This window comes from Panthera leo, chromosome A3 (assembly GCF_018350215.1).
Source record: "Panthera leo isolate Ple1 chromosome A3, P.leo_Ple1_pat1.1, whole genome shotgun sequence".
NCBI lineage: Eukaryota > Metazoa > Chordata > Mammalia > Carnivora > Felidae > Panthera > Panthera leo.
In genome coordinates, this window is record NC_056681.1 from 53366508 (window position 1) to 53438596 (window position 72089).

At 40.0% G+C, this 72089-nt stretch overlaps 1 protein-coding gene, 1 long non-coding RNA gene and 1 pseudogene across 2 annotated transcripts; 2 read left to right on the forward strand and 1 right to left on the reverse strand.

Annotated features, from left to right (window-relative positions):
• Positions 1-23744: 23744 nt before the first annotated feature.
• On the forward strand, positions 23745-43889 carry LOC122215221. The gene is given in 5 exon segments (XM_042930318.1): positions 23745-23832; positions 27624-28288; positions 28291-31344; positions 40173-40251; positions 43783-43889. Coding segments are annotated over 5 exon segments (3993 nt in total).
• Positions 43890-44035: 146 nt separating this feature from the next.
• Positions 44036-51285, forward strand: LOC122215222 (annotated as a pseudogene).
• Positions 51286-62354: 11069 nt separating this feature from the next.
• Positions 62355-63495, reverse strand: LOC122214997. The gene is made up of 2 exons (XR_006200183.1): positions 63408-63495; positions 62355-62583 (listed from the first exon to the last, which is right to left on the reverse strand). It is a non-coding gene; the product is annotated as an uncharacterized LOC122214997 (long non-coding RNA).
• Between the last annotated feature and the right edge of the window lie 8594 nt (positions 63496-72089).

Here is a 72089-nt window from a genome sequence, read left to right on the forward strand (position 1 = left end):
CATCTTTACCAGCATACTGTGGTCTCAGAAGGAAGGATCAGATTAGGGGGAAGAAAAGAACTATTTGAACAAATGAAATTCTAGAGCTTCTGGCATGATAGGCGGGTCATCAAAAACAAAGCCTGTCCTACATATTTGCTCCGACTGGCCCACAAGGCTGAACTAATTGCCTGTGAATTGCTCATTACACCTAACACCATGCTGATACACAGAACATCTTAGTTCAAAGTAAAATATTTATCATTGCAGTAGTGTTGGCAAAACAGTGATAGCTTATAGAACTGAAATATTAGGATCATTTAATTTGGAATCCCATTAGAAGGCAGGTACAATGGGAATTGAAACAAGGAGGGTAGCTGAAAGATAGAGAAAAGAACATAATGGAATTTTATTTTAATGGTCAACAGTAATACAAGTAAAGGCAAGTGCCATCCTTCAAAAGAAGGAGAGATGGAGGTACACAGACCACTTTACCAGGCATGGCAATGATGATTTGTATGAGGAGGTCACCATACTACATGCCCTAAAAGAATCCATTGGAGTCATACCTCAATCCTAGTCACTACTGACAATGGCTGTAGACCCTACTTTAGAACTTCAGATAGAAGGTTCCTCCCCATCCTGTCCCCATGCTTCCCCTTGGGGTTTCCTCCCCACCTCCTTTCCTAACTGTGCTTGCCTCACTGTCACCACAGGTGCATGCCCGACAATCCCTGGTGTGACAGACTATGAGTGCACACTGGCCAAATAGATACATCACCTTGCTAAATTGACAACGCTTCAAGATGTTGCTTGAACAATGCATTCATCCTAACTTGTTTCCATGTTCCCTGCTCAGAAAGTAAAGACTGACAGAAGAGAAGGGATAGCCTTGTGGACCTGGGAGCAGGCACACATAAATATGCTCACGTTAGAAACAGTGATTCTCAAAATGTGGTCCCTGGACCAATGGCATTGACACTGCACAGAATCTTGTTAGAAGGGCAGATTCTCAGGCCTCACTCTGGATCTGTGGAATCAGCTGCACAGAGGAGGAGACCAGCAACCTATGTTTTAGCAAGCCCTCCAGCTTAAGTTCCAGAATCACTAGTCTGAAAGATGTCTCATAGCCAGTATAACATCTCTGACCCGTTCATCTGTTTGGAATGTACTCCCCTATTACCTTCCCAGAAGATTCTCCATCTTTGGTGGACCTTCTAGCATTGTTTTTAAGGACAGTTTGAGATCTTTTGTTTTCCTTCCTGGGTGGTCCTCAGTATCTCCAAAACCTACAATGTAGATTGCTTATTTTAAAACCTGAATAGATTTGAAATAAAACAGAACTTAAAAATATGGAGGAGTTGTGTTATATTTTTATTTCTGCCATGATTGGAGTTGACACTTTTGAGATAAAGGACAAATAGAGGTAAAACAAATAAAGGAAATAAGGACAAGGTAGATAAAGGGATAAGAGACAGAAATTTGAGAATAGCACTTGATAGGTTAAATTATTGAAGAGTATTTAGAAAGAACTGTTCTCACAACCAGAGTTAATAAGCTCTCTGAGAGGTAATAAGCTCATCCTCCCTAAGGTGTTCCAAGTGTGGATAGTGGATGATAAATATGAGTTGACAGTGAAGATAAAAACCAATCGATTGGAGGAAATTGCTTGGGACACTGTGTTAAGAAGCATTATAATTGGATCAAGGACTAGCTGGACAATTCCAGTATGGATTAGTAATGTCTGCTTTGAGCATAAGAGTGGGGACTAGGGTGTCATCAAATCAAATCATCTTACCTACGGCTGGTGATGCTAAGTACATACTTTATGTAGCATGTGGTAGGAGTATATTAAATGACCTCTTAGGAGTGTTGCATTTCCAGTGTCAATGACAAAAACAAGAATTTATATCTGGAAGGCACCATAGAAATACAAGGTATTATTTGTAGTATATTGTTAATGATGAGCCACCGTAGAGGAAAGACTGTGTTGGAGATGAGTGGCTTCAGCCAAAGATGGAGTAGGGCAAGTCTGGTTCACAACTGCCAGACTTGTAAATATTTTATACCCTGACATACTTCACAAGGCTATGAACTAACAGTCAAACATACAATACTTGGTGAATATAAATAATTAACAGGAAAGTAATTAGAGGTTTTTTTTTTTAATCTATCTTGATTAATGTAAAAGAGCTTACATGAATGGTTCTCTATAAGACCAAATAGTCATTGTTTCCTTCATTGCCAATGCTAATGATGTGTTTATTCTAATTATTTACAAGACACAGGGGGACTGGTGAGTTCAGGGTGGCTACTTTGAGCTACTGATACCTTGAGTAGGTATTTTAATAAACAGTTTCCTTTCAACTTACTTTCCTTTTTTTTGAAGGGGAAATAAAGTTGTAAAATGTCCACATCAGGGAGGAAAGTCATCATTTTGTTTTAGAGGTAGTTGTAAAATGGACACTTTCTAAAACATGATCTGAAGACCTCAAAGACCATGTTGATATATTTGGAAGATTATTTTCTGAGCTGAATTTAAAACCACTCACATGGTAGTTCCCAGGATTTAAGTTACAAAATCCACCATCAATTCAATATTTACAGACACCAGGATCCCCCTGTTTCAGACACATCCCCGATCCATTCCAAACACACAAGACTTCTTTTCTGACAAATCACTTGACCAGGTTATTTTTGATTATCATTATCACCTTAATGCAACACAGATAAAAAATTCTTTGCCATAAGTCACCTATGATCAGTAGTGGAAAACATTTTAAACAATCTTTTACATACATGTACTTTTACTCTGCCGTTGTTTACTATATTCTGGAAAGAATGTTTTGATAACTGGCCTGATGTCATAATAAAAAGAAGAGCTTCATTTCAGCAGAAATGGATACAAGTGCCAAGAAATATTCATCTTTAGAAACCTGGGTACTTCTTTCTTCAGAAAGAAATATGAAGAGAGCCATTCTATTGATTTTGTGCATGCCTTTGAACTTGGGTCTATCAATGGGTTTCTTCATTGGTAAAAGGGAAAATAGCAAGTAGCTTACGAAATAGTTTTAAGGATTTAATGAGGAAAGATACCAATAATTCAGGACTGTATATATAACAATGCAAGTATTCAATAAATGTTTGTTATCGCCCTTAATTTCTTACTTTTACATTTGTAAGACGATGGCCACCCCACCAGGGAGGGGTGGGGCTCAGCCCTTTTCTAATCCTTAGGGAGAGAGTATGATGTGATAAGAGGCCAAAACTGAGGTTCAACAGTCTCCCTCATTGCAAGGCCACTCCTGATTTCAAATTTCAAGACTAACAACCTGATTTCCACCTTGTTATTCAGATTCTGTCTCCCCTTTCTAACTGAAATCTGATAACCAGATTCCTGACTGGGATGCTGTCCCACAAGTGATAGCATCCATCTCTTTGGACATCAGCCCTCCATCCCTACATCATCTTACCCATTTCACCTTCATACATCCATCCTAGAGCCCTGGCTCTGAGAATTACTCAGGAGCAGGGTGGTGCTAGGTGCTATCACACCTCCTCCATACAGAGCACCTGCCTGGCTTTCTTTTTTTTTTTTTAATTTTATTTTTGAGACAGGGAGAGACAGAGCATGAACAGGGGAGGGTCAGAGAGAGGGAGACACAGAATCTGAAACAGGCTTCAGGCTCTGAGCTGTCAGCACAGAGCCTGACACGGGGCTTGAACTCACAGACCGTGAGATCATGATCTGAGCCAAAGTCGGCTGCTTAACCGACTGAGCCACCCAGGCGCCCCTACCTGGCTTTCTAACCACGAATGTTCCCGTGTGTTTGTCGGCAGCATTGGGCCCTTCTATGAAGACAACTCCATTACATCTGTTATATGACCTGGTGTCAACTATCTGTCTAGTCTGTAGCTGCTATCTGTGCTCTCACTTTTAAAAAAAAATTATTTATTATTTATTTTGAGAGAGAGAATGAGAGAGAGAGAGAGAGAGAGAGAATGAATCCCAAGCAGGTTCTTCACAGTCAGCACAGACCCTGATGTGGGGCTCAAACTCACAAACCTGTGCTCTCACGTTTTGTTATGCAGGTTCTAAGGAATAGATTGTTGTATTCCTAGAAACTAACACCACTTTTGTCTCTTAAGTGATTGCCTCCCTAGACTGCCTTGCTTCACTAGTTTTACCATGCCAGTCAAACAAGTTTAATTATTTTTATTTTTTTATTTTTTTAATGTTTATTTATTTTTGAGAGACAGAAAGAATGTGAAAGGGGGAGTAGCAGAGAGTGAGGCACAGAATCCAAAGCAGGCTCTAGGCTCTGAACTGTCAGCACAGAGCCTGATGCAGGGCTCGAACCCATGAACTATGAGATCATAACCTAAACCGAAGTTGGACACTCAGCTGACTGAGCCACTCAGGTGCCCCTAAACACATTTAATTCTTCATCAAATGTTTCTGAAACATTTACTATATGACAGGTATTATTCAGCGGCCACAGATAAAACAGTGAGCAAAATAAAACTGCTGCCATTAAGGTGCTTCCATTCTAGTGAAGCTGACGATGGCCAAGTATGTTGTGTATGTTCCATTAGCTCTATCAAATCTTCTCTCTCCCCCCACCCAGTCCATGACCCCAGATACTGAGCTCTGGGGACTACTCTAGTGGTGGTTCTTCACTTGCTGCCTTAGGTGCTTGGTCATGCAATGGCCACCTTTAATGCTGCCCACATACTTTAAATAGTTCCCTATTGAACTCTTCTATATTTACCCACTTGAATGTGCCATCTGTTTACTGCTGTAACCCTGACTACTACACCAGATGAAGAAATATATACTATGAGAGTGCCTGGGTAGCTCAGTTGGTTGAGCGTCTGACTCTTGATTTTGGTTCAGGTCATGATCTCACAGTCCTAAGAAGAAGCCCTGTGTCAGGGGCTTGGGATTCTCTCTCTCCCTCTCTCTCTCTGACTCTCCCCCACTCACTGTCTCTCGCGCTCTCAAAATAAATAAATAAACATTAAAAAAGAAATATATACTATTGTGTCAAGCTGTGGCATGTATTGTGAATTCAAAAATGAAGCAGAACATGGTAGACATGGTGCTAGGAAGTGCTCTTTTACATTAAGAATGGTCAGCAAAGACATCATAGCAGGTTACAATTGTCAAAAACATGAATGACTTAAGGTAGGGTTGTCAGAAAAATTATGGGGTGCCAGGTACTTTGAATTTCAGATAAACAACAAATAAGTTTTCAGTCTGAGTATGTCCCGAACATGGCATGGGACATATTTATATCAAAATATTATTGTTTAACTGAAATGCAAGTCTAACTGGATGTCCTGTATTTGTTATTTGCAAAATATGGCATCCCTAATTGGAAGGCATGAACAATATGAATGAATATCTGGAGGAAGAACATTCCAGGCAGAGCAAATACCAATTACAGAGACCTGAGGAGATGGGTCCATTGTTGGTGAATTCATGGAATATTAAGAAACAGTAGCCTGTTGTCTTAGCTATTGTGTGTTGTTAATGGGCCATAGGGTATTATCAGAGGGGTAGGGGAGCTAGGTTTACAATCCTGGGCCATCCCCTGTGGCCTATGCTTTCTCTCCTCTCTCAATAGCTCAATTCAGTTTTTTATGTTAATTACAGTCATGGGGGAAAAGAAAGAGAAGGAAATCAAAGTGCCATAGCTCTCAGTGCAACAATAACAAATGAACCTGAAAATTACTTGCAAGTAGCCAATATCATTTTATGAATAAATACCAACTCTTATGCAAATTACATGCAAATTACCTCCTCTAACTTGTGCAGCTGAGTATAATTCCTGGAAAACCCTGGGACAGCTGTCCTGTTTTCTGTGCTCCTGCTGGTAGGTGAACCACCAGTCAGAGGAAGTTACAATATCCATACTAACCCATAGCAGGCAAAAACTCTCCACTAATGATCAGGTTCATGGCACCCTCCTCTGGTCTAGAGCTTGACCCTGAAGACACTCTTTGCATCCCTTCTCATTCTATTCCTCCAAGGAATGTTAGGCAAGGAGGTACCACTGTCCACATTAAAAAGAAAGAACAAGGCTTTGGCCATAACATCAAGCCTATGAAGTTGATTCAGGCCAGAAGCAAACTGGTAGTTTGACTCAGTGTACTTAACGGATTTGACAATTTAGCATGAACACTCTGACTTAGAGCCCTGTGTAAACACTTCAGAGAAATGAATTCCAAAATCAGACATTCACTACAAGGTGCTCTTAATTGTGTATGTGTTTAAGTGAATAAAAAAATTCATCAGATAAATCATAGGAAGAAAATCATTCCTTAAAACATACCATATTTGTAAGCAACACCTCTACTAATGTTTAAGTTCCAAATTGTAATAAGTTTGCCCTTTAACGTCTGTGTACACTCAGTAAGCACACCATATGGAACAAAGTATGCGAATAGGGCCCCACAAGAAAATGTCTTTGCACAATAAAATAAGATTCACTACCTACAGGTGATTACTTTTCCTAAGATATATGTAAGCATTTTAAATGTTATGTAGTAATAATTTTGAGAAAGGGTGGCTCTTTCTTGCCATTTTTCACATGTGATCCAAAATTAACATGACAAATAAACACAGCAGAAAAGCAATATGAGTTGATTTCTCAGTGGTATGGTGTCCTGAATCAGCTACAGGAACAGATGCCCAGACTGAAGTTTGCAGGTAAGAAGTTTACAGTAAGAACTCTGGAGGGCAATGTGTATGGAACAGCATTGAGCTATGGTGCCAGATGCCTTCATACCAAAGGCCTACTGGTCCCACGGGGAGCTCTGGAGCTGGAATGAGCCTGCAGAGTTGCCCCATGTTGGAGCAGAGGGCTCAGGCCTTAAACCCTCCCATGAAGGAGACATCAAGTGCAGGCTGCCCACCAAAATTAGTCATAACCTTGGGCAAGGCAGCTCTTAATTGCTGTCAGAGAAGGCTCAATGGCAAACTGCCAGTTGTAATGACCCCCTTGCTGGGGAAATAAGTGCTCCCCATGTGAGGAGGAAGAGGAGGGTCTATGTGGTGCCCAACAGCATCTCCCATTCTTATACTTATGGGGGGTTAGGAAAGAGCTTCCTTTTTCTATGTCACAAGGGGAAAAAAGTGAAAGGTCTATAGTTTGCTTTTAGATAACTAATTTTTGCCCTATTTGCAGTCATTTCTTTTAAAGCCTTTAAAATTGAGGTATAACTGACATATACTATTCTATTAGTTTAAGGTGAGCAACATGATGATTTGATATTTGTGAGCATTGCTAAATGATCACCACAATAAATAGAGTTAACATCCATCACCTGACAGTTACAGATTTGTTTTCTTGTGAGGAGAACATGTATTTTCTTAGCAATTTTCAAATATGCAACATGGTATTATTAACTATAGTTACCATGCTGAAAGTTGCATCCCCATGACTTACTTATTTTATAACTGGAAGTTGGACCTTTTGATCACTTTCATCCATTTCTCCCACCCGCTATTGCTCCCTCTGGCAACACTAACCTATTCTCTGTATCTATGAGCTTGTTTTTGATTTTGTTTTATTTATTTTTTTTTAGATTCCATATGTGAGATTATACCGTATTTGTCTTTTTGTGTCCGACTTATTTCACTTAGCATAATGCCTTCGAAATCTATCCACGTTGTCACAAATGGCAAGATTTCATTTTTTTTATAGCTGAAAAATATTCTGTTGTATTTGTGTGTGTGTGTGTGTGTGTGTGTGTGTGTGTGTGTGTGTGTGTCTCACATTTCCTTTTTCCATTCATCCATCAGTGGACACTTGAGCTGTTTCCATATCTTGGCTATTGCAAATAATGATGCAATATACATAGGGGTGTATATGCCCTTTTGAGCTAGTGTTTTCATTTTCTTCAGATAAACACCTGAAGAGGAATTTCTGGATCATATGGTGGTTCTACTTTTAATTTTTGAAGAACTTCCATACTGTTTTCCACAGTGGCTGCACCAGTTGGCATTCCCACCAACAGTGCACGAGGTTTCCCTTGTCTCCACATCTTCACCAACACTTGTTATTTCTTGTCTTTTTGATAATAGCCATTCTGACAAGTATGAGGTGATACCTCGTGGTTTTGATTTGTGTTTCCCTGATGTTTAATGATGTTGACCATGTTTTCCTGTACCTGTTGGTCATCTCTATGCCTTCTTTGGAAAAATGTCTCTTCAGATCTTCTTCCCATTTTTAATCATATTTTTATTCTTTATTTTATTTTACATTTTGCTATTGAGTTATATGAGTTCCTTATATATTTTAGATATTAATCCCTTCTGACATATATGATTTTCAAATATGTTCTCACATTTTGTAGGTTGCCTTTTAATTTGGTTGATTTTATTTGCTGTGCAGGTTTTTTTTGTTGTTTTTTGTTGTTGTTTTTTGTAGTTTGATGTAGTCCCACATTTTTATTTTTGCTTTTGTTGCTTTTGCTTTTAGTGTCAGATTTTTAAAAACTCATCACCAAGACCTACATCAAGGAGCTTCCCACTTATGTTTTCTTCTAGGAGTTTTGTGGTTTCTGTTGTGAACCAAACCTGAAGCCTATCCCTCTAACTGAAACTCTGGAACAAGTAAAAAGACCTCTTTCACAGAAGGACTGGCAGTGTGTTTCTGTTTCTGTACAGTGCCTTGATGATGGTAACTGCCAAGAACTTTCTGATTGTTACAATCCCATGGGATCCTGGAGCACAAGTTTTGCTGCCACCAGAGTCAAGCAATCAAGGGGTGTCCTTTGATTAGGAGAGGGACAGCTGGGTGGTAGCTGCAAAACTCAGGGTACCGGAAACCCATAAAACCTTTCTTCCATGAGATTGTGGTGCTCAGACGTGCAGCCGCAGGGAAGCAGCAAGATGGCACCCACCTGTTTCTGTCTCAGAGACAGATCTTCCAGCAGGTTTTAAATATGTCTCTTAAATAAACTGTCCCTCAGGCCAATTTTAATACCAGTAAGTGAATCACTTTCACATAAAGTCTGAGTGTAATTGGCTGCCTCTGAGCTGAGCCCTGTGTGAGCCTGAGCACAGGAGCCCTTATAAAGTCTTTCCTCAGATTGCTATATAGTCCTGTGGGACTCATGGGTGCAGCCTTCATTGGTTTTCAAAGCTAGATGTTTGGGGCATTCATTTCTCAGGTTCTGGTCTTAAAAGTTCGGGTGCATGATGGGTTCACACCCTTCACTCCTCAGGGAGAAGCTCCAGGTTTTGAATTCCTTCCAGTTGTGGGTCACCATGGGAAGTTTATGGCCAGATTGTGTCCCAGCCTCTCCTAATTACTTCAATGTGGTTTTTTTTCCTTCTCATTTTCCTGCTGTATATCATTACTCAGCCAGCCTTTAGGGTTTGTCCACAGGAAATTCTTCCATGTGTACCTATAGACTTATTGGGTCCATGGGGGCGGTGAGTTCAGGATATTCCTACATTGCCTTCTTGAACCAGAGCTTCATTTATTCTATTATAAATCTAAAAGCAAACATTTTATTTTTAAAGACTTTCTTGAAATAATTTATAATTATCCTTTAAAATTGTATTTAGCAGTTTGCACTGCTGGTGGGAATGCAAATTGGTGCAGCCACTCTTGAAAATAGTATGGAGATTCCTTAGAAAGTTAAAAATAGAACTACCCTATGACCCAGCAATTGCACTCTTAGGTATCTATCCAAGGGATACATGTGTGCTATTTCGAAGGGGTACATGCACCCCAATGTTTATAGCAGCACTGTCAACAATAGCCAAAGTATGGAAACAGCCCAAATGTCCATCAATGGATGAATGGATAGAGAAGATGTGGTATATATATGCAATGGAGTATTACTCGGCAATCAAAATGAATGAAATCTTGCCATTTGCAAGTACATGAATGGAACTAGAGGGTATTATGCTAAGTGAAATTAGTCAGTCAGAGAAAGACAAATGTCATATTACTTCACTCATATGAGGAATTTAAGATAAAAAACAGATGAACACAAAAAAAAAATAAATAAAAAATAAAATAAAAAAATAAAAAAAAAATAAAATAAAACAACAACAACAACAACAACAACAACAACAAAAAACAGATGAACACAAGGGAAGGGAAGCAAAAATAATATAAAAACAGGAAGGGAGACAAATCATAACAGACTCTTAAATATAGAGAACAAAGGGTTGCTGGAGGGGTTGTGGGGGGTAGGAGATGGACTAAATGGGTAAGGGGCATTAAGAAATTTACTCCTGAAATCACTGTTGCACTATATGCTAACTAACATAAATGTAAATTAAATTATGTAAATTAAAAAATAAATACATTTAAAAAAATTGGATTTAGCAGTTTCTATCAATGTACACTAACAATAACTTTTCATGTTTTTTTTTTTCAACTTTTTTTTTTTTTTTTTTTTTTTTTTTTATTTTTGGGACAGAGAGAGACAGAGCATGAACGGGGGAGGGGCAGAGAGAGAGGGAGACACAGAATCGGAAACAGGCTCCAGGCTCCGAGCCATCAGCCCAGAGCCTGACGCGGGGCTCGAACTCACGGACCGCGAGATCGTGACCTGGCTGAAGTCGGACGCTTAACCGACTGCGCCACCCAGGCGCCCCACTTTTCATGTTTTTAAAGATAAATAATAGTGATAATAGTGGCTAATACTGGATAGTATTGAGGTAACTTTTACTGGTTATATTTATGCTCCCAATTACATTTTTACATTATTACCTAAACGCTCTAGTACTTGACAGACAAAATGGGACAACATGTTAGTTTTACAGTGAATCCCTCCTATGGTGACAGACTTCCTCCCTAGTCCTAATCAGGTCTAGTCTGGCTCCTCCAAAAACAAAATAAAACAAACAAAAGGAATATTTAAACTCAATGATCTAAGATTTTGTTTCTAAAAGCTAGAAAAAAATTGTAAATTAAGCACAAAGTAAGTAGATGACAGGGAATAATATGAGTAGGAAAAGAAATCAATGAAATCAAAAAAAAAAAAAATGAGAGACAAACAATAGCAAAATAAACACAGCCAAAGTTTGTTTCTTTGGAAAGAATAAAAAAATTGATAAATCCCTAAAAGAATGAGTAAAAGTACTTAGCTTGTTTTATGAAGATAGATAACCCCGATACAAAAGCCTGATAAGGACATTTTGAGGAAGGGCACTTTATAAACCAATACCTCATGAAAACAAATTTGAAAATCTTCAACAAAATATTAGTAAGTAAAGTTCAGAACTTATATATTTGTATTTAATTGCATTTTTATTATGTGGACTATATACATGTTATGCTTTCATTTTTATTTGTTATGTAATAATAAATATGTGATATGCAGGCATACCTCAGAGACAATGTGGGTTTGGTTCGAGACCACCCATATAAAATCAAATACCATGATAAAGTGAATCAAGTGGCCTTTTTGGTTTCCCAAAAAAGCAAAATATTTTGGAAATCAAAAATATAAATAAAGTTATATTGACACTAAACTTTGGTCTATTAAATGTGCAATAGCATTGTGTGTGTGTGTGTGTGTGTGTGTGTGTGTGTCTTAATTTAAAAACACCTTATTGCTAAAAGTGTTAACCATCATCTGAGTTTTCACCAGGTTGTAATCCTTTTGCTGGCGTGGGGTCTTGCCTCCATGTTGATGGCTGCTGACTGGTCAGGGTGGTGGTTTCTGAAGGTTGGAGTGGCCACAGTAATTTCTTAAGACAAAAATGAAGTTTGTCACATCAGTTGACTCTTCCTTTCATGAACAACTTCTCTGTAGCATGTGATGCTATTTGATAGTATTTTGACTACAGTAGAAGTTCTATCAAAATTGGAGTCAATCCTCTCAGACCGAGCCGCTGCTTTATCAACTAAGTGCATGAAACATTCTAAATCCTTTCTTATCATTTAAGTAATCTTCACAGCGTCTTTACCAGGAGGAGATTTCATCTCGGGAAACCACATTCTTTGCTCATCCCTAAGAAGCAATGCCTCATCTATTCATGTTTGATCATAAGATTGCAGCAATGCAGTCCCAACTTTAAGCCCCACTTCTAATTCTAGTTCTCTTTCTATTTCCACCACTTCTGCAGTTAATTCCTCCACTGCAGTCACTTCCTCCACTGCAGTCTCAAAGCCCCTCAAAGTCATCCACAAGGATGGGAATTGACGTCCAAACTTGCTAATGTTATTTTGACCTCCTCCCATGAATCAGAAATGTTCTCAATGGTGGATTTTTTCCAGAAGAGACATTTGATTTTTTGCCAGGTTTTTGTTTTGTTTTGTTTTGTTTTGTTTTGTTTTTAATGAATAAAACCACTATGAACATTCACATACAAGTCTTTTTATGGATGTATGCTTTCATTTATCCAAGGCCTGCAAGTAAATAATTATGTATGCTTTCTTATGCTAATCCTTATCCTGATCCCCACAGAGGGGAGCCAAAAATAAGGAAGGATCACATCCACTGCCAAGATCTTGATTTCTAATAACCATTATCCAATAAAAAGAACTAAGTTTTCTTAGAGAAATGGCTGATTCTAAGATTGGAAAAGAAATATACAAGAAAAGCCTGAAGCATCTTGTAGTGTCAGAAGGTAAGGAAGTGTTCAATACACACGTGCAAACACACACACAGTGATTGAGATGTACCAAAGGGACATAAAAGCCAACATAAACAGTTCCCAATACTCAAATCTGCAATAATTTGAGCAAGAAAATAAAGTAGTATTGGATTATATTCAAAAGTATGAAATAAATATTTATGAACGCATATTGATATAAACAAGTGATTGAATAAGTTGAATAAATACATAGGTGGGAAAAAGTACATCTTCCATGTAAAAGAATGCTAAATAATTTATGTAAACAGTCTCCCCTCCAGAAGGTGTAGCATTCACTTCATGCTCTTTTTTTAAAAAAATATTTATTAATTTTGAAAGCAAGAGAGAGCCCAAGGAGAGGAGGGGCAAAAGAGAGGGGAACAGAGGATCTGAAGCAGGCTCCATGCTGACAGCAGCAAGCTCAGTGCAGGGATGTAGGGTTCAAACTCATGAACCCATGAGATTGTGACCTGAGCCAAAGTCAGATACTCAACCTACTGAGCCACCCAGGTACCCCATTAACATCACACTGTTAATTGTAGGCTGCACTGTTGTTTCTTTCCAAAGAGTAAAATATAGAAAAGGAAAGAAAAATAAAAACTTTACAGTGAAGAAACCTGACTAGCACTGTCTAAGCCAAGTGATGAAAATTCACACAAACAATGATAACTCATATTGATAACATGTACCTTTACTATTATGAAATGAAAATGGAAATTTACCCTTGTAGTCTTCCCTCAAAAACCCCATGAGCACACTTTAATGGTGAGGAACACATCAGACAAGTCCTAACTGGGGGACATTTTACTAAACAACTGATCAGAGGGGAGGAGCCAAGATGGTGGAACAACATGGAAGTTTTTTTTGCATCTTGTGTCCATGAAATACAGCCAGATCAACACTAAACTATCCTGCACACTTAGAAAACTGATTTGAGGATCAACACAACAATCTGCACAACCTGAACCACAGAAATCAGCAGGTATGTGGCCCGGACAGGTGAACTGGGGGAGAGAGAAGCCATGGAGGGCAGGGAGCTGTTTTGATTGTATAGAGGACAGAGATGGTGGGAGAGTACAGGAAAATCACCCCCCCAAAAGCAGCTGGAGAGAAAGTGGAAAAGTGAATAGAGTTGCAGGGACTGAACTGAAAAGGGAGAAAGGAGAAAGGGTTTCAATTCCACTAAGACTCTATAAACAGGAGGAGTGCAGAGTCTGAAACTCTGCAGCTCAATACCTGGTGGGTCTCTGGTGGGAAGGATGAGTCCCCAGGAGCAGAGTGAGGTCCAGGGGTCCTCCGGTCACAGGGGAGAGGTGGTTCTCCTACTAGGAGGATATTTGGTAGAGGATGGGCACCCACACCACAGGCAAAAGTGCCAGCAGACCCTGGAGAACAACCACATTCACTGGTGCTGGAAAAGGTCACTAAGGGTGAAGCTTAGTGTCAGATGTGCGCTGAGATTTTCCATAATCCCTGAAATGCTGCTGCTACACAGTCACGTGAGCATTTTCTGAGATAGGCTGGCACCCAGCTGCAGCCTCTGGGCAGCAGCAGCAGCACAGTCCCACAAATGTTCCTGGGTGCAGCCAGCATCTGGCCATTGCTTGTAAGACCCTCCCCCAGAAGGTCTGAGCAGGACAAAACCACACTCCCTCAGCAGTGAGGAGTTGGGAAACACAGCCATATCTGAGATGAAACTCAGGAGGGAGGTGCTGCCTGGCAACCTGATGGCTTGGTCATGGTCAGTGTAAAAGCAGGTAGTGGACAGAAGCCGAAGACAAAGGATGCGTGCATGATTGCTCATCCAGAACAGAGTTCTGATACTAGAGACTGGGTAGCTGGGTGACACCATTTTCACCCCTCTCGCGCATGCACATACACAACTACAAGCACCACAACTATCCACCCCAGTAAGCAAAGCAGCGCCATCTAGTGGACAACAGAGCCATTACATGAAGCCCTGCCCAACTAGGCCAACCTTGATCTTCAAAAACACCACAAGTCTGTCTGGCTGCTTACTTTATGGACTATACATTGCTTCATAGTTTGACTTGTAGGGGAAAACATTGTAATTTAAATCATATTTCAGTCTGTTCACTGGTCCATCTATTCAATTTTCTTCTTTCTTTTTTCTCTTTTTCATTTATTTTCTTTTTCTTGAATACAGAAAGATAAAAAATTTATTTTTATTTTCAATTTTTATTAAAAATATTTTCTTAATTTTTCTACTGTATTTTTAACTTTTTTGTAAATTTTTAAAATTCTATTTTATTTCCATCATTTCATTTTATTTCATTGTATTCATTTTTTTCAAATTTTCAAATGTTTTCCTTCCCCCTCCCCTTTTTTCTCTAATCTATCAATCTCCTTTCAACAAGCAGAACAGAACACACTTAGGATCTAGCATGATTTATTTTATTCTTTTGTGTGTGTGTTGTTTTAAATTTTATTTTTTTACCTTATTAATCCTTTTATTCCTTCAAAATGATGAAACAAATGAATTCACCCCAAAAGAAAGAGCAGGAAGAAATGACAGCCAGGGACTTAATCAACACAGATACAAGTAAGATGTCTGACCCAGAATTCAGAATCACGATAATAAGAATACTAGCTGGGGTCAAAAATAGTTTAGAATCATTCTCTGAGGAGATAAAAGAAGTAAAAACTAGTTGGATGAAATAAACAATGCTATAACTGAGCTGCAATCTTGAATGGATGCCATGGCAGCAAGGATGGTCGAGGCAGAATAGAGAATCAACGATATAGAAGACAAACTTATGGAGAATAATGAAGCAGAAAAAGAGGGAGACTAAGGCAAAGGAGGACGATTTAAGAATTAGAGAAATTAGTGACTCATTAAAAAGGAACAACATCAGAATCATAAGGGTTCCAGAAGATGAAGAAAGAGAAAAAGGGGTAGAAGGGTTATGTGAGCAAATCATAGTGGAAAACTTTCCTAACCTGGGGAAAGACACAGACATCAAAATCCAGGAAGCACAGAGGACTCCCATTAGATTCAACATAAACTGACCATTAACAAGGCATATCATAGTCAAATTCACAAAATACTCAGAAAAGGAAAGTATCATGAAAGCAGGAAGGGAAAAACAGTCCTTCACCTACAAGGGAAGACAGATCAGGTTTGCAGCAGACCTATCCACAGAAACTTGGCAGGCCAGAAAGGAGTGGCAGGATATATTCAGTGTGCTGAAGCAGAAAAATATGAAGCCAAGAATTCTTTATCCAGCAAGCCTGTCATTCAGAATAGGAGAGATTAGAAGTTTCAAAGACAAACAAACATTAGAGTCATCTGTGACCACTAAACCAGCCCTTCAAGGAATTTTAAGGGGGACTCTCTGAGGGGAGAAAAGACAGAAAAGAAAACCAAAAGCAACAAAAACTGTAAAGGACCAGAGAACACCACCAGAAACTCCAACTCTACAAGAAACATAATGGCAATAAATTCATGTCTTTCAGTACTCACTCTAGACGTCAATGGACTAATTGCTCCAATCAAAAGACATAAGGTAACAGAATGGATAAGAAAACAAGATCTATCTCTATGCTGTTTACAAGAGAGCCACATTAGACCTAAAGACACCTTCAGATTGAAAGTAAGGGAATGGAGAACCATCTAGCATGCTGATGGTTGACAAAAGAAAGCCAGAGTAGCCATACTTATATCAGACAATCTAGACTTTAAAATAAAGACTGTCACAAGAAATGAAGAAGGGCATTATATCATAATTAAGGGGTCTATCCACCAAGAAGAACTAACAGTTGTAAACATTTATGCTCCAAATGTGAAAGCACCCAAATATATAAATCAATTAATCACAAAAATAAAGAAACTCATTGATAATAATACCATAAGAGTAGGGGACTTCAACACCCCACTTACAATGATGGACAGATCATCTAAACAGAAAATCAACAAGGAAACAATGGCATTGAATGACACACTGACCAGATGGACTTAACAAATATATTCAGAACATTTCATCCTAAAGCAGGGGAATATACATTCTTCTCCAGTGTACATGGAACATTCTCTAGAATAGATCACATACTAGAACACAAATAATCCCTCAACAAGTACAAAAAGATCGAGATCATACCATGCATATTTTCAGGCCAAAATCCTGTGAAACATGAAATCAACCACAAGAAAATATTTGGAAAGATAACAAATACCTGGAGACTAAAGAACTTGGATAAGTCAAGAATGAATGGGCTAACCAAGAAGTTGAAGAGGAAATTAGAAAGCACATGGAAACCAATGAAAATGGTAACATCACAGCCCAAAATCTCTGGGACACAGCAAAGATGGTTATAAGAGGGAAGTATATACCAATCTAAGCCTTCCAGAAGAAGGAAGAAAGGTCTCAGATACACAACTTAATCTTACACCTTGAAGAGCTGGAAAAAGAACAGCAAATAAGACCCAAAACCAGCAGAAGACAGGAAATAATAAAGATTAGAAATCAATGCTATTGAAACCATAAAAAAACAAAAACAAAAACAGTAGAACAGATCAATGAAATCAGAAGGTTGTTCTTTGAAAGAATTAACAAAATTGATAAACCACTAGCCAGTTTGATCAAGAAGAAAAAGGAAAGGACCCAAATAAATAAAATCAAGAATGAAAGAGGAGAGATCACAACCAACACAGAAGAAATACAAACAATAATAAGAGAATATTATGAGCAATTATATGCCAATAAAATGGGCAATCTGGAAGAAATAGACAAATTCCTAGAAACATGTAAATTACCAAAACTGAAACAGGAAGAAACAAAAAATGTAAACAGATAAACAACCAGTAAAAAAAAATCGAATTACTAATCCAAAATCTCCTGAAGAACGAGTCCAGGACCAGATGGCTTTCCAGGGGAATTCTACCAATCATTTAAGGAAGAGTTAACACCTATTCTCTTGAAGCTGTTCCAAAAATAGAACTGGAAGGAAAATTTCTAAGCTCTTTCTGTGAAGCCTTGATTCCCAAACCAGACAGAGACCCCACTAAAAAGGAGAACTATAGACCAATATCCCTGATGAACATGGACACAAAAATCCTCAACAACATATTAGCCAATTGGATCCAACAATACATTAAAAACATTATTCACCATGACCAAGAGGGTTTTACCTGGGATGCAGGGCTGGTTCAATACCCACAAAAAAATCAACGTGATTCATCACATCAGTAAAAGAAAGGACAAGAACCATATGATCCTCTCAATAGATGCAGAGAAAGCATTTGACAAAATACAGCATCCTTTCTTGATAAAAACCATTAAGAAAGTAGGAATAGAAGGATCATACCTCGAGATCATAAAAGCCATATGTGAAAGATCCAATGCTAATATCATCTTCAATGGGAAAAAACTGAGAGCTTTCCCCCTAAGGTCAGGAACAAGACAGGGATGTCCACCCTTGCCCCCGTTATTCAACATAGTATTGGAAGTCTTAGGCTCTGCAATCAGACAATACAAAGAAATAAAAGGCATCCATATCAGCCAGGAGGAGGTCAAACTTTCACTCTTCATACATGACATGATACTGTATTTGGAAAACCCAAAAGATTACACCAAAAAAACTGCTAGAACTGATCCATGAATTCAGCAAGTCTCAGGATATAAAATCAATGCACAGAAATTGGTTGCATTCCTATCTGCCAACAATGAAGCAACAGAAAGAGAAATCAAGGAATTGATCCCATTTACAATTGCACCAAAAGCCATAAAATACCTAGGAATAAATTTAACCAAAGAGGTGAGAAATCTATACAATGAAAACTATAGAAACCTTATGAAAGAAATTGAAGAAGACACACAAAAAATGGGAAAATATACCATGCTCATTGATAGGAAGAACAAATATTGTTAAAATGATGATACTACCCAAAGCTATCTACATATTCAATGCAATCCTTATCAAATAACAACAGCATTCTTCACAGAGCTAGAACAAATAATCCTAAAATGTGTATGGAACCAGAAAAGACCCTGAATAGTCAAAGCAATCTTGAAAAAGGAAACCAAAGCAGGAGGCGTCACAATCCCAGACTTCAAGCTATACTACAAAGCAGTAATCATCAAGACAGTATGGTATTGGCAGAAGAACAGACACTCAGATCAATGAAACAGAATAGAGAACCCAGAAATGGACCCACAATTGTATGGGCAATTAATCTTTGACAAAACAGGAAAGAATATCCAATGGAATAAAGACAGTCTCTTCAACAAGTGGTGCTGGAAAAACTGGACAGTGGCATGCAGAAAAATGAACCTGGACCATTTTCTTACACTATACACAAAAATAAAGTCAAAATGGATGAAAGACCAATGTAAGGCAGGAAGTCATCAAATTCTTGAGGAGAAAGCAGGCAAAAACCTCTCTGACCACGGCCACAGCAACTTTTTACTCCACACGTCTCTGGAAGCAAGGGAAACAAAAGCAAAAATGAAGTACTGGGACTTAATCAAAATAAAAAGCATCTGCACAGCAAAGGAAGCAATCAGCAAAACTAAAAGGCAAACGATGGAATGGGAGAAGATATTTGCAAATGACATATCAGATAAAGTGTTAGTATCCAATATCTATAAAGAACTTATCAAACTCCACACCCAAAAAACAAATAATCCAGTGAAGAAATGGGCAAAAGACATGAGTAGACACTTATCCAAGGAAGACATCCAGATGGCCAACTGACACATGAAAAAATGCTCAACATCACTCATCATCCAGGAAATACAAATCTAAACCACAATAAGATACCACCTCACCCCTGTCAGAATGGCTAACATTAACAACTCAGGAAACAATAGATGTTGGCGAGGAGGCAGAGAAAGAGGATCTCTTTTGCACTGCTGGTGGGAATGCAAACTGGTGCAGCCACTCTGGAAAACAGTATGGAGATTCCTCAAAAAATTAAAAATAGAACTACCCTACGGCCCAGAAATTGCACTGCTAGATATTTATCCAAGGGATACAGGTATCCTGTTTCTAAGAGACACAGGCACCCCCATGATTATAGCAGCACTATCAACAATAGCCAAAGTATGGAAAGAGCCCAAATGTCCATTGATGGATGAATGGATAAAGAAGATGTGGTATATTTATACAATGGAGTATTACTCAGCAATCAAAAGGAATGAAATCTTGCCATTTACAACTATGTGGATGGAAGTAGAGGGTATTATGCTAAGTGAAATTAGTCAGTAAAGAAAGACAAATATATGACTTCACTCATATGAGAACTTTAAGATAAAAAACTGATGAACATAAGGGAAGGGAAGCAAAAAGAATATAAAAACAAGGAAGGGGACAAAAACATAAAAGACTTAAATATGAAGAACAAACAGAGGGTTACTGGAGAGGTTGTGGGATAGGGAATGGGCTAAATGGATAAGGGGCATTAAGGAATCTACTCCTGAAATCATTGTTGCAATATATGCTAACTAACTTGGATGTAAATTTTAAAAAAAATTAAATTTTAAAAAAAAGAAAAAAAAACTAAACAACTAATCAGTAGTTTTCAACACCAGCAAGGTCGTCAAAAACAAGGAATGTCTAAGCACCTATAACAATCTATAAAAGTCCCAGGAGACATGATACTAAATGTAAGCAGTGTCCTAAAACCAAAATTTTTCAAAAGGATAGTAGACAAACACTAAGGAAATATGAATAAAGTATTTTAGTTAATAATATGTATCAATATTGCTTTGCTAATTGTAACAAGTGTAACACAGTGATATAAAATGTTTAATAGGGGAAACTGGGTATGGGTTTATAGAAACTCTGTACTATTTTACTGTTTTTTTTTCTTTAAATCTAAAATTATTCTAAAATTAAAAATTTACTTAAAACATAAAGAAGGAAAAACTGGATATATTTTAAACTCCTTCTTTACCAATATATCTTCGTCACCTAAATGATAGGATAAATTTAGAAACTTAAAAAAAGTGTCATGAATCCCTTCCATTCAAGTACTGGGTTTGATTCACTTCGGATATAACTAGATTGGGGAGCCAGGGTGGCTCAGTCAGGTAAACGCCAGACTTTGGTTCAAGTCATGATCTCATGGTTCATGGGTTCAAACCCCACATCAAGCTTGATGCTGTCTGTCTGTCAGTGCAGAACCTGGAGCCTGCTTCAGATTCTGTGTCTCCCTCTGTCTCTCCCTCTCCCCTACTCACACTTTGTCTCTCTCTGTCTCTCAAAAAAGAATAACCATTAAAAATATGTTAAAAAAAAAACAAATATAATGAGATTGTAACAGAGGAAAAATATTTGTTGAATTAGTTAACTTCTTGAGTATCTGGTTTGAGGACTTGTCCCACATGCAATTCACCTTATTAAGGTTGATAGGTCCACAAAATAACAAGCAAGTCATAAAATCAAGCTCATGTCATAAAATTGCATACAATATGGAGAAGTGTTTTGCATTGCATTTAAGCAACTTTTTAAATGCTATTTTAAACAGTAAGTGTTGATTATGTTGAGAGGAAGATATTAATGTTGACCAACTTTGTAGGGCAAGAATTAGTCAAGGAGATATAAGAAGACATAGATATTGAGAGATTAAAAAATTTGAGGGGCAGCTGGGCAGCTCAGATGGTTGAGCATCTGACTTTTTTTTAAAGAAAATCAACCAGTTTTCCTTCTCTTTTTATTATTTATTTTTGAAGGAGAGAGAGAAAGAGACAGAGAGCAAGTGGGGGAGGGGCAGAGAGAGAGGGGACACGGAACCTGAAGCAGGCTCCAGACTCTGAGTTGTCAGCACACAGCCTGACCCGGGGCTCAAACTCTTGAGCCACGAAATCATGACCTGAGCCAAAGTCAGACACTTAACTGACTGTACCACCCAGGGGTGCCCTGAGCATTCGATTCTTGATTTAAACTCAGGTCATGATCTCATGGTCTTGAGATTGAGCTCCGGGTCAGGCTCCATGCTCTGACAGTGCTGAGCCTGCTTGGGATTGTCTATCTCTCTCTTTATGCCCCCTCCCCTGCTTTCTCTCACGCTTTCTCTCTCTCTCAAAATAAACAAAAAAATTGGGGGCATCTGGGTGTCTCATTTGAGCGTCCTAGACTCTTGATTTCAGCTCAGGTCATGATCTCAGGGTTTGTGAGATCAAGCTCCATCTGTGCACTGATTGTGTGGACCCTGCTTGGGATTCTGTCTTTCTCCTTCTTTCTGCCCCTCTTTTGTGTGAGCACATGCATGTGTGCAGTCCCTCTCTTTCTCTCAAAATAAATAAATAAACAATAAAAACTGAAAAATGGAGAAAAGGAGACTGTCCCTTTACACTGCTTGAGAATAAGCAAGAAAATAAGTATGGTCTTTCCTTGTTCGGGAAGCAGGAAAGAAAATGTGAGCCTCACATTATGCAAACAAGTTGAAAAGAGTGAAACAGTCTAGATCTGATACAAATTAGCAGTCTAGAAATAGTATTGGTCTTGAACAGAGAAGCAGCAGCAAGGAGCTGTGTTTAGAAAAAAATCTAGAAGACAGGCATTGGGTGGAGAGTGAGACAAGGTGGAAGATATCGGGAGGTTGCTAGGATACAGGACAAGTACGAAGGGAGAGGTCGAGGCAGATCTGACAGATGGCAATGCATAGCTCAAGTGGAGATCACAGTGACTTGGAGCTAGTGATGGAAATACGGATGGCAGAAGACATATATACATTTACGTATAAAATATACTGTAAGCCTGAGTAACTAGCAGAATGTTCATAACATTCTCCAATTTGCATAGTCATTGACTTCCTCATTCAAAGCAAATTATGTCAGAAATGTGAAAAAAAATGGGATGGATTGCTTCCTTAAGGGGGTAAGGTAATGAGTTCCGTTTGATTCCTTGACAAATCTTGAAAAATTAGCAAGGGTTTAAAAGAGGAAGAGCTCAGAAACAGTTTTGAATCGTATAGTTTATTCCTAGAAGCTTCTTAAAGAAATACTTTGAAATGTGTAAGAAATTGTGGTTTCACTCTCTTTGGCTCATGTTCTAAGGCTTACTGAATTCCTGTAAAGTAAAATGACTCGGAAATATGTCTTCTTTAAAAGTGATTAAGGCCACTAGATAGCAATGTGAGATGAGTTAGACTAGTGCTTAGCTTGTTAAATGAAATGTAAGTGAAACATGACCTAAATCTTCTCCAAGTTCATGACTGAGTTTGTCCATGTGTTTCTTTCATCTCCTGGGGCGTTTAACCCGATTTTTCTGCCCATAGCTTTAAATTCTTTTTTTTCATTTGGATTTTCCCCCAAATTCATCACTGAGATGACCTTAAAGGCAGGGCTTACTGTGCCAGGCCATGAAACTGGGTTATAGAATTGCAAAGAATGAGCACCTTGGGGGATATCATTCCTGACATTGTGACTCAGGGACAATGTTGTGTAGATGTTCAAGAGAAAGTATTTTTAGGCTTTTTCCTTGAAATTTATATCATCTTATGGAGGAATTAGATCAAAGACCATTAACTGAAGGAGAAATCTGAATTAGAATAAGTTGAAACAAATACTTATATATGTATACACACATATCCATAGGTAATGAGGTAATGAAACAATTTTCAGTAAGCAGAGAAGAGTATATAAATCCAAAGTGAATATTGTTAATTTAGTCCAAGGGACAGATAAAGAATCATTTTTTTAAGTTATAATGTCCCTAAACTTTCAACGTAACGTCCCGTATATCCAACAGGAAAAAATAAAGTTTTGTAACTGACTGAAATTTAGTACAATGTGAAAATTGAGACGATATGAGTCAGTGATGAAAAGGGGGGAACATAATGGTAGTTCTACATGAGAGCAGTGCACAGTTACTTCACAGGTGCAAGGAGGAGGCTGGAGAAGGAGCCAGCCCTCTCCAGGGACAGACTTAGTGGTCTGGTACTCAGTTTCGAGAACAGAGCACTGCTTCCCACCCTGAGTGTGCCTGGGAATCACGTGGGGCACCGGAGTGTCTGTCTGGTTCCGATGGTCACTGGAGGGCCCAAACTGCATTTCTAAGTCTTCCTCCCCCCACACGATGTGTTGCAGTAGCAGTCCATCAGGGCGCCAACCTCACTTAAATAGTCCCACCCTTGCAATTTTTCACCCTGTAGAACTAGGGGCAGAGTCCAACAGTCTGTACTTCTGACATGTTTCCAGGTGATGCTGGTCCAGGAAGCACACTTCCAGAACAACTGCTTCAAAATCTTAAGCAGACTATAAATCATGCAACTTCAGGTACATTATGTCACAATTACAAGTCTTAATTTCTCTATTGTAAAATAGGGAACATGATAGGATCTAATCTATTAGGGTTGATATGAGGATCTAATGATCAGCTAGGAATCTGCCAACCACAGTCCACATCTGACCCATTGCCTATTTTGGTGCCAGTGTGAGCTAACAATGGTTTCTATAGTTTTGATGGGCTGCTTATAAGAAGAGGAAGAAGAGGGGAAGGAGGAAGTGAAGGGGGAAGAGGGGAAGAAGGGGATAGGAAGGGGAGAGGAAGGAAGGGGAAGAAGGAGAGGGGGAGGAAGGGGAGGGGGAAAGGAGGGAAGGGACGAAAGGGAAGAAAAAAGGGGAGGAGGCGACAGGAGAAGTGAGAGGAGGAGGGAGAGGGGAGGGAGAGGAGAGGGAGAGGGGAGGGTGGAGGGAGGGTGAGGGGAGGGGAGGGGGGAGGGAGGAGGGAAGCAGCAGCAGCAACAGAGACTGCATGTGGCTACAGGCTAAAAAAATTTACTACTTGGGATTTGGAAAAAGAAATCATTGCCTCCTGAGTTACAGCTCATAAAGAATATAGAGGCATCCATAATACTACCATCAATTCGTTATCAGTGATGAATGTTTGTTGTCATTACATTGAATCCCCTTTTACTTAAGTCTGTTTTTCCCATGTAGCCCAAAGTGGAATATTTCCTGCTCACTTACACAGTTCATAAAGGCAGCCTATGGAAGGGGTAAACACTGATCTGGTAATAATCATAATGATAACAATAACAACGGTAGGAGTAATAATAGACGAGGAACTGAGGTGACTTGATTACTGTCCCTTTAACTGTTTGGATTAGGGAGTAAAAATATGTGTTTTTACATATCAAAAATGATGTTTCTGGGGCGCCTGGGTGGCTCAGTCGGTTAAGCATCCAACTTCAGCTCAGGTCACAATCTCGCGGTCCGTGAGTTCGAGCCCCGCGTCGGGCTCTGGGCTGATGGCTCAGAGCCTGGAGCCTGCTTCCGATTCTGTGTCTCCCTCTCTCTCTGCCCCTCCCCCATTCATGCTGTGTCTCTTTCTGTCTCAAAAATAAATAAATGTTAAAAAAAAATTAAAAAATGATGTTTCTGCTTCAAAACAATTTTATCATCCCACATTAGGAAAAGCCCTTCCAGCTCTTTGGAATTGTCCTCAGAGCCTTGGGACAGTCTTTGAAATATCCTCCATGATGGCATGTCTCTCTTTTCTGAAGGTGGAGGCATTATCATATTTAAAACATAGGAATTGCTTAAAACCAAGTTTGTTTCCAAATATCACATGAAGAAGATAAGGGAAGATCACATTAGGAAATGTGGGATAACATCTAGAAAACCAGGCAACTCCTAAAACATTTTTAAAAATGTTTCAGGCAATGACAGCTGACTAGCACTGTGCCTGGTGTCCCACTACGATGTCTCAGGAAGGACTGCTGTGATTGCAAGACAGAGGGACACCATTCTCTCATTCACTCATGCCTTCATTTAGCAAACACTTCATTAGCGTTCTCCAGAGAAACAGAGCATTTATTTTACAGGCAGACATTTATTATAAAGCATTGGTTTATATGGTTATGGAGGCTGGCAAGTCCAAAATCTGCACACAGTGCACAGGCAGACTAGAGACCCAGGGAAGAGCCTAGGGTATAGTTCAAGTCTGAGTGCTATCTGCTGGCAGAATTCTTTCTCACTGGGGGATGTCAGCCTTTTTTTCTACTCAGGCCTTCAACTGCTTAAATAAGGCCCACCCACATTATGGAAGACAACCTGCTTTACTAAAAGTCCACCAATTTACTCATGGATCTCATCCAGATCCCCTCTCACAGAAACATCCAGAATAAAGTTTAACCAAATATCTGGGCACTAAGGTCCAGCCAAGTTGAGACATAAAACTAACCATCATAGAGACCCGACTTTTGCCAAATGTAAGTGAATGAATAGAACAGTCTCTTTCTCTGGTGAGTTCACATCCTCAAATATTAAATTGTATTTTGTCTGAACTTTGGTGGCAGGTTTTGAACCCTTTTGACAGTCCAGGTAAAGCTATGAACTTCTTCTTTGCAGAATACACATACGCACAAACCTCTGCTTATAATTTCAGGCATGGTTATTGAAAGGGCAGGCCTACGCCGGCCGACTCCATCTTGTTCTGTGTTCTCCACCTTGAGTGACTATGTCCCCGACATGACCCCTTTTCCAGGAAAATCACAGAAACCTCAGACCGCGCCTCCTCCCCTTGAGTAACCTCCCGCTCACCCGTTCAAACTTCCTGATCAAAACAGCCCAGCGACCTGCGTAACGGGACTCCGACCCTTCCCCAGCCAATCGGCCGAGGCCACGACCCTTCCCCAGCCAATCGGCTGAGGCCACAGCCATTACCTCACCAACTGCCCCTAGACCCCTATAAAACCTTTGTGCTTTTGAAACTCGCTCTCTCTCCCTGGTATCTCACCGCTGCGTCGGTGCAGGTAGGGGATTGAGCTCGAGCTAGCTCGAATAAAGGTTCTTTTGCTTTTGCATCGGACTCGGCTCCCTAGTGGTCTTTGGGGATCACTAATTCTGGGCATAACATTTGGGGGCTCGTCCGGGATCCCCAAGACTCCCGAGGGACCCCCGACCTGGAGAGCCTGACTGGCCACGGTTAGTGTCTGTCTGTTTGTTCTGTCTTTTCTGTGTGAGCTCATTTCTGGAATTCTGGTAGTGCCCGACGCGGTCTAAGTGGACGCACTGGAGGACCACGGGCCGGGAGTTTCAGAAGACGTTCTGATTCTCCCTTCTGGAGGGACGTGGAATCCCCTCAAAGGTCTGAGACGAAGCGGGTCGCTCCCGCTGGTCAGCGTGAGGCCGTCGTCTTTGGAGGGACGTGGAATCCCCTCATCGGTTTTGGAGGGACGTGGAATCCCCTCATCGGTTTTGAAGGGAGGTGGAATCCCCTCAAATGTCTAAGCTAGCTTTCAGTTTTGCTTCCATGGAGTTGGAAGACTTTCTAGGGGCCCTCTGTTTGTCTGTTTTTGTGTTTCTCTGTTTTGTTCTGTGGACTTACTGGACGGACGTTATGGGACAGACTCAGACTACTCCTCTAAGTATTATGATTGATCACTTTAAGGATGTGAGGGGAAGAGCTAACAACCTCAGTGTGGAAGTCCGAAAGGGTCGGTGGCAGTTTTTTTGTTCTAGCGAGTGGCCAACTTTCAATGTCGGATGGCCACCAGAGGGGACCTTCGACCTCCCTACCATCCACCGAGTCAGGAGTATCATCTCTCGGCCTAAGATGGGCCATCTTGATCAGCTCCCTTACATTATCACTTGGCAGGACCTTGTAGAAGACCCACCCTCTTGGCTTAAGCCCTTCCTAGCCCCGCTCCCTCTGGAGCCAAAACCCATTCTTGCTTTGCAGGGGACAAAGAAGAAGAAAAGTCTTATCCAGCCTTCAGCACCCCTCTACCCTGTCTTACAGGGGGGTACTGAAGAAGAATTAATTTTTCCTCCCCCCTATAACCCCTCTAGGATGCTGGAAGAACACCATCCTCCCCCTCCGGGGGAGGCAGACGCTGTTCCGAGAGCGGGAGGCGGAAACGCTCCAGGGGGAAGCCCGCCCTTTACCAGACAAAGGGCTCAGAGGAAGCAATCCGCCTCCGCTGCCGACTCCACTATTCTTCCCCTGTGAGCCACTGGACCCCCAGACAAGGGGAATCAGCCCCATCACTATTGGCCTTTCGCCACTAGTGACCTCTACAATTGGAAAGCTCAGAATCCTAAGTTTTCTGAGAAACCGGCAGGGATTATTGATTTATTAGACTCTGTTCTTTTTACCCATCAGCCCACGTGGGACGATTGCCAGCAGCTTTTGCAGGTCCTGTTCACGACTGAAGAAAGAGAAAGAATCCTCAATGAGGCCCGAAAACTAGTTCCGGGCACAGACGGGAATCCCATCACCAACCAGGCTCAGATAGATGCCTCCTTCCCCTTAACTTGGCCCCAGTGGGATTTCAACATGGCAGAAGGTAAGGAGAGTCTCCGGGTCTACCGCCAGACTCTAATGGGGGGTCTCCGAATGGCTGCTAGAAAGCCAACCAATTTGGCCAAGGTAGGAAATGTACAACAGGGAAAAGATGAATCTCCGGCTGCCTTTTTAGAACGGATCATGGAGGCATTCCGTACCTATACCCCCATGGATCCAGAGGCTCTGGAAAGCAAGGCAGCTGTTATCATGGCCTTTGTAAACCAATCGGCCATAGACATTAGGAGAAAATTACAGAAAATAGATAGACTAGGAGAAAAAAGTCTGCAGGACTTACTGGTGGTAGCCGAAAAGGTATATAATAACCGGGAGCCTCCTGAGGACAAGCAGGCTCGCGCCATGGCGGCTGCCAGCAGTAAGCAGACTCGAGACCTGGCCAGAATACTACTAGCTACCACTGCTGACTCCCCTGAGGAACGAGACGCCATCTCTGGCAGCTGGCAGACGAGGCAAGAAAAGGTAAAAGAACCACCAAGGGGGGGCAGCAGAGGCTGCAGAAGGATCAGTGCGCATACTGCAAGGAGATAGGGCATTGGGCCCGAGATTGTCTGAAAAGGGCCGGCGGGAAAGGAAGCAAGACTGATCGAGTAAAAGTCCTAGAGCTAGATGAACTAAGTGATTAGGGGAGTCGGGGTTCGGACCCTCTCCCCGAACCCAGGGTAACTCTTAAAGTGGAGGGGACCCCTGTTGACTTCCTTGTCGACACCGGAGCACAACATTCGGTCCTCCGCACCCCAGAAGGAAAACTAGCCAGCAAGAAGTCCTGGGTACAAGGGGCAACTGGTATGAGCCAGTATTCATGGACTACCCGAAGAACAGTAGATTTGGGAACGGGCCGGGTATCCCACTCCTTTATGGTAATACCAGAATGCCCTTACCCACTGTTAGGACGGGACTTACTGACCAAGATTGGAGCTCAGATAACTTTCAGACAAGGGGGGCCTCAGGTCACCGATGGCAAGGGCCACCCCATCCAGGTACTGACCATGAAACTGGAGGATGAATACCTCCTCCACCAGGAGGCGCTCCCGAGAGAGGATAATATAGACAGATGGCTACAAGAATTCCCCTCGGTTTGGGCAGAGACGGGGGGGATGGGACTAGCCGCTCATAGGACCCCAGTCCTGGTAGAGCTCAAGCCAGGAGAGAGTCCGGTAAGGATCAAACAATACCCCATGTCTCAGGAGGCCCGGAAGGGGATCCAGCCACACATCCGGAGACTACGAAGCCTAGGGGTACTAGTTCCTTGCCAGTCTGCCTGGAACACCCCCTTACTGCCGGTCAAAAAGCCTCACACAAATGACTACCGACCGGTACAAGACCTCCGGGAAGTAAATAAGAGGGTCGCGGACATACACCCAACTGTTCCCAACCCATATACTCTGTTGAGCTCCTTGGCGCCCTCCAGGGTCTGGTATACTGTACTAGATTTAAAGGATGCCTTCTTCAGTCTGCCGCTGGCACCCCAGAGCCAACCCCTGTTCGCCTTCGAGTGGCATGATCCGGAGGAGGGCTACAGTGGGCAACTCACCTGGACACGGCTACCTCAGGGATTCAAAAATTCACCCGCCATCTTTGACGAGGCACTACACGAGGACCTGGGTGAGTACAGAAGGGAGCACCCTGGCCTCACCCTTCTACAGTACGTAGATGACATCCTGATTGCTGCCGACATGGCCAAAGACTGTGAGCGAGGGACCCAGGACCTGCTGGCTACCCTGGGGGCCTTAGGGTACCGGGCATCCACGAAGAAGGCTCAGATATGCAGGGAGAGGGTAAGTTACCTGGGATATATCCTGGAGGGCGGACAGCAGCGGTTATCAGATGCCAGAAAAGAAACTGTCCTAAAGATCCCTACTCCCACCTCCTGAAGAGAAGTGAGGGAATTCCTAGGATCAGCTGGCTACTGCCGCCTCTGGGTTCCAGGTTTTGCTGAGATCGCCAGGCCCCTATATGAAGCTACCAAAGAGGGGAAAACATTTAAATGGACTGAAAAAGAAGAAATTGCCTTTAATCGGTTAAAAAAGGCCCTCCTAAGTGCCCCAGCCCTGGGCCTACCAGACATTACGAAACCCTTCCACCTCTTTGTAGACGAACATAAGGGAATAGCAAAAGGGGTTCTAACTCAAGCCTTAGGCCCCTGGAACCGCCCAGTGGCTTACCTGTCTAAGAAACTAGACCCAGTGGCTGCCGGCTGGCCGCCACGCCTAAGAATTATTGCGGCGACAGCACTCCTAGTCAAGGATGCAGACAAACTGACCCTAGGACAGGAGATCTGGATCACGACCCCACACGCCATTGAAGGGGTCCTGAAACAGCCTCCTGATAGATGGATGAGCAATACACGTATGACTCGTTACCAGAGCCTCCTACTCAACCCTCCACGAGTGCGGTTCCATCCCAGTGCAGCCCTCAATCCTGCAACCCTGCTGCCCGACCCTGACCTAGGTGCTCCACTACATGACTGTGCGGGAATCCTGGAACAAGTACATGGATTCCGGATGGACCTGACCGACCAGCCCCTCCCCGATGCCGAGGCTACTTGGTTCACTGATGGCAGCAGCTTTGTGTGAGATGGACACAGGTATGCGGGTGCAGCAGTGGTCACCGAAACGGACACCGTATGGGCGGAGGCTCTACCCTCCGGAATGTCAGCCCAGCGAGCAGAGCTCATAGCCCTCACCAAGGCGCTGATGCTGGGAGCTGGAAAACGGCTTAACATCTACACAGACAGCCGTTATGCATTTGCCACAGCTCATATTCATGGGGCAATTTATCAGGAGAGGGGGTTACTGACAGCAGAAGGACGGACTATAAAAAATAAGCAGGAGATACTTAACCTGCTTACGGCCTTATGGCTTCCTGCCAAGCTAGCCATTATCCACTGCCAAGGGCACCAAAAAGCTGATAACCCAGTAGCTAGAGGTAATCGAAAGGCTGACCAGGCAGCCAAGGCAGTAGCCCTTACTCCAGTCCCCACCATGACCATACAACTACCGGACCCGGGAGACCCAGTTTTACCAGACCAGCCCAAATACTCCCAGGAGGAGTTACAGCGGATCAAGAAACTCCCCATGGCCCAGGAGATAAAGGGATGGTGGTATACACCTAACAAGGAGCTCGTGCTGCCAGACCGGCTCGGAGTCTCAATATTAGAGCACATGCATCGGTCTACTCACATGGGGGCCCGAAAATTAAAAGACTTAATCCGACATGCCAGAATCAAGATTCACCAACAGGACACCAAAATAGAGCAAGTTGTATCTGCCTGCAAGACCTGCCAACTCACCAACGCGAGAGCCACATCAAATAAAAAAGGAACCAGGCTCAGAGGCACCAGACCGGGAGCCCAATGGGAAGTCGACTTCACTGAAGTCAAACCAGGAAAGTATGGTTATAAATATCTTTTAGTATTTACAGACACCTTCTCTGGCTGGGTGGAGGCATACCCGACCAAGCACAAAACGGCTCAGACGGTGGCTAAGAAGCTACTAGAAGACATCTTACCCAGGTATGGTTTTCCTGCCATGGTAGGATCAGACAATGGACCAGCTTTTATCTCGCAGGTAACACAGGCAGTAGCCAAGGCGGTGGGGGCAAACTGGAAATTACATTGTGCTTATAGGCCCCAGAGCTCAGGACAGGTAGAAAGAATGAATAGAACCCTAAAAGAGACCCTTACCAAATTAACCATGGAGACTGGCCGGGACTGGGTGACTCTCCTACCATACGCCCTTTACCGTGTTAGAAACACTCCTTACACTCTGGGTTTTACTCCCTACGAGATCATGTTTGGCAGGCCACCCCCTGTTATTCCCAGCCTTCGAGCTGAACTTATTGCTGAGTTTAAAGATCAAGAACTTTTTCTTTCCTTGACAGGGCTCCAGAGGGCGCACGAGGACATTCAGCCGCACCTCCATGCCATCTACGAGGCTGGCCCAACCCCGACACCTCATCAGTACAGGCCGGGAGACTGGGTCTACGTCAAGAGGCACCACCGAGAGACTCTCGAGCCGCACTGGAAGGGACCCTACATCGTGGTGTTGACAACCCCCACCTCTCTCAAGGTAGACGGCATCGCGACCTGGGTCCATCACACCCACGTTCGGCCAGCGGACCCCTCCTCGATCCGGAAGGACTTCGTCACGCGATGGGCCATCAGTCGGGACCAACACAACCCGCTCAAGCTCAAGCTCAAGCTACAGCGCATTCGACCCACCTAATATTGGTAACTCTGTTAACTCTGCTTGTCATTGCTCATGCTGCTGGGAGTCCCCACGCCCCCCAAAACATCACCTGGCAGATCATAGATACCAGCTCGGGGACAATACTTAATCAGACCTCCCAGAGCCACCCCAGGGACACATGCTTCCCAGAACTTAGTGTAAACCTCCAAACTCTGTTCCCCTTGTCACCATAAATGCAGCCGGTCCCATGATTGGGTCCGTAAGTTACATGACAAGGGGGGAATGGAAGGGCGGGCCTACGCAGGCCGACTCCATCTTGTTCTGCGTTCTCCACCTTGAGTGACTATGTCCCCGACATGACCCCTTTTCCGGGAAAATCACAGAAACCTCAGACTGCGCCTCCTCCCCTTGAGTAACCTCCCGCTCACCCGTTCAAACTTTCTGATCAAAACACGCCCAGCGACCTGCGTAACGGGACTCCGACCCTTCCCCAGCCAATCGGCCGAGGCCACGACCCTTCCCCAGCCAATCGGCTGAGGCCACAGCCATTACCTCACCAACTGCCCCTAGACCCCTATAAAACCTTTGTGCTTTTGAAACTCGCTCTCTCTCCCTGGTATCTCACCGCTGCGTCGGTGCAGGTAGGGGATTGAGCTCGAGCTAGCTCGAATAAAGGTTCTTTTCCTTTTGCATCGGACTCGGCTCCCTAGTGGTCTTTGGGGATCACGAATTCTGGGCATAACTGTTATATACACGGCCATCTTAAAGGGAGCTTTCTGTGAGTCATACGTCCCCACAGGTGCATGCTGTGATATGTGTGTTTGTGTTTCTATGCTCAGAGGGTTTGCTTCCTAGCCAGCTCTTGAAGATATAGTCTCAAACAGTCATGCATTTATTTTAGATACAGGCTAAACATTTCAATGACATTTATTATTGGGAGTTTTAAAGGCTGTCAGATGAAGGATCTTTTAATAAATAAAGGATCTCTCTAGTAGATTTAATATTGTTAAAATCTCTGAATATCTGTCAAGTGAAAAGATGTTGTGACATTTTCTAATACTCTTATTTCATTTGAAACACAGCTCAGATGTGATTGTTTCTTGGTACTTGAGTCTGCAGCCTATGTATCTATAAAGGCACTTTTAACTCTTATTATGTTTTAGTCAAATGGTTATTGTCTAATTTCTCATAAAAAAGGTTTAACTGCGTACTCCATTTAACCATATTTTTAAAGAGCATACATATATTTATGAAATCATTGCCTCCTTAATTGATAAATATAACTATATTTCTTTTTATTATAAATATAAGAATATGTGCATGTCATTACTAACCTAAGCTTGTTGGCCAAATGGCTACTCCAGTTAAAATTCTATTCCAGTTAAAAATGCTTCTCATTAGACTGTCAGCTCTGAGGTCATAACAGAGAGAGTTCTGCTCATAAAACCCCAGTAGAAACAGAAACAATTCCTTTATGAACACTTCAGTGACTTCATTCCCTAGAGAAAATGCTGTTGTTTATTCCTTTCTTTTAGGAAAAAAAAAAAAAAAGAATACAGTATTCTCTTTTGCTGTTGTTTGGTTGGTTGGTTGGTTGGTTTGGTTTCTTAAAAGGGTACAGGTTTGTTTGCACAGTGCTTTTAACAGTCTTAGCAGATAGACAGGGGTTATTGCAACAAAGTATCGATTTAGACAGCAATCTGTTCTTGTTCCCTGAATTGCGCTACTTCACGGTGTGCTCAGGCTACATCTTTGAGTGTTACTGGGGTCTGAGTGGGGGGGCATGCAAACCCAGAAGCCCCCAGAACAACCTGCATAGTCCCTGAGACAATGCATAGTCCTTGATCCTCTCAACAGCTCCCCCCTAGCGGCCAGTGAGTCTGGGTGCACCTCCCCTGTACTCCCCCGTCCAGAGCCTTTGCTTCTGCAGCCTCTTGGCTGAGCTGCTGAGGGTTAACCCCAGGAACAGAGATGGAAGATGCCAGTTGCTGCTTTTAGCCAATCACATGTTGAATATCAACTAATTAAATGTATTCGCTGTTTTCTGAACTTGTTGCAATGAGAAGCTCACCTGACTTGTTTTGCATTCTCTGGAGCAACACTGGAGAAACCACTCACATGGAAATACAGTCAACCTAGCTGGCTTACGGTGTATCAGCGTTTCCGGCCTGCAAACATCTGTGCCCCCGCACACCTCCACGCTTTCCTTCAGTCTCACTGCTCATTGTACTGCCTATGCCAACACATTCGAAAAAACAGTGACTCCAGTCCCGAGTAGCTGCTTTTGGAAATTGGAAGTTCTTGCCCCCAGATAAATCTTGAGTAGAGACTGGCAAGTGTATTTCTTGTGCATACTCTGAAATGTGTCGTGGCTTTGAGAGAATGAGGGAAGAAAAATCGCAGCGGATTTAGCGGATTTAGGCCGGGGACCGCGCAAGCGCCACTGAGCATGCCTTGCCCCTCAGGCTACTTTAATGGGTCAGCGGTCCTTTCTCCCTCCCAGAGGACGCTTTCCTCTGAGAAATCTGTGCCGCAGGAGCACAATGATGGCCAGCTCCTCAGGCATGCTTGGCGCCAGGGTGCAGAAGGAAACCCTGCAGACACACATTTGTGTCCTCAACCACCTCTACATCCACCCAGGGCTCATGGGTGGCTACGGCTGCTGTAAGACCGGTCCCCAGTACAAAGATCGGCCATGGCTTCTAGCAGTTTCTTTTTCTTTTATTTTAATTTTTTAAATGTTTTTTAATTTACTTATTTTGAGAAAGAGAGAGAGCATAGGGGAAGAGCAGAGAGAGAAAGAGGGAAAGAGCATACCAAGCAGGCTCTGTGCTGTCAACGCAGAGCCCTATTTTGGGCTCACATTCATAAACAGGTCATGACCTGCGCCGAAATCAAAAGTCAGAAGTTGAACAAACTGAGCCACCCAGGCGCCCCTAGAAGTTTATTTTTAGAACAGAGCTGAGGGTGTGTCTATCAAGTTGCCCTTTATCTAGCACTCTGTCAGCTTGGAGCTGTGTGCCAGTGAGGATCCCAAGAAAGGTTGCTGATGGATAAGCACATTGTGGAGAATAAGGAAGGGAGTCATCAGCCTCTCCCATGAACCAAGACTGTGGCCATCCTCCAGGAACCCCTTGAACTGGGTTGTCATTTACTGTCAGTGTGCTTAGCTCTGGGCCACCACCTGTATAAGAGGCCACAGCTGACAGTGCCACACCCATAAATGTCCCAGGGAGTGGGTCAACTGTTCCTAATATTTAGATGATTGTATACTGATGATTTAAGGAATGTTTGTAGTCCTACATATCATCATCCTGCCAAAGACACTAAATATGATGGATGTGTTTTTAAGTTGGCCAAGTTGGGTGTCTGTTTAGTTCAGTTAGAATTTATACCCTAGTTTGGAAAATATTTGTTTTTGTTTTTGTTTTTTTTTGGGGGGGCGGGGCTTTGCTTTTGCTTTATTTTTGTTTCTTTGTTTGTTTGGTGGCAAACTATCTCTTCTGTATTGATAATAAGATTTTTTATGTAGCTTGACCTGAACATAATTTTGTTCTTATAAATTTTTCTTTTTTAGTTTACAAAGTTCTGTAATTTTTGGTTGGGAAGCAATCAAGTCAAAAGAAACGTGATTAGCCAGTGAGCTCACAAGAACAGCATGGCTTTGTCAACTTCAAAGAAAAAGAGAGTGAAAGAGAAATGGCTCAAATCACATTTTAGCCTCCAGAGTATTTGAAAAGTAACAGATGGAATTTACAGAGGGAAAATACCATCAGAGGCTATTTTTCCAATCATTTATATTTGTTGCCAGTGAACTCCTGAATAAATGCAGAGCTTTTGAGATGTCATGCATGAAAGAGTAATGCTGTGTTTTGGCTGAGCAGTTTGGAACAAAAGAATAGAAGAGAAAGAAGAACCCAGCAGCTGGGGTGACTGAGTTTCTGCCTGAGTTCATTCAGATGAATCACCCCATTGAGTGACATTCCTTGCCATTATGGCCACTTGCCAGGCATCCTCGTAGGACTGAACGTGGTACTTGTGAGCACTTCTCATGGAGATCTACGTAGTTTTAGGTTTCTCAACCCAGGATACAAGTAATTGAAATTCTCTCCTTCTCAGTTCTAGATCTGAGTGTCAGTGACATGCACGCCTCCTGGGACAGGGTGCCCTGAGAAGATCCATGGAATCCAATACTAGCACATGATGTCCTCTTAAAGGCTCGCTCTAAGTCCATTTGCAATGCAGAATCTTACGGGCTCCCTCCCTTGACAAGGGCAATGCAAAGCTGTCCAACCTGCAACCTGTGTGAAAACCACCTGGTTATTTTTGAGCCTTGTCAAAATTCAGATCCATTACACAGCAAGTGATCTATCAGATACTTTTAACTGTATTTCTGATTTGTTTAACCCTTTGTAACATGTCCTTCATAGTGCCAAACCCTTGCTGGCGAGAATAAAGTACATTTTAATTCACTGCCCTCAGTGCTGTAATAACTCATGTTACTAGCCTACATTTTGAAAGCATTTTATTGTTGGGAGTTTTCAAGCTATGTTATAATTCTTAAACAAATTATTGGTGGGAGTTAGGCAAGTGTGGAATAAATATCAAGCAGTTTTCGAAATATTTCCTTCTAACACATACTAGCTTTACATATTCTGAACTGAATGAATTTATCAACCAAGGCTGAATTCATGAAACGATTACAGTCCATATATTCATGTACTTTTCTCAAAATAAAAACATTAGTGTATACAAAGTAATGAATACATCTCAAGCATAAATTCTCAAATCTAGAAAATCCTACCTGCCTGGGTGACTGAAGACCACAGCTGTACTTGAAGCCTTGAATATTTTTTTCACAGAGCTCTGGGATGAGTCATGTACATCCCTCAACATGGAGATTCCCTCACATTAGCGAGCAAACCAACATCCCATGGAACAAAGCAAGGATTTCATTGCTTTTTTTCTTTCATTGTGTTCCCCAGAATTCTGGGATAAGTCAGGAGTAAGACCAAAGACTAAACAGTTCCATACACACGTCCAAGTCTAGATCCTGTGACCTACCTCAGGGAATGGCAGCCTGTGCCAGAAAAGGGCCTTAAGACAAGCCTGTATATTTCTCTTTCCTTTGAAATGTGGCACGAATAATTTCTAGTGTTCCTGAATTGCTGAGTGAGCAAATATTCCAAACTTTATTACTCTTCTTCTCACTCATCATGATATATATGTATATATAGAGAGGTAGATATATATGCACAAACATACACATAGATACACATTTACATATATATGCAGTCAATCTGTGTATGTGTGTGTGTGTGTATATATATATATATATATATATATATATATATACACACTATACAAATCTGTATCTTGGTGTGTGTGTGTGTGTGTGTGTGTGTGTATACAGATTTACATATGTATCATATATATCATATGTGCAATATCATCATATATCATATTATATATGGAATCATATATATAATATGTACCATATATATAATCAAAGAGGCTGACCTAAAGCCCGTATGTATGTGTACTATATATATATATATATAGTATATGTATACTATATATATATATATATATATTTACATATATACAAACATGCACATACAGACCTCATGTATACACATATACATATATACATTTATACACACACACACTCACACACACACACACACACACGCATACGTTAGAACATACATATGTTGAAAACATCTACAGCTGTAGAAACTGGTATCTGGCCCCCAACCCTCGACCACCCTCACTCACTACCAAAGATATTTTTGTTCATACCAGATAGTCAAGGTAGAGTTCCTGGAAGAAAAAGAGTATGAGCCAGCCCTTTAAGGAAGCAGTAACTCACATCAATAAAAAGAGGAGAGACAGAAGGGACATTTTTACAGAGCACATACCTGATAAAGGATTAATATGAGAATGATGAAGAATACTTAATAGCAAACAAAACAAGATTAAATTTAATTATGCAAAGTTCAAAAACATTCACAAGTGAAGTATATATTATAAAGGAGACAAAGTTAGAAAGAAAAGGAGTAATAATTTTAAAATCCAAGGGATGATTATCTTTGAAGAAGGATCAGAAAAGGAAGGGATTGTGCTATTAACGTTTTACAATTTGGAAATTGATCCCCTGAGTCAGAGGGGCTGACTCAAAGTCAACACTTCACAAAGGCATAGTTAACAAAACAAAGGCGAGAATACTGATGGAAGCATTTGGGTGTAAATAGAATGGCTGGCCTCAAGAAGTGAGGACACCCAAAATAAGGTTCTTGGTTGTGTCTAAAGCTCAACTTGGCGACGTTTCCAAGATACAATGCAGTAGCTTCGCCTCTCCTTGTGTATTCAAAGCAGCCAAAGTGATTGAAACATTCAAGCAAACTTCAAGAATTGTCACTTACACTCTGCTGTTGGAATTAATACAAACTCTCCCATGTGGTTTTTTTTGTTTGGTAAGTAAGAAAAAAAAAAAAAAACCACTAGATATTCTGAAAAGATTTACTTACTTGATGTTTATCATCTTACTTGTAATCAATTGTGAGATGGATTCTGCATCACAATGCCATAAAGATGCGAGCTATAATTTTGCGCTTTCTTGTTTCAAAATAAGAAGTTAATTAAAAAATGTTATGCATGGGAAGTATGGCTCTTATCCCTTCTGAAAGATTTTACATACTACTTCCTTAGCTTCAAAACCAGAAAATAATTTTTTCAGGAGTCTTATTTCTTTGTTTTATTTTCTAGAAAGATAGAAATTTCCTGAGTGTGGTGTCAAGAGAGTTGGTTAAAACAACAGTAAAACTTCTTTTCTTTTCAGCAGCTTAAAAATGTATTTTATCTTTGTTTCATTAACTGAAGATTATACCTGATTCTCTAATACCTTTTCATAGCCCGTATTATGTATTCCCCATGTTCGCATGGACAGTGCAAGTTATTGGAAGCTTGTATGAGGCACAGGTTTACATGTCATCTGTGTGTATACTGTCATTGACAAGGCATAGAAAGACCCTTAAAAATTGCCATGCACATGAACCCCACCAGTCTACTCTACAAACGTATCATTAGGAGAGAATCAGAAATGTGATTAAAGACTTGTAAGCCAACATAGGTACTTATGTGCTAGCAAAAAATATGAACAGCTAAAATATGCACCAATAGGTGAATAACAAATAAGTTATAGTACATTCATACAAAGAAGCAGTTTATAGCCATTAAAAAGAGCCTTCAGGAAATATTTAATGACATGGAAAAGGCTGCTGGTATAATATAAAGTGAAACAAATTAGTAATCAAAACTCTGTGGACCTAATGATCCCAATTACGGCAAAAACACATCTGCACAAGACAAAATGACAATACACTAAGTGAAATGTAATAAACTGGCAAAACTTTCTAGGTAATGGACTTATAGTGATTATGATCTTTCTTTTTTTCCTATCACTTCCCAAACTTACATGGAGAGCATTGTTATTTTTCTTATAAAATCATTACTTTAAAAAACAGTTCCATGGATAGATAACACAAATTTCTGCCATATACTTAAAAGTAAGCATTAAATCTAAAGTAAAATTTAGTTTTTTGATTCATAAATCCTACATTTGTATTTCAAAACTTACTGTAACATGGTACTGGATAGAATCTGCTGTGTGTGTGTGTGTGTGTGTGTGTGTGTGTGTGTGTGTGTGTGTGATAGGTACGTGGGTGATAGAGAGAGAGGAGAGGGCCAAGAGACAGCAGAACAAAAGGCTGGTGACCCTAAGCTTTGAAAGCAACCTGACCTGGCGGCCAATTCTCATTCTATTGCTTGTTATCTCCGTGATTCCAGACAAGTTCTCATTTGTAAAGGGATAATCGCAGTTTTTAAGATTTTGTAACTGCCATGTGAGGTCTTTAGTAGAACGCCCAGTTCAAGGTAACTTTGCAGCTGTTGAGACCATCACTCTGATTAGGAGAGGCCAGGGCCTATCTAGTGCCCAACTCCTCATCACGAGGGACACGACAAGGTGGGTGTCAGTACAGGCACCACCTCCTCCAGTCACCAGTATATTGGTAGTGTTCTCATAGCACTCTCTTTTCCTCCTGCTTGACTTTCTCCAGGGACAAGCTGTGGTTGAGCTGGACCTGTTGGGCTTGGTTGGTGTGGAAGAAGATATGGTGGCCAGGACAAGCCCCATGGGCAATTCCTAAAGGAAAGGTCCTCCCCAGTTCCAGTGATTGTAGTAGGAGCCAGACAAGCCACACGGCACCAAACAGCACAAAACTTAGAAGTGAGATTTTACAGGCACCTAGGAACTTGTGGGATCACAGCCTAGCTTTAGAAACACCCTAAAACAGTAGATTTCTCCATGAATGAATGAAGCAGCCCAATTAATCAGCATTTTCAGTCACATGACCTAAAATACAAGTTACACTAGCATACAGATAAAAAGCAGTGTTTTGTTAATTTGAAGCCCACATAGTGGAATAATATCTCATTTGTTATGTGATCCTATATGCAGAACATCAATTATCCAAACACACAGCTAAGACCTAGGATATGGACGCATACAAACTCCAAACAGGACAAAAAGGTTTCCACAATATTCCAAAGCCATGCATGGATGTTGATGCACTTTATCCCCAACTCCCATGCTATGCTCTGTCAGAAGAATCGGGATTCTGGTGAGGTGGATGCTGCTGTGTGCTGGCAGAGCCCTGCAGGTTGGATGCCCCTACTCTGCCAGATGAGGACAGAGCTCAGGTAGCCCTCTGCTCATAGCTGGAGGGCCTTGCTCAGGGTCAGGCAGCATCCAATGTGTGGTTGATGAAAAAGTATAGATGCCCAGTGCCCTCCACTGAAATGGCATTAACTGAGATCCATGCTGCTCCCTCTGAGGCCCTTGATGTGACTGTGCTCACTCCCCGCTTCAGGCTCTGCTCCATCAATGACTTCACTCTCCCGCACACTTTGATTCAACTGCACTCCTCAATAAACTCCCTGCCATGGAGCTGTCCTAGCCTGGGACACCTGACCCATGGCATCTAATTCCTACTCCATGTGAAATTATAAGTAGCATATTAGAATGGCTACACTGGTACTTCTGGAAGCAGGAGAGGTCACCGAGAATCCTGGTGGGTAAGAGCAGAACAATAATTAATACAAGCGATGAAAAATGTATGTACAATATTTAAAAAATTGATGCCATCTTGTGCAGTTACAAATAGATCTATATAATCCAATATTCCCTAAGGAACTCTTTATTCATAATAAATGAGTCTGAGATATAAAGAAATGATTCATTTATGTTTGAAAAAGTAAGGAACTGTGTGATACTCTTTGTTTACATTCTTGTCAGAAAGTAGTTTATGAAAGATGTGCAGGGCAACACTCTAGTATAGCTTTAAAAAGGATAATGATTTCCAAAGGATACTAGGTTAAATGGATATTTGTATGGAATATCTAATAGGTGTGACTAACTCCTACCTCTCAGCGTACACAAAGATTAATGCCAGATGGATTAAAGATCCACATATGAAAGAAAAAATACAGCTTTTTGAAAAAATCATAAAAGGACTTCTTCATGACTTTGGGAAGACAAAAAAAAAACTGCTTAACTAGAGAGCACGAGATGTACTAATCATAAAAGAAAAAAATACAATATATTAGACCACATTAACATAAATAACTTGGATTCACCAAAAGTCATCATAGAGAGAATGATAGAGTAAGCCATACATATTTGACCAAGGACTCCTACCCACAAAATATAAAGAGCTCCTACAAATCAATAAGAAATAGGAACCCAAGATAAGGTTATCCAAGTAGCCACTAAGTGTATGAAAAAATGCTCAATTACATTAGTGATTAGTGAAATGGGAATTAAAACCACTATATAATAGCAAAAAAAATTTAGAAAGACAAAAAGTACTAATTATTGTTAAGGATGTAACTCTCAGACACTTCTAGATCCAGCATAAATTGGTCACTGTTGGATCATTTTGTCCAACAAAATGGAAACTCTTTGTCAGTGTCTACTAAGGCTGAACTCTTTCATACTCCGTGACTCAAAATTCTACCCTTATGTTAATACCCCTAAGGTTGTGTACATGTTTTCATCAAAAGACATGTCATAGTGTAACTAATTGTAATAGCCAGAAACTGGAAATTACCTGAATATCCATCACCGGTGGGTTGGGTGAAGACATTGTGGCATATTCATACAATAGAATACCATAATACTATGTGAATAAAACCAATATGGGTCAATCTCATAAACATAGCAGTAAGTGAAATAAGCCAGACAGACTAGAATATAAACATTAATAAAATACAAGCATTTGTAGTTCATAAAAATTATAAAGATAAATAAAGCTAACATAAACTGTTGGATGTCAGAATTGTGGTCCTCTCGGTGGGAAGTAGTGATTAAAAGGGGCCCAAGGAGGGTTTCTGGAATTACTGGGGATGTTCTGTTTCTTGAGGTGCTGTTTACATGGGGACATTATATTTGTGAGGATTTCTTTACGATATGTGCAATTTTCTGCATACTGTATACTTCAGTAAAAGGTTAAGAATGCAATGGCCCATAAATTATTAGAATTTGATTTCTGCAAAACTCATTTAGAATGAGATGTTCCAGTAATTTAGGTGGTATTAGATCAAGAAAGAAGGAAGGACTGGACGAGGGAGGGTGGGAGGTTGACTGAGATCAGCACTTGCCCTCCCTTCTTCTTCACTGCTCCCAACAATGGCTTTCTTTGTGTGTAGTTTGGAAGGTCATTGAAGGACAAATGTCAGAAGTACAGTTTCAGAGAAAGCCTGGTACTAGCCAGGCAGGCTTATCTGCTTTAGTTTGCACAAAAAAACTAAAAATATTATAATTTTAAAAAATAGAGAAAATTCATGTATTATACACAATACGAAATGACCTAAATACCACACTAAATGCTTCATGTCTGTTAAGATTTCCTTTTTTTTTTTTCCTAACAAATTCAAGTTTGAGCTTCAGGACCTGTGTTTGAAGAATGTGCACAAATGCTTGTGTTTTTGTGTGTGCATAGTGTGCCTGTGTGTGTGCCTGTGCCTGTGTGTATACCCGTGTGTGTGTGTGTGTGCATGCATGTGCCTGTATGTGCCTATGCCTGTGTGTGTGCATATGTGTGCTTGTGCCTATGTGTGTACATATGTGTGCCTGTGGGTGTGCCTGTGCCTGTGTGTGTGTGCATATGTGTCCCTGTGTGTGTACACCTGTGTGCCTGTGCCTACGCGTATGCATGTGTGTCTGTGTGCATGCATGTGCCTCTGTGTGTGCCTATGCCTATGTGTGTGCATATGTGTGCCTGTTTGTGTGCATATGTGTGTCTATGTGTGTCTGTGTATGCACGTGCCTGTGTGTGCATATGTGTGTCTGTGTGTTCCTGTGCCCATGTGTATACACGTGTTTCCGTGTGCATGCACGTGCCAATGTGTGTGTGCCTGTGCCCGTGTGTGGGCATATGTATGACTATGTGTGCATGTGCCTGTGTGTGCATATGTGTGTCTGTATGTGCATATATGTTTCTGCGTGTGTGCATGTGCCTGTGTGTGTGCATATGTGTGTCTGTGTATGTGCACGGTCCCAGTGTGTGCATGTGTGCCTATGTGTGTGCATGTACCTTTGTGTGAAATTTTTCTTTGAAGACACTGGGATCAAAATACCTCCATTTTCTATTTTTCATTTTTGTTTAGATGACCCACTGGGGATGGATGAGTTTTCTGTTGCTGGCATTTTGTATAAATTTCGAGTGGATGTTTCTTTACAATGTCTTGCTGGCACGGGTATTCTCGTTCAATAGGGCATAGTCAGCCAGGTCTGTAGCATGTAGCACAGCCATTCAGTATTGAAAGCATTCATCAGGAGAGGCAGACAGAACATGTGCATGGCTGAATTCCCCGTAGCCATTCCCCACATTTGTAGAAGTGTAGATTTGTCAGAATCGTCATGCACATCAGGACTTTAGAAAGCTTAGCTTTGGAGCAAGAAAATAGGTGTGGTGTGATGTTTAAGAATGAAAAATGGAAAATCAATTTTCCCAGAATCCTGAGCAGTGCTGCAATGAATGAGGAGGGAGACGGTCTGCTGCAGGTTGGAAGCTGCCCTGGTGGGAACCGTCCTAGCAGAAACCGACAGCAACACCAGCTTAAAAAATGCTTACCCCTCTGTGTCCTCCCTGCACCCATGCTGCCAGAGTGGGCTTGCTCACTTTTGCTTTCCTCACTGAAACTTCCATCCTGCAGTCCCTCCAGACACTTGGCACACACAGCTCAGACCAAAGAGGCCACTCAGTCCCTCTAAACAGTCCCTGGACTGCACTGGATATTTTTCAACTAAATATCTCCCTGTCAAAAAACACACCCTAATGTATGTGCATGTTTTATTTTTAACAGCAAGGGGCTTTCTTTTTTTTTTTTTTTTGAAAGTTCTCTGAGAAAGGGGGTAATAAAAATCCACTCAAGATAATACAAAGGCAATTGCCTCTCAGTTTCCCAAGATCCCATCTGGGCTGAGACAGTTGGAACTAAATCTTGGAAAGAGAAGCCTCCAAATGCTTCTCCCCACAATGGCTGGTCACTGTCATTCATTCCCCCTGCAGGAGAGACTGGTTCTGTTCACAGGTGTGTGCAATGGAGAGGCTTGCACACCTCTTCAGATACAGGGTGCCTGTCCACCCTGTAGGTGAGGAAAATGATCGCCCTGCAAGTGCCCACTCTCAGTGGCACAGTTGGTGACCTCTCTACTGTCCAATTCACAGTGTGGACCAAAAGGAGACTCTCATGTAATCGACATTTTACACACATTGCAACATCTTAATTTTATGGTGAAAGAGTTCTCTAGACTCAGAAATTTATTTTGGTATCTATTGAGCTAATTAAGCTTTCCAGTTGGTCTTGTTTCATTACAATGGCCACTACCAAGGGTACTCAGGCTATCGAGTCACATGGAAGAAAGTACGAGAGGCAATCTTTCTCCAGACCCTCAAAAGTTAATGTCATCTTTTTCCCAGTGATGTACCTCTAGAAGACGAATTCCAGACTATTGACAGCAACCTTACGATGTGAGAGCACTTTGCTATTTACAAAGATTTTTCAGGTACTTCCTTCCTCTCTTCATCTTCCAGTGTAGGTAACAAAACCATTATCCCTACTTTGCAGATGTTAAAATTGAGGCTTACGAAGGGTTGATCTGTTGAAAGTCACATGGAAGAGCAAAATTCCAACCCAGACTTCTATTGAAACTCAGGTGTTTTTATTTCCAATATACCAAGTTTCCTCATGGCAGCAGAAGTGTGGAGACAGAAAAATAAAACCATTTTGTTTCCTAAAGTTCCTTTCACTGTTCCAGTATGAAGAAAGGTATTTGATCAATAAAGTTGTTAAAAATTAGAAAGATCCCCGCTGGTTGAGTAGATGTATCTTTGAGAGAATGTGTTAATCTTCACTTCATTTTTTAAAAGCAGGATATATTTATATACATATAATCTCCATACTTCTCCCATGTCTTTTACTTACAGTAAGCAATGTTCATAAAACTTCCATCAAGATACCACTCCAAATTGGTTCACAACACTCTTAGGTAAGCAGATTTTAAAAAGGAAAGCGTTATTGTTGAAGAGAGCAAGATAAGGTGAAAAAGGAATTAATTAGGGAAAAAAATAGAATGAACAATGGAAAATGACCACAGGCAACAGCAACTCTTGGGATCTTGAATTTCTCTCAACTTTCAGGTAGAAGACAAGGTTTCTTTTTGTTCTCATTTTGTTTTTCTTGCTGAAGACAAGAAAAGGCAGCACTTGACTGTATACAAAGTGGATCCTGAATTGTTTCACCCCAAATAACCCCATACAAACATTTCAAGTGAATTATAACAGCTAATCTGAAGGTGGGTTATTGCTTCTCTTAAACCTGATCTGTTTTATTGCTCAGCTCCTCCAACTTCAGAGAAAGTCTTTCTTGAAAAGGGAGAGCAAAGAAGGCACAGGAAGGGGAGGAGAGGAAGGGAGGGAGAATTAATCAGATTCAGAAGTAATCCTATAAAGTAGCACACTGGCTTTTTTATTGCTTCACTCTATTCTATATTAAATCTCTAAATGCAGTATTTAAACCTTTTTTTCTCTTAAAAAAGAATTCAGCATAGTGATTCAACTGACAGGAAAATGCTTTCTATTTTATTCATTTTATACTCTGGTGAAAAATTATAGGGAGGACCCCCGTCTTTCTTAGCTTTCAAGAAACTTAGAGCTCAAATGACAGAGATAATTTTTTCATGATTGTATAATAAAAATTGAATCCATTATCATAACCTTGTGGCGTTGCAAGAGTCTATACTGACTTTTGTCAGTACAAGAACATAATGTATTTGGTGCCTCTTTAGGGCTAAAATGCATTTTTCTATATTATAAATCTTTGACTATTACCAGTCTTTATGTAGAAAGAATTCTGGTGTCATGTTTAGTGAATTAGAAAATGGGATTATGATGGGGCGCCTGGGTGGCTCAGTCGGTTAAGAGTCTGACTTCAACTCAGGTCATAATCTCACAGTTGGTGGGTTCAAGCCCCACGTCAGGCTCTGTGCTGACAGCTCAGAGCCTGAAGCCTGTTTCATATTCTGTGTCTCCCTCTCTCTCTGCCCCTCCCCTGTTCATGCTCTGTCTCTGTCTCAAAAATAAATAAACATTAAAAAAAAAAGAAAATAGGATTATGAGAGTACTAAATGTGGTTAGGGGAGAATTGATTTCAGAATAGGTACATAGTGCATTAGCTAGTCTCTGGAGTGGAAGTTAGGTGACCCCTGACTTGCAGTTTTGCCAATGTCTGAGGAGCAAATGTTCCACCCGTGGCAGATTTCAAGCTGCTAGGCTGGTATCACTGCATGCAGAGACAAGAAGAGATGTGTAGACAACCATCCCTCTATAGCGTTTCCACCATGCATATGCAATAAATAGGAATAATCTCAAGAGGCGAGATATTAGCACAATGTAAAATCATGAGGATGTCATGTTTTTTTTAGCATTTATTACTTTTTAATAAAATCCATTTCATTGTAAGCTTATGTAATTTAAATTTTAATAATGGCTGTGTTTAACACTGGGCTCACAAAATTTCTGAACATTTTATAAGCCCTCTCATGATCCACTAAGAGGTGGCTGTAGACACCGCTAATTGCAGAATGTGTGTAGAAAACAAACAAAATATATACTTGAACTTATTACTTGAGAAGTTCTATCAAGCCTCCACCCTTGACAATTGCATTTAGTTGTTGGGAGATACAAAGATGGGTGAGAAATGGCTTCTGGCCTCAGGAAGCTCAAGATACAGAGGACAGGAGAGGCCTGGGAGACTCCGTCAGTTAAGCAGCTGGCTCTTGATTTTGGTTCAGGTTGTGATCTCACAGTTTGTGGGTTCTCAGCCCCATGTTGGGATCTGCACTGACAGCGTGGAGCCGGATTGGGATTCTCTCTCTCTCTCTCTCTCTCTCTCTCTGCCTCTCCCCAGCTTTCTCTCTCTCTCTCTCTCTCTCTCTCTCTCTCTCAAGATAAGTAAATAAATTTTAAATAAAAATATCTAGGGTTGTCTGGGTGGCTCAGTTGGTCAATCATCCAACTTTGGCTCAGGTCCATGATCTCACGGTTCATGAGTTCAAGCCTTACATCAGGCTCTGTGCTGACAGCTCGGAGCCTGGAGCCTGCTTCAGATTCTGTGTCTCCCTCTCTCTCTGCCCCTCTCCTGCTTGTTCTCTCTCTCTCTCTCTCTCTCTGTCTGTATGTTTCTCTCTTTCTCTCTCTCTCTCTCTCTCTCTCTCTCTCAAAAATAAACAAACATTAAAAAAATTTTTTTAAAAAGTTGTAGAGGAGAGGACAGGCAGTGCCAGGGAAGATTTGGATAAGTGCCATAGATAGACCAGGGACATACACATAGTACCTGGCAAGGACCCACCCTAACAGGGGGGCTTTGAAAAGGACATTACAGGTAGTCTTTAAGGGGTGAACAGGATGATAGTTCAGACAGAGAAAAGGGAAAAAAAAAGACATTCTTTGCAGGAAACACAACAAATGCAAGATCAGAGATAACACTTTTCTCAATTTTTTCCCAAGCATGAAGACTATGGTTAAGATCATAGCTGGATGTGACTTTTAGATTTTTTACATACTAGCCAGGTTTGACATAGACTTAATCACTCTTTCTTCTGAAAAAGTGTAACTAATAAAGGGCTGTCTTTAGAATTCAGTACTTGCTTGGCATTTGAGATGCACTCAACAACCATGGCAGAAGGAAGAGGAGAGAAAGCAGAAGCAGGAGAGGGCAGGAAAAGGTAATTGCTTATAAGGAGCAGGTTGCTCAAGTCTGATCTCTTTCAACAATAAATGTTTAGTTGGTGTTTGTTATTATTTGGTGGGGTGGGATGGAAAGGAACAATAGAGCTCCCTCCTTTCAGTTCTCAAGTTGGTTAGAAGTTCAAAGACTTCAGATATGAAACTTTAGCTGCCTGTTTTCAAATATGTCCCATCCTGCTAGAATCCCAACCTAGTTGGATTTCTCACAGTTTTCTTTAGGGGCATAAACTAATGTTTGAGGCAACTCTTCTGAAAAGAGATGTTTAATATTCACATGTGTTTTCTTAGACAGTCTGGAAGATCTCCAGATCTTTGAGTTTCTTGGGTTTCTTTGAGCTCTTTTCCAAGGAGACATTAAATGATCTCCAGTCCAATTTGAACCTGAGAGTGGAATATCATTAGCATGTTACAACTTGGCTCCTGGTAAGTATTGCAAATCACTCTCAGCCTATACTATTGCTTTGCCAATTTGTCACTTGGGTACAACTGCATGAGTTTACTTGTACATCAATGCAACAAAAAGTTCTTGTGTTGATTTTAACAAGGACCAGCCAAATTAGATGAAGAGTGATGAACAGAACTTGGTTCTAATTGCTTGGAAGCAGCCATGATGATCCATTTCAGGATGCATATTATAGAAGGGTTCCCTGTTCATGTGGTCAAGACACTGAATCACTGAAGTGCCGTTTAAGAGTTCACATCCTAAAGATGTTTGCATCTTAAAATAAGCAAATGGCATTTTGAGTGTACGGTGTTTTGTTAAATCTGAGAAATGCCTTTCATTTGACAAAGTAACAGAGATGTAAAGACTGTTATTCTAGAAACAAGAATGCCTTCGAGATTGAAGTTCTCCTTATGGGAAGTCATTGCCTTTGGCATAATGTTCCATACTCTTAAAAGAAAAATATCTTTTTTATACTTTTCAACACGGGATACAGCATTCCAAACATTTTTAAATTGGTATTCTATCTTAATTTCTGTGTCAAAACCTTGTACAGAATTTTAATGTCATGGGTAATTTTAGGCTAATGATTATCACATCATAAATACAAAGTTATAGAATTGAACTGTGTGTATACATATATATTTTTTTCTCTTGCAAACATCGTTATTATACATGTTTTTCTCCAATTTTATTAAGCTGTAATTAACATCATAATTGTGTAAGTCTAAGGTATACAGTGTGATAACAATACACATACTCTGCAAAATGTTTACCACAATAAAGTTAGTTAATATATCCTTCACCTTGCATAGTTACCATGGTGTTGTTTTTATGGTGAGAACCTTATAAACTTTCAAGTGTACAATACAGTATTTTTAACTCACATACTGTATATTAGATCTATGGAATTTGCTCAACTTACATGTGAAAGTCTATACACTTTGACCACCATTTCCCCATTCCCCCCACTCTCCAGCCCCTGGCAACCACCAGTCTACTCTATGTTTTTATGTATTTAAATTTATTTTTGATTCCATGTAGAAAGATAGTAGGCAGTATTTATCTTTCTCTAGAGGCTTATTTCACTTAGTGAAATGTATTCAAGGTCCAACCATGTTCTCACAAATGGCAGGATTTCCTTCTTTTTAATGGGTGAATAATATTCTTATGAGATATATATGTATATTTCATTATATGTAATATGAAATACATATGGAAAATATATATACTTCAGAGATATATATATATATATATATACATATATATATATATATGTATATATATATATATATATGTATATATATATATATATACATATATATATATATGTATATATATAGATCTTGGTGTATGGCCATTTTAATGTGCCATTGAAATTGATTTGCTGTTTGAATTTAATTTTGTTGAGTTTTTTTATGTCTATATTCATCAAGGATACTTACCTGTAGTTCTTTTTTTGTAGTATCCTCATCTGGATTTGTTATCAGAGTAATACTGGCCTCTTAAAATGAGTTTGGAAGTATTCTGTCTTCTTCAAATTTTTGTAATGGTTTGGAAAAAATTATGTTAATTTTTTTGTCTTTTCAAGAAAATAAATACTTTTATTAGCATGGTAATTTTTTTATTACACCTGGAAAGGTTTTGACCTCATACACTTGTCAGGTCAGCTACTGAAATAAATTTATAGCAAGACAACTTATGAAGTTCAAAAATACCCAGTCCCTGTGCACATTAGGGTCCAATGCAGACAGTCCTCCTGTCATTCTCCAGCCCCTCAAGAGCCTTTGCAAATATCTCTTCCTATGCCCAGAATCCCCTGAAATGCATCATGGTATTACATCAATTTGTACAGAATACCAAGATCAAGTCTCCTATTCTAGGAGTTGGGCTAAGTTGGGCTGTCCAAAAAAAATGACCAGACAGGTTACATCAGATAGTGTGTCACATAAAATTTAAATTTTCAACAAATCACATCTCTCTTTCTTTGTTGCAGACATTGATAGCAAAATTCTGGAGAAGTGGGAGAGAATATGGCCCTTCGATGTCCTCGAGCTGGCAGAGCTGGAGGAGGTGAAAGTGCTGGAGCCTGAGGAAGATTTCCAACAGCTCCTGCTGCCAGTCATCAGTGAGATGCTGGATGACAATGTGGCCCTCACCCAGGAGTGGGGGAGAGCATACATGCAGAAGCAGCAAACTATGGCAGATGGACAATATGCTCATCCAAATAAAAACACAGGTGGAGGGGAAGCCTCAGAGGAGAGCACCCTGAATCATCTTCAGAATCCAAATGATGGAGTCAAAGGCAGAGTGACCAAAAGGAATAAGAAGGCCGAGGAGAAGGCCAAGGAGCCCATGAAAATGGCAGAGATGTTGGTGGAGCTGGTCCAGTGCATAGAAAGAGGTGAATCATCCTGAAGGAAGGCCGGTGGTTTACAGCCAATGGGTTCTGGCCAGCCAATGGAGATTGGTCCAGCTGAGTTTGGACAGCCCAAAAGCTGAAACCAGAGGGCTTTTGTTCTCTCTCTCTCTCTCTCTGTCTCTCTCTGTCTCTCTCTTTTTCCTCTGTATACACTCTGCTCTCACCTACACCACATTTATGCAATTCTCTGTGTTTGGTTGATGACCTCAGTGTAATTTTTGACTGTTAAATGTTTTGGTTTGGAAAAGTAACTTGTATTTGGAAAATGCTCTCACATGAGAATTAGGGCCTAGAAGGTAAGCTCTTGGAGCAATCACAATTGTTCTTGGGCTTTGGTTATTTCTAAATTCTCAGGTGCTTTGCTCTTTGTTGTGTGACTTGATAGCTCCCTGGAACTTTGAGTGATACATGACACTCAGAGTTGGAGTTTTCCACTTCTAGAGGTGCTAAAGAAGCTGTGTTACTTCTAAAATATTACTTCATGCAGCAACTGCTAAAGAAGCTGAAGAAGGGACTAGACTTCATCTGGGAATATGAATGGGGCTAATGAATCAGAAGGGGTGGAGTATGGTAGTGTCTGTATTTCTGGACTTTAATTTCTGTGTGAGACCAGATGTTAATTCTTTTTTTTATAAGTTTGGTAGAATTCACCCATAAAGTCATCTGGTCCTAGGCTTTTCTTTGTTGGGAGACTTTGATTACTAATTTAGTTTCCTTTCTTGTTAATTCAGATTTTCCATTTCTTTGTAATTCGGATATAGCAGATCATATATTCCTAAGAATTTATCAGCTTTCTCAAGATTATCTAATTTGTTGGCATATAATTGCTTTAGTATTCTTTTATGAATTTTTGTATTTCTGTGGTATCAGCTGTTATGTCTCCTCACTTATTTCAGATTTTTTGTCCTCTTTATTTTTTTTTTTCTTGTACTATACCCAAAGGTTTTCCAACTTTGTTTCTTTTCAAAAAAGCCCACTTTATCTTTGTTAATCTTTTCTTTTTAATTTTAAATTTACTTATTTAAATCCAAGTTAGTTAACATACAGTGTACTATTCATTTCAGGATAGAACCCAGTAGTTCATCTCTTACATATGATGCCCAGTGCTCATCCCAACAAGTGCTCTCCTTAATGCCCCTTGACCATTTAGCCCATCCCCACACCCAAAACCCCTCAATCAACCCTCAATTTGTTCTCTGTATTTAAAAGTCTCTTACAGTTTGCCTCCCTCTCTGTTTTTATCTTATTTTCCTTCCCTTCCCCCATGTTCACCTGTTATGTTTTTTAAATTCCACATATGAATGAAATCATTTAATATTTTTCTTTCTCTGACTGACTTATTCAACTTAGCATAATACATTCCAGTTCCATCCATATTGTTTCAAATGGCAAGACTTTGTTCTTTTTGATTGCTGAGTAGTATTCCATTGTGTGTGTGTGTGTGTGTGTGTGTGTGTGTGTGTGTGTGTGTATACATATATATACCACATCTTTGTCCATGCATCAGTCGATAGACATTCAAACTCTTCCATAATTTGGCTATTGTTGATAACACTGCTATAACATTGGGATGCATGTTCCCCTTCAAATCAGCATTTTGGTATTCTTTGGACAAATACCTAGTATTACAATCGCTGGGTTGTAGGGTAGTTCTATTTTTAATTTTTTGAGGAACCTCCATACTATTAATTTTTTCTCCTTGTTATCTATTCTTTATTTCATTTATGTGCACAGATAATTGTTATCTCCTTCCTTCTACTAATTTTGGGCTAGTTTTTCTTGTTTTTCTCATTCTTTGGAGTATAGGTGAGGCTGTTTATTTGAGAACTTCCTTATTTTTAATATAGGAATTTATTACTAAAAACTTCCTTCTTAGCACTGCTTTTGTAGCATCTCCAAAGTTTTAGTATGTTGTGTTTCCATTTGTTTCAAGATACTTTATTTTTCCTCTTGGTTTTATTGTTGGCCCATTGGTTGTTCAGGAATATGTTGTTGAATTTTCAAATATTTGTTAATATTCCAGTTTTCCTCCTGTTACTGATTTCTAGTTTCATACCACTGTGGTCAAGAAACATACTTGGTATGATTTCAATCTTTTTTTAATTATTTTTTAATGCTTATTTATTTTTTGAGAGAGAGAGAGAGAATGAGTGGAAGAAGGGCAGACAGAGAGAAAGAGACAAAGATCTGAAGCAGGCTCCATGCTCTGAGCTGTCCGCTCAGAGCCGACATGGGGTTCAAATACACAAAGTGTGAAATCATGACTTGAGATGAAATCGAGTGCTTAACTGACTGAGCCACCCAGGTGCCCTTAGTTTTTTTAATGTTTATTTATTTTTGAGAGTGATTTCAACCTTTTAAAAATTGGGTTGTATTTGTTGAAAGTTCTAATCATGAAAGGATATATATGTTTTGTGCTCTAATATATGACCTATCTTGGAAAATGTTCCATGTGTGATTAGGAAGAATGTATATCCTGTAGCTGTCGAATAGAGTGTTTTGTATATGTTCCAAAGTGAAGTTCAAGTCCATGGGGGACTTGTCTTTTAACCCTTACACTAGAGTTAAGTGCTTAACACACTACCACATTACAGTATTAGAGTGTTCTGAATCTGACAATACACTATATACTTTTACCACTGTGTTGTATACTTTCATGTTTTAAAGTTATAGTAGCATCTTTTATTTCAATTTGAATAATTCTTTTTAGCTTTTCTTCTTAGCTTTCTGAGGGGCTAATTTCCCTCAGTTTTTCTTTGTGAGGTGAAGTCTTTACCTTACTGTTACTTCTGAAGTACAGTTTTGCTGGAGAAAGCGCTCTTGGCTGATAGCTTTTCCCTTCAGTACATTGTATATACCACCCATTCTCTCCTGGCCTGGGAGGTTTTTGCTGAGAAATATGCTGACCTCATTGAGGTTTCCTTGTATGAGATAACTGTTTTCTCTTAGTGTTTCTAAGATTCTCTCTTCATTTTTGATTTTAGACAGCTTTATTATATAATGTGTCTTGTCGAATATTGTTTCAGTTTGACATTTTGGGGTAACTATTAGCTTTGTGAACTTGAATGTCTTATCTCTTTCTAGATTTGGGAAGTTCAAAGCCATTATTTTTTTAAAATAAATTTTCTACACTTCTCCTTCTAGGACTCCAGTGATGTGTAGGTTAATAGTATACCTGAAGTCCTGTAAGGTTTCTTCATCCCTTTGTATTTTTTCTTTTTGCTTTTCTGACTGAATAATTTTAAGCAATCTATCTTCGGGCTCACTGGTTCTTTCTTCTCCTCAATCTAGTTGGCTGTTGAAGTTCTGTTGCATCCTTCAGTCATTGTATTCCACTGCTCCTAAATTCCTGTTCAGTTATTTTTTATATTCCTATCCTTTTCAAGCTTCTAATTTTGTTCTCTTATAGTTTTCCTGATTCCATTATATTTTAATTATTTTTATTTTTAGGTAATCTCCACACCCACTGGGGGCTTGAATTCCCAACTCTGAGATTAAGAGTCACATGCTTCACTACTGAGCCAGCTGGGTGTCCCATGATTCCATTGAATTTTATCCAACCTCTTATATATATATATATCTCTGAGAATCTTAATTTGGGGGGAATTTTTTTTTGGAAAATATAAATTTTTTTTGTGTGGCAATTGCTGTATCTCTATTTCTTTGGGATTAAGTACTAGAAGCTTCCTATGTCCCTTGGATAGAATCCTATTTTCTTGATTCTCATTGATCCTTGTAATTCTGCTAAGTTGTCTGCACATTGGAAGAGGGAATTGCCTCTTTCAGACTTTACTGACTGACTTTGGTAAGGACAGACCTGCCCCTGAGGTTGGGGGCAGGCCAGAGCACACCATGACTCTGTGTCCAGTGGTGTTCATCATCAAGTGCAGTGATATATGGCTGCTCCAGGTCCAGAGGGCATGGTGACTTGTTGGCTCAGGCCACCGGAATCCACAGCATCAGCAACTGCGTGGTCCTTGAAGAACGCTGCAGCAGATCCATGGAGGCCACAAAAGGTTGGTGGTATCCTCAGCAGCACCTCCAGGCTTAGTGGTCAGGGACCAAGGCAGACAGTGGTAGTGACTGGAGCTAGTGATATGCACACACTGGACTAGAAAGAACAGCTGTAAGTGCTCTTATAATGGCAAAGGCTGGTTTCACACATACATAGAGTGGTGGAGACCAGAGCAAGCAGCCAGTGTAGGAATGAACTGGAGGCACACTGGCAGTTGTGAGGCCCTTGGCCATCAGTTTGCAATACCGTGGCTGCTAGTACTTGCCATGTGTGTACAGAAGCCCTGGATGGTGTTGGGAGACAAGTCAGGGGCATGCAGGTACACAGCTGGAGAGAGCAGCTCAAGATGAACTCAGTGGTGCAAGCTAGTGACAGGAGATAGGGTCGGATCCAGGCCCACAAACTGCTGTGGCGGCTACAACTGTCAGCATGCTCTCCTGTGTCTGTGCAGTCTCCCCAGGGGCATGTGCATAGCAGTGGAGGCCAGTGACAGGGTCTCACATGGACATGCAAGTGCACAACTCAAGGAGTAGCTACAGGTGAGCCCAATGTTACAGGTTAGTGACAGGCAATAACGCTAAATCTGGGCCCCAAACAGCCAAGGGAGCCTGCTCTATTGGTGTGCACTTCCATGGCTCAGAATCTTGCCAGACGTGTGCACATGGCAGTGGAGTTTAGTGTATCAAGCCAATAGCATGAAAGTGTGCAACTGTAGGTGCTAAACCAAAACACACTCAAAGTAGTGGGAGTCAGCCACAGGGCTCCAGGCTTGCTGCCAGTGTGCATCCTTGGTCTAAAGAGGAGGGTTGTGAGAGGAAGTAGGGAGGGACACAGGTAACTGATACATGCAAATGAGAGTAGGCATGGGGATAAAACTGGTGAAATCTGCAAGGAGTGTGCCTAGGCTGTACTGGTCTTTGATTACGTTAGTGCCAAAAGCTGCTGGGACTCGCTGTGAAGCAGGTCACCAGGAATCATGGTCACTTCTGTTGTATGGCTGATCCTGGTAGTCCCTGCTTTTCTTCCTTGTTCCCAACTGCCTATGTCTCAGCTTTGCGGGTCTCTGGGAGGGGTGAAACTGAAGCAGGTTCTTCATGAGATGCCCCCCTAAGTCTGGGGAAGCTGACTGCTTATTCTGTCTTCTCTTCCCCAGAGACGGGACTCTTTCTAGCTGGTGAGTCACTGAGCAGTGTCGGCTTGGGGGACAAGATGACAAAGGCGAAAAGAGGCTGCTCTTCCTTCCTTTTTGTGCAGTTACTCCCAATTTTTATTCCATTTGGCTGCTGAAGTTTCCTTATTAGACTCCAGAGCTCTCCGAGAGCTGTTTTTGTTGATGAATAGCTGTCCAGTGTTTTATCTTTGTGGGGAGTTGGAGGCTGGGGTCTCCTCCTCTGCCATATGGTTATATCGCTCCTATATATTTTTAAATATTCTTTTTTTGTTTTGTGTAAGAGATAAACAGTTAATTTTAAATACAGAATTAATTTTTTAAAGCCATGCCATCTAATATAAAATATAGGATGTGGTACAAGTTACCATAAACTTTTCCTCCCAGGTCTTTGTCTAATTGGTTGACAAATTTTGGCAATGATTTTCAGTATTTTTGTTCAAACTATCTGACAGCTTTAGATATGGACAAATCACCTACACTTCAATCACCACACCCAGAGGAGCTGTAGGCTGGAGATGAGAGAAGGGAACGTTTATGTCTGTACGGAAAGAAACTGGCTTGAGAAACACAAATGGATAGGAGGCAATATATAGCAATGTCAAAGACAGCCATCAGGTAACCAGGCCCCAGATAATGATATAGAAAGGAAAAAAACACATCCCTAAACAGACAGAATTGGAGAGAAATAAAGAGAGGGAAAAACTGAAAAACATGGCCACTTCAACTATTTGTCTGTACAATAATCACTAGCCATATGTACCTACTAAAATTTAAATTAATTAAAAATAAATTGAATTGAAAATTCATTTCCTTAGTCACATTTGCCCCATTTCAAGTGCTCAATAACCATACTGGCTACTGGCTTTTACAGTAGACAGTGCAGATATAGACTATTTCCTTCATTGTAGAAATAATGAACACAGGTCATGAACTGCATTGGACTCTATTCCAAAACTAACATATTCATATATGTGTAATATGTGTACACACACACACACACACACACATATATATATATATATATATATATATATATATATATATATACAATGGGCACCTACTGTGCACATTTCTCTTGGTAGTTTCATAGGTGAGAGATGGATGAGGAAGTATTGGTTGGGACTCTGGGCATTGCTTCATGGTCTCACACTAAAATAATTATGGGGAGGAGTCTATATTGCTAAGCAATGGCAAAATCATTTTGAGAGTGCAGCATGGAAAGAAATCTCCCTGCCTTCACACAGATGAAACAGAAATTTATCCTGCAAAACGTTTCCTGTCAGGAGGCTGCAATCCCACATAGAAAAGTCAGCATGGAAGGAAGCAAAGCCTTCCCTAGTAACTAATCAATAAGACTCAGTACTCAAAGCAGGTAAGAAGCAAGATCTGGAAGAAAAGGCCTGAGGCCTGAACCACAAATCAGTCATTCTACCATATATGATAAGAGATTGAGTAGCTCACAACTAACTGAAGAAGATCCAGAGGGTTAAGACAGCCCTGAGCAGAGATCTGGCTAAGATCTCTCAAGCACATAGTGTACACCCTTTATCATTAAAGTTAGAAATCTGTGCATTGAATGGCAAACAGTTATTACAAGGTGTGGGTTCAATCATTCTCTTTTTTTAAATGTTTATTTATTTAATTTTGAGAGAGAGAGAGAGAGAGAGAGAGAGAGAGAGTATGTACTCACATGAGTGGAGGAGGGGCAGAGGGAGAGGGAAGAGAGAGAATCCTAAACAGGCTCCACACTGTCAGCACAGAGCTTGAAGCATGGCTCAATCTCACGTCCATGAGACATGACCTGAGCTGAAATCAAGAGTTAGATGCTCAACTGACTGAGCTACCCAGGCGCCCCGAGTTAAGTCATTCTATAGTAGAGTTTCTCAACTCATCTTGTACATCAGTATCAAACCAGAGCTTTTGAGTACCCCCTGCCTAAGCCATACCCAAGCCAAGCCCATTTACATCAGACTCTCTGGGTGGGACTCAGGCATCAGCCTTTTTAAAAACTCCCTAGATGATTAGAACATGAAGCTGAAGTTGAGAAGGGATACCTATAGAAACTGACATGAAAAAACCTCTAGAGACATTTATAGAAAGAGGCAAGTCAAGGACTTATGGTTTCCAGTCCTCCTTAAAACCTTGGAAATCATTATTCCCATCCTCCCAAGAAAAATGCTGAGGAAATTGAAAAGAATTCTTCTTAGATTCATCAGAGAATTAATGTCACAGGGCAAAGCGTCACCCCAAACTGAAGATGGACACAGAGTCACAACCCACTGGGAACAAAAAGTCGCTGGTGCCTTCAGGGGTGAGTGACTAATTGCTGAGACTCAGCTCCAGTCGGCCTGGCAGATTAAAACCCTGGGGGGCCCAATCTGAGGAGGGGGTGTTGCTGGATGTTGAGAATTTTACCTCCAGGAGCCCCAACGTTTTGAAGGGTGAAGATCTGAAAATCAGGAGAAAACCCTCTCCTGCTTCCGGATGTAGGAAGGGAAAAGTAATTTTTCCGAAACCTACCCAGAGCACTCAGCTCTGTTTCACAGAGCTTGTCCTCAGGGAAATTATCTTACCGGATCCTAGCTGATTGGAATCTTATTAGAGACTAACCATCTTGGATGATGGACTATGGAGAGTGGGCGTGGCTGATGAGAAAAAGGGAGTGTGGAGGGATGAAGCCTGAATTCTGGTTTCACTGTCTGTAACTGCTGGAGCAGTGGGGCATTTGGACACATGGTGCTTCCTGGGGCAGATGTGGCTTGCCTGGGAAAGCTGGGCACATCACCCTCAGTGTGATCAATTGCCAGATGAATCTCAGCCGATAAATATATCCAACTCGGAGGTGGCAATAACACTCTATCCTGAGATATGTGGTTAAGGATTTTGGAGAAGGTAGTCTGACCTTGATCCTGAATCCTATGTTATCCTGCCTTTCAACCGAGAGCATCCTCCTAAAGACAGTGATTCCATCGAAGGTGAATGGTCAGGACAGAGAGGTGTGCTGAGCCTCATCAAGTGCACCCTCTCTCACGCCACGTGAGAAACAGGGACAGCCACTTCCTGCAGTTGGGAGTGTTGAGGAAAGTACAATGTCAGGAGAAACTCAGGTGAGGGGACAGGAGCTGCAGGATGGGGAAGGAAGCATGGGAACTTGTGTGTGATTCCGTGCTCAGAGTCCTCCTGGAGGTCATGAGAAACCACTAGTGATATCTTTTTTGTTGGAAATTACATACAAAAGAGCAGCCAACATAACCAAAACAGCAGCTTATTTCATCATTTCGGTGGTAATCCATGAGCTAAAGACCAGGGGCTATGGTCCCCAGCAGGAAAGTTTCCCACTGACTCTTTAATTGTACAGGCTGCTTCTCCTTTCAAAAATAAAACCATAGGTAGTCTCTGCTGCTAGTTTATAGATGCTTCACGGGGCAGTAGGACCTGGACCTACCATGTCGTTATGTTGTTTGGTTTGTATTTTTGTGATGGCAGTCACCTCCAGGATGTCACTTAAACTCCAGCCTCCTGGTTAGGAGCCTTTCACCTATAAACTATGAACTTCCACTGAATGAATGAATGAAACAATTATAGGTAGAGAGAAGTTTCATTGTATGTATACATATACATATACATATACATATACATATACATATACATATACATATACATATATGTATATGTATATACATATATATACAAATATATGCAATATATATTTGTATATACATATATATGCAAAAAATAAGCATCAACTTTGTTCACCACCAACAGATGGTAATAGTCGTCACTTGTGCAGAATGACTTTGAACTACACCTTTCGTTCCCAAGTGAAAGTTTCTATATTGAATATTCAGTAAATATTTACTGACAAATTATTTCACTACATCAATCTTGCCCTTTCCATGTATAAATAGGCAACTAGAGTCCTAAGGTCTCTTGGTTTTCAATTTTTATTCTCCAATGTATCAAAATCTGTTTTAATTATTTTCCAGTAATTAACTGATTTCACCCTATGTTGATCTTCATTGGGCAGTGCCTTCTAAGATGTGGTCCAGGTGCCCTGGCCCTCCTTTAGTGCTCTATAGACCTGCATGTGGGACCAGTATTGGCCCTCTCTTACCTGCGGGCCTGTCAATTGCCTTGGTTCTTCACCTGACTGTTGCTATCTGACTCCATTCATTACCTTGCTTAAAGGTCACAACTGCTACAGCTCCCCATATCCTGTCCCTTCCCAGTCCTTACCCCTGCTCTCCTTTTCTCTGAGCACTTTTCATGACTTGGAAACCCAATACGTGTGTGTTTTCTTCATCACTGTGGTTTTGTCCACTAGAATATAAACTTTAAGAAAACATAGGCTTTGTCAGTTTGCTTCACTACTGCGTTCCCATAGCCTAGAAGAGTACCTAGTATAGGGTAAACCATCAACATTTAAAAGAACTAAAGAATGCTCAAGGAGCTTCCTTACTAAGCAAAAAATATTATTTTATATGCAAATAATCAATTTTTAATTTATCTTACTTATTATGATTGAGTCAGCCAAAGTTGGAGGTGTCTTTTTTCAGAAAGGCCACAGATTTGGCCTTTGTTAAACTCATCAGAATAAAGACAGGAAGCTGCTGCTGGTGAAGACTTGACCTACTTGTAGTTGAGCATGGGAGTTTATAAAATAATTCCCAAGGGGACAAACAGAGGTGACCTGCAAATGAAGCTCAGGTCTGACATGGAACACACACTGGGTGAAATTTCAGAAAAGAAAAAAACCTTACCTGTCACACTCCTATTTTGGCCAACTTGATTACTACTATGTGGCAGGTATTTTCCTCCTGGAAGAGTGAACTGATCAAAATAAATTGTCACATTCTGATTATTCAGGGTCATTGCATAGTAGCCATAAAGAAGAGGAAAACAAGGATGGGGCTCAGTAAAATTCAATGAAGTGTGCTTTATTTGCATAATGTTTCCCAGTGTCTCACGGGACTACACTGAAGAGCAGTTTGCATGGTTGGACAGTTAGAGTGTCTTAAGAGCATTCTACTGTATTCTAGAGTGTGCAATGAAGGACACCAGGGCTAGATAATCTATAGGTTGTATGGCTTATATGTTTTATGACTATGGCCATCTCACAGTCCAGGTCAAATACCAAGGGGACTTTGCCGTTTGTAATGGCAAAAATTTATTAATATTTTCTGAACACAAGATTAGTAAAGTCTTGTATTTTCTACAAAGTAACTGTGGAAATGAGGGGTTATATTAAATACATAAAACTAAGAGATTTTCAAATATATAAAACTGTATTTTTCAAACCAAAGATATGGAAATTAGGGAGATGTGTTTCAATACCCATGTCACTGAGCAAGGTGTTACTGGCACGTGAAGAGGTGACAACCATACTTGAAGGTATTAATGAGCTCAGTAATTGATCACTGCCATCCTCATCATCATTTCCTTCTTTTACATTTCATCTTCACCAGAAAGGAAGAAATCGATTAACAGAGGGCATATTTCACAGCAAAAACCTCATTGTGTAAAATCTGTAAGGCCCAGGTGGCAAGCCTACCTTTTGAACCTTGTTTGGTCCAAATTTTAGCCTGATTTTACTTAGAAACATCTCTTTCCCTTTTCCTCTTTTGATCATATCACAAAAATGCTGACTCATACTTTTTAAAAATTTTTACTTATTTTTATTTTAGAGAGAGAGACAGGGTGAGTGGGAGAGAAGTGCAGAGGGAGAGAGAGAAAGCATCCTAAGCAGGCTCCACACTCAGCATAGAGCCCGACGTGAGACTCGATCTCATGACCCTGGGATCATGACCTGAGCTGTAATCAAGAGTCAATAAACCAGCTGAGCCACCCAGGTGCCGCTAACTCATACTTTCAATAAACACTTCCCAATAGCAAATTTTCATTGCTCTACCAGTGTCCAGGAGGTTTGGCCAAATAAAGGTGTGGTAGTTCACCATGGCTTTAGCTTCTGCTGGGTGATGAAAGCTCTTAGATTCTAGTGATTCCATCTTTGCCTTTGTCCTTCCAGCATTAGGTCATAGCAATGTTCGGCTGTTGCCAACTTCTGGTGGCAGTTCCATCCTCTTTCTGGCACCTCAGCACTTCCAGTACCTGTGACCAATTCCACACCTTAAATTCCATCCATTTAGAGTACATAGAGAGGGGCACCTGGGTGGCTCAGTCAGTTGAGCACTGGACTCTTGGTCTCTGCTCAGGTCATGATCTCACAGGTTCATGGGATTAAGCCCTGCATCAAGCTTAACGGTTGACAGCATGGTGCCTGCTTTGGATTTTCTCTCACTGCCCTTCCCCTGCACATTCTCTCTCTTTCTCTCTCTCAAAATAAATAAATGAACTTTAAATAAAATAAAATACATAAAGAAGTTTCTCCTTTCTTTTTCTGCTTGAAAAGTGATGCGCACTTGAGTGATGCCCACTGAAAGTTCATATACCTAGGGACATTATAAACTATAACCCAGATAACCTAGCACAATATCTGAAACAGCCAGATAGAAATTCTACAAGATAACTTTTACAATAGGATCACACATCTATGGAGTTTTATTCTCTACAATGTACATTTACATATATTATGATTTTATCCTTCTAATTATTATTTGAAGTATGGAAAGTAGACACTATTTTTTATCATTTTACAGTTAAAGAAATCAAGTATAGACAGGTTCAATGATTTTCCCAATTATGGAATGATTGGTGGAAAATGAATGGTGGAAAAACCATACCTTTAACACACATTTTTTCAATAGCAAATTCAGGATGTATGATGCAGATTATACTGAAATTTGACATGGGTGATGGTGGGCTAAAATTTGTGCCAAGAGGACATGGTGATATAGAAGGAAAACAAACCAAGGAAGTGGAGCTTCTGCATTCAGAGTTACTTTCTCTGGGGCTTCATCTGTGTACTTAATTACCTTGCAACAGGAAGAGGTATGTTGATGCCTCACTAGGAGATATAATGCCAGCCATGGGTCCAAGAGCCATGGGAATTCCACTTCTTCTCTGCTGTGGATGGAGACTCTGACTCAGTATCTTCTGATTGTGCTATCATGGAACTCCCCAACAGCTGTGTGTTCTAAGCAAGTTACAAATAACTTTTTGATATTCATTTTGTTGGTCTATTACATCTGCCCCATAACTGTTCTCATGACTTTTTAAAGCTGAGTTGGAAATATTCAACCAATTAGTAGTCATTTTTTAAGTTTATTTATTTTGAGAGAGGGAGAGAGAGACAGAGAGAGTGAGCATGTATGAGTGGGGGAGGGGAAGAGAAAGGGAGAAAGAGAATCCCAAGCAGTCTCCATGCTGTCAGTGCAGAGGCTGATGTGAGGCTCGATCTCAGGAACTGTGAGATTATGACCTGAGTCAAAATCCAGAGCCAGATACTCAGCCAAATGAGCCCCCCAGGCACCCCCAGTTAATAATCATTTTAACAGAAGCAGTGGTTTATGATGTATTTTTACCTAACATCATGATCCAAGAAGCCAGCGACAGGAATAGAGATATTATTGTCTGTATCTAATAAAGGAGGAAATGGGCTCAGAATGACTTACTCACCGTACTGCATGAGTGCCAGGGCAAGAACGTGATCCCAGACCACCTGCCCCTAACAACGGTGCTCTATTCTGTGATGGAAATATTCCCAGAGAAAGCATTGAGTAATACAAAATCTCTTCTTCAGCTTTGTAAGCAAACCATAGACATGCCTATAGCATGATCTAAAATAAAAAATCCAGCCTATATTTTGAAACCCTATGAATTTTCAATGTTACACAAATAAGTAAACAGTTAAGTTCACAGAATTTTAAAGCCTAAAGAGACCCTCACATGTTGAAACAAATGTTCTCCTTTTTTAAAATTTATTTATTTATTTTGAGAGAGAGAGAGAGAACAAGCACGGGTGGGGGAGGGACAGACAGAGAGGGAGAGAGAGAATCCCAAGCAGGCTCCACACTGTCAGCACACAGCCTGACATGGGGCTCAAACTCACAAACCATAATATCATGACCTGAGCCGAGATCAAGTGTTAGACGCTTAACCAACTGAGTCACCCAGGCGCCCCTGAATGTTCCCCTTATCTGAATCTTTTTGGTGGCAGGCAGACAGTTAAATATGTATAGACAATGGTCAGAAATTTCCCCCTTCCAGATCACATGCTTTATTTCCTCATGTCCGATCCTGACCACTTCTAGCCTGGTGCTGTTGTTGGCAGGTGAGTAAAAACACTTCATGCAGTCTCAAGTAATCCTCTCATAAAACAGTGTAATTTGACCCAGTGCTAATGTCCATCAGGGTATTACCAGAACATCTTGAGCCAAAACTAACTTCTCCATCTGTTTCCCAAGATCTGAAACATTGTTAACCAAAACAAATCATTTTATTTCATACTCTTAGGTCCCGGTGTAAACCCTAACACCTCTGGCAAAGGTTTAAAACATGACCTTCTTCCTGTGCTCTTTAAGGCTTTCTGGGTTCCCTTTCCAGCGTCACCTTCCACTGAACACCCCCCTGTGTGTCCTTCTGACTCTTGGCTGCTGAAGGTCTACCAGGAAGTCCCCATCCCCTGACTGTTATCCACTGAGTCACTAAGTCCTCTTGCACCCTCCATCAGCTGTGCTCTGGGCTGTGAGTGTTCTTTGTCTCACTACAATTATTCCTAAATTCACACATACAGCATGAGACTCGATTCAACGTCCAAAGCCTACCTCTAAATGCTACTTTCTCCATGAGGTCTTCTGAGATTTTTTTTCCTCTGTATCTGAGGTTTTCCATAATGATCTACCACCATCAAGTTTCCTTATGCAACGTAATTTACTGCTTTGAACATTAGCTTTTTTCTTTTCTTTTCTTTTCTTTTTTCTTTTCTTTTCTGTTCTGTTCTTTCTGTTAAATAAAGAGGTTGGACTCAGTCACTAGTTCTGAAAGTTGGTGGCAAATCAGTTGGATGTGAAGAGTTCATTGATAGTACAAATTTCTAATCCCTTCCGACTCTTAATGAACCCAAATTCTTCGAGGAATACGAGGGAAGAAAGGGAAATAAGACATGAGAAGCCTCACACGTAATAAATTATTTATTCTTACACAGCCTGTCTTACAACATTTGGAAAAATATGAGGGGCCTAAGATAAACTCAAACCTAAACATGCTAGTTTTATTATTATTATTATTATTATTAACTTGATTGGAATTATTGACAGAACTAGATCCAACACTGTTATAATTGCTTGGTTGTATGGAATTGATTTAAATTGGATATTTTCTTGTAATATTACCTTAACTACTCAAAATGTCCTAAGGACATTAAAATAAAGCAAAAGACAACATATAGACATGAGGAAGAAAGCACTCTTTCCAACACAAAATCTTGTCCAGATCCTGACAGCAAAAGATCGTGAGCATTTTTGACATGCCGACATTCCAGTCTGATGGGGAAGCTGTACCCTCGGTGTTCCAAACTGTAACCTACAAATTATATTCCTGCCCCAGGCAGACAAGGTCACAGGTAAGACCATTTACCCAATGAAAACAATTTAATACCAAAATGGTAAAATGCAGATATTGATTTTTTTGCAATGCAAAGTAGTACAGATCCTTGTGCCTTCTTAAATGACAGCTTATTTTTTCTGGAAGACTAAGAAATCATAGAGGTGAAGAGCATGGATGATTTTTTGCCACCCTAAACCCCCAAAATCAAAAGGAAAGAATGGGAAGTAGTCAGTTTACCTGCTGCTGTGATGAAGTCTATTTCCAAACCGGTTTTGTGGCAGCACTGCTCACTGGTAATCAAGGCGCTTCATGATTTAATGTACCTTGATTAGCATAGCAATTTGCTATACCTTCCTCAAAAAGCGCTAATCAATTTTAGCAACTGGTAGAGTGAAAACACCACACAAATTGCTCTCCTGGCCCCAAATTGCTAATCAATTTTGAAAACCTAAATCAATCTGCATTTTATACTGTCATTCCTCACTTGACATTTTTAATATCTCTCACGACTCCAAATTCGGAGGAATGAGTTTTCATGGCAAATAATGAACAGAAATGATATTACATTTTGGCTTAAAGATTGTCATTTTTTGCTCCCAACATATACGCCTCTCACTTGTAAAGCATTGGTGTGTGTGTGTGTGTGTGTGTGTGTGTGCAAGAGAGAGCAAGTTATTTTAATAATCAAGGCACTGATGAAGTAGCTGTGCTTCCCTTCCTCATTTCAAAAAGGAAATTGCTACATTTATAAAAATTTGGGGTAAGCTATATGAATGAGATGCTGGTGCATTATTAATTGAATGGTGAGAATATTAAAGCCACAGCATTTTAGAATCAGGAAGGGGTTGTAGGAACCATCCCTTGGCTACAGAGGTCGTCACAGAAGTATTCAGCACCTGCCTCCAGGCCTCCTGGATCCAGACCCAGGCTAATGGCCTCTACCACGCATGAAAGTTGTCCTCAAGTACCACGTTAGTAGGTATGAAATTACTGCCAAGAGGAACCGAGAGGCTTCTAATGCACCACATTAGCCATATGCCCTGCAAAACTGCTCCTCTTAGGTGATTTCAAGATGCACGGATCTCATTCAACCCGTCAAAATGTTTGCAATATTTTAAGTGGGGTAAACCTGTTTCCTAAATTGAGATTTCTTTGTTTCAGATAGGAGTAGATTAGGTTTTTTTTTCCTCCCTTGCTTAGCAATTGAATTAAATCAGCAACCATCTGGATCCTCCAGCAATAACACATTTATTACAGAAAGATTGGGACAGCTTTTTGGAAATGAGGTCTGAAGACCAAAGTTATGCATGTAACAGTTCATTTGTTAGCAGAGTCTGGAGATAAAAAGTACTCTGAGATTCTCTGCTTACTTATAAAGATCTGAATATCAAATTTCAAATTACAAATTGTTGTGCCTCAGCGTAACAGCTGTGGATTACTGACTCAGGGCAAGAAGACACCACTGGGAAGACCAAGACAAGCCAGGGATGGAAAACAAGGAATGAGCAGGCCATTAGGTCAAGGATTCCAAGGCACCCAAAACCCAAGATGTCACCCTGAAGTTAGGCAACATGCAAGTTCCAGACACTGGGGTGGGACAATGTGTTGCAAACCAGGCTGGCCAGTGTGTCAATGTAAGGAAATAAAAGCTGCAGAGAGATGGTGATACTTGGGATTCTCTAAACATGTAGACCAGAGTTAATTAAGCATTGTTTTTCTTTTCATGAGCATCTCAGGTGAATGATGATTTTGTTTTTCCTTAAAATGAGTTTTCAGTGAACTATGCTTCAGTTAAAAATAAAAATTAAAAATTAAAATAAATAAATAAAAGGAGATAATTCCATTTTCATTCTTCAGGGGTATTTTCCCTTTAAAGAATTCTAGGTTGGCAGCCATTTCTTTCAGCAGGAAAGACTATTTCACTGCCTCTGGCTTTTTACTATTTCTGTGGAGAAGACAATGCTCTGTCTGGTTCTGAGGGGTAAGCAGATATTTACAGTCCTAGTTAATCTCATCCAAGGTACTTTCTAGTTGCCAAGGGGAGAATAGTAACTTCACAGTGGGGACATTTCAGACACCATGATAGTCAAGAGATTGAGATTACTATCTCTAGAAGAGGGCAAATTGGTATTCTGAATCTCCTGACATGATGTCGAGTAAATGATACAGCATCCCCTCTGTGGTATTCTAACCTAAAAGGCAAAACGTGGATTGAATCATGAGGAAACAGCCAACAGACCTAAACTGAAAATACTCCAAATAACTGCCCTCTTCTTTAAGATAGTGGCATGAAATGTACCAGAAATGGAATAACTTGTCCACATCAAAAGAGATTTAAGAAGATGAGGAGACATGATGGTCAGGTGGAACATGTGGTCGAGAACTTTCTTCACCATAAAGCACGTTACTAGGATACTTGGTGAAGTTTAAATAATTTTGAGAGTAGATAATAGGATCGCATCAATGCCATTTTTCTAGTTTTTAGTAATTGTACTTCCATTTGTAAGAGAATGTCTTTGCTTGAAAGTCACACTGATATATTCAGAGAAAAATGGGCAATATGCCAATAATAAACTGTCAAAAGAATTTTTATAGATTATTTGTGTATGTGTCATGAGTGGGAAGGAGAGAGAGACAAAGAGAGCAGAATAAAGCAAATGTGATAAAATGTAAATATTTGAGGAATCTTACAGACTATATGGAGATTATTTGTAGTCTTCTTGCAATTATCCTTTAGGTCTAATGTAAAAAGCTCAGATAATAATAAAATTAGAAAAACAATAAAAAGAATAACAAATTAGAGATCTTTGAAGATATCACTTTTTTTAAGCTATAGTAAAACTGCTACACCTTACTCATTGATAGAGACATAAGTAAAATCTTCAAAGAGATAAACTTGTGAGTATACATCTTAGAATACTAATTATCTATAATAATAATATATGGAGGGCTTAGAACAGATATGGAATTAAAATAGACTGCAAGTATAGCATAAAGCCTCATACCAATATACACAAAATTAAAGACTTCTAAATTACTTTTTCAAGAAAGGTAAGAGTACACGGTTGCATTAGATTTCATAATTCAAGGATGCATTCTATTATCTTGAGTAACAACTAAAAGAATAATAATAATAATAATAATAATAATAATAATAAATTGACTTAAGTACCAAAGCATGAATAAGCAAAGAAAAAGAAAAAGAGAAATGTAAAACTAACAGGACAAATGAAAAACAAATAGCAAAATGGGAAACTGACATGTCACATGGCATTAATTGAAAATAGATTAACTGTTGCAATTCAAAGAAAAAATTATCAGAAGATTTTTTTTTATTCGAGCATAGTTGACATACAATGTAATATTAGTTTCAGGTGTGCAACATAGTGATTCTACAGTCTTATATATTATGCAGGGCTCACCATGTAAGTGTAGTTACCACCTGTCACCATGCAAAGTGATTACAGCATTATTGAGTATATTCCCCATGCTGTACTTTTCATCCCCGTGACTTTTTTATTTTATGACTGCAAGTTTGTACCTCCTAGTCCTCTTCACCTAATTCTCTCATCTGGCACCACAAGTTTTTCTCTGTACTTATGAATCTATTTCTTTTTTTTACTTGTTTGTTCTTTTGTTTTGTTTTTTAGATTCCATATGTAAGTGAAATTATATGGTATTTGTCTTTTTCTTCTGACCTATTTCACTTAGCATAATACCTTCTGGGTCCATCCATATTGTCACAAATGGCAAGATTTCACCTTTTTTGTGCCTGAATAATATTTCATGTAGATATATATATCTATATATATATCTATATATATATCTATATATATATATATATCTCCACACACATACACATATATATAGATACATATATATGAAGTTGTGCAAACATTGAGTATAAAAGGCTGGTAGGATATACTGCCTAAAAGAATGTAGGTAGATATAAGAATGCCAGGTTTTTAGGCAAAATGTGTAATAGTTAAACACATGTATTTCATAATGATAAAAGTCTTATTAATAAGAAGATAAAACAATTCTAAATTTTTATGCATCCAATAACATAGCCTCAAATATATAAAACCAAAAATTAACAAATATAAAAAGATAAATAGATAAATATACAAGCACTCAGTAATGTCTCAGTAATGTGTATAGAACAAAAGCAGACCTAAAAAAGTCACTAAGAGATTTTGCAAAATTATATACAGAATTTGAACTTCAAGATTGATAAACTTGGCCTAATTGACATTTACAGAATACTACAGTTGTTTATTCCAACACTTTTTAAGCACCCACAGAAAACAGATATTGACAATTTACAGATATGTAAATATCTCAGATATATGAAAGGTGGAAATAGTAAAGTATATAACTGATTTCAGTACAGGTTAAAGATGAACAACAAAATGAAAAATCATTTTATCTCATATATTGGGAAATCACATATGTTTGGAAAATAATAAATTTCTAAGTAACCTATAGTTCAAAAAATAAATAACAAAATATAGTAAATATTCTGAACTAATTAATAATTCAAATAAAATATATTAATACGTACGATGCATCCAAACCATTCTCAGATGGAAATTATAACTTTCAAACAAGTATTAAAAAATAAATGCTGAAAATAAATAAGTATCCATTTCAAACATGTTAAAAAAATTCACAATTAAAAATACATTACAAAAGCAGAAGGAATAAAATTGTAGATATGAAAATAAATTGATAAAATAATAAACATACAATAAACAGAATAAACAAAGCTTAAAGTTATTTCCCTGAGAAGGCTAATAAGAATAAATCCCTGATGAAACAAGTCAAGGAAAAAAAAAAAAGCAAAGCTTCAAAAAGCTTCCAGCACTGAGGAAGAAGGAGACATCACTACACATCTCAAAAATAATCAAAAGTCATAAGAATATGCAATAAACTGTTTTATGCCAACAATATTTAATGAAATTAAATTAATTTTATTAATTTAATATTAATAATTAATTAATATTTATTAATTAAGTATAATTAATAAGTAATATTATTAATATTAAACAATAATTAATATTAATAATAATTAATATTATTATAATTAATTATAATTATATCTATATATTTATATTTATATATTTATTTATTTATATATATTTATATATTTATAATTAATTATAATTAATAATAATTAATATTAATATTAATAATTATTTAATGCAAATATAACACAAATCATATGTAAACTCTCCTAGAATACAAAAATGAGGAAATAGTTTCCAACTTGTTTTATGAGGTCAACATAATTTTGATATCAAACTCTGATAAGGTCCTTCTCTTGTTTCTTTGCTCTATCCTGGTTTTTTTGCACATTGTACCCATGCTTCAACGTCTAGTTGAAATCCTACAAGCTCCAAAATGAAACCTACCACATGCAACTACTCCAGACCATGCTGACTTTAGGGTAATTTTTGAAAATTGTGTCCAATTCATATCATGTTAGAACTCTCAAGGGACTTTGAGATCATTTCATGAAGTCCTAGTAAGTCTCAAGGAAGAACCAGAAAATAGATTTTCAAATTCATGTTGTTTTTACTACAATACCAACGGTTACCCTTAGGCCAAAGCCAACATGAGCAGGTGGGAAAAGAGTGCAAAGGTTTAGTTGTTGTCTGAATTTTGAGTGCTCTTTGATGGTTTCTTCAAACAGTTTTACATGGCATCACGAAGAAACGCTTTCACCACTTAATCTTGTAATGCTCTTTTATGCACATCTAAAGACCAACACAAAGATCTTAACCGAAAACATTAATATTTCGAAACTGGTTCTGTCTTTTTTGTTGTATTTGCTATTTTTTTTTATTATCAGGAAGGAACTAGCTTTTACTAAGCCCTTACTAAGTGTGGAGAAGTCCTGCAAACCCGGTAGAGTGCTTAACAACTTACATGCCTCCATTTACTTAATCCTAACTATAGTTATACCTATACCGCAGGTATCCCAGCCCACGGTGCTGGCAGAAAACTGGTGAACCCTCACATGAGTGGTTAAAGAGACAATGAAGGAGCAATTTGCCAAGGTGCCGTTAATATTAAGGGGACAGGGGCGCCTGGGTGGCTCAGTCGGT